Here is a 72,089-nt window from a genome sequence, read left to right on the forward strand (position 1 = left end):
TATTCCCAATAGCAAAGACTTGGAACTAATCCAAAAGTCCATCAATGATAGACTGGATAAAGAAAATGTGGCACATATACACAATGGAATACTATGCAGCCATTAAAAAGGATGAGTTCATGTTCTCTACAGGGACATGGATGAAGCTGGAAACCATCATTCTCAGCAAACTATCACAAGAACAGAAAACTAAACACCTCATGTTCTCACTCATAAGTGGAAGTTGAACAAGGAGAACACATGGACAGGGAGGGGAACATCACACACCAGGGCCTGATGGGGGGTGGGGGACTACGGGAGGGATAGCATTAAGAGAAATACCTAACGTGGGTGACAGGTTGATGGGTGCTGCAAACCACCATGGTACATGTATACCTCTGTAACAAAACCACACGTTCTGCACATGTACCTCAGAACTTAAAGTATAATTTTAAAAACTGTGGTACATATACACCATGAAATACTACTCAGCCATAAAAGGGAATCAAATATTGCAATTTGCAGCAACCTGGATGGAATTGGAGATCATCATTCTTTTTTTTTTTTTTTTTTTTTTTTTTTTGGAGACGAAGTCTTGCTCTGTCGCCCTGGAGACCATCATTCTAAGTGAATTAACTCAGGAATGGAAGACCAAATATCATATGTTCTCACATGTAAGTGAGAGATAAGCGATGAGGAAGCGAAGGTGTAAGAATCACATAATGGGCCAGGCGTGGTGGCTCACGCCTGTAAACCCAGCACTTTGGTGGGGGCCAAGGCGGGTGGATCACCTGAGGTCAGGAGGTCGAGACTGGCCTGGCCAACATGGTGAAACTCCGTCTCTACTAAAAATACAAAAAGAAATTAGCTGGGCATAGTGGCACATGCCTGTAATCCCAGCTACTTGGGAGGCTGAGGCAAGAGAATTGCTTGAGCCTGGGTGGCAAAAGTTGCTGTGAGCGGAGATCATGCCACTGCACTCCTGCCTGGCTGACAGAGCGAGACTCTGTCTCAAAAAAAAAAAAGACAGAATGATGATATAATGTAGTCTGGGGACTCCGGGAAAAGGGGCAGGAGGTGGGTGAGGGATTAAAAAAAAAATTTTTTTCAAATGAAGAGGCAAATTCTGAGAGTGAAGGTCCACCAAGGGAGTGGTACTTAGGATGGGCATTGAAATATGGGTGGATACCTCCCAGCACAAATTAGAAGAGGCTCACAGGCAGCCTTTCCATCAGAGAGAAGCGTGTGTAGATCTGTGACTGCTTCCACAGAAGAGGGAAAGCTTCTTATGAAATCCTGCTCTCTTGTCCGTTCCCTCAAATCCAATTTCCCTACCACTGAGTCTTATAAAACGTAAAAAGATCATCTGACTTTCTTGTTTAACCCTCAATGATGCTTATCTACCAGAAATAGTCTAAACTCCCCAAAACGGCACATCAGAGCATCTGGGATCAGACTGCTGCCGGTCCCCCCAGGCTCATGTCCTGAACCTACTGACTTGTTCTCAAACTCCTACAAGACACAGACACCAAAGCCCCTCAAGGGATCACACATTTGTTTACTGAATACATTCAGCATAAATTTACTTGCTGGAGCTGCCCTCACCTCTTCAAATGCCCTCTCTACCCTCTTTGCCTGGTTCATTTCCACCCAGCCCTTAAGGCTCAGCCACTCTCTCTTGCTTTGCAAACTCTTCACTTATTATCCTTGTAACTAATTGCTCAGTGTCTATTTTCTGTACTAGATGGTAAAGAGAGGGAATAGGTCTATCCTATTTGCCCGTGTATCTCCAATACTTATTAAAATATCTAGCATATGGCTGCCTCTTAAGAAATATTTGTTCAAAAATGAATGAATGAGTTAGGAAAAAACAAAAGGAACAAGGAGACAGTAGTGCAGGGAGCACACATGGTACCCTGCCGCAGCATTCAAGATAAATGTGACCATCTTACATTAGTATTACCTAGCTTTAACAAGTACATTGGCATAAGGCAACTATAAATATCTTTGGTGATAGCCTGAGACACAGAAGTCAGGCAGGATCAAATGCTGCACAATATCACACAGCGTGCCTGTGCTTCCACAGTATCAGAAATGCAGTGCTTGGACATTTGAACATGAATGCTGTCAGGTTCAAACTTCACTATGAAGTTCAACCATGTTGCTATAGAAAAACAAGATCCACTTTTGATCCTACCATGTAGAATTTGAATTTCCTGTCTGATGTTTTTAGCTATAATGGAAAACAGACTTAGACGAATAACTCATAATTATGGCAAGAGCACTGAAGACGAACTAAGAATTTAGTATTTTGAATGCCAATGCATCTTTTATCCTATCGTAAATTATTGTCAATTCTGCTTTTAAAGGAAAATGAGAGTACATTGCAGGTGATGACCACTTATTGAGAGACTGCAGATGGCATTAAATATTTCAGACTCACTGGCTTAAAATGTTATTCACTTTTGTTTACTCCTTCCCTTGGTGGAATTGGAATACAGGCTTAAAATTCCCTCTAATGCCAAACAGCTGCTACTTTGCTTTGTTTTATTTAAAACTGAATGTAGCTGCCCCAGATGCCCTGCCCATGTGGATCTGCAGAAAATGTCACTGAGCATCACCACCAAGCCCTGAAAAATTATATTATGCCTATATATTAATGAGCCATGGAGTATTTGTGGAGGAAGAGGGAGAAGACAGGGGATTCGCCTGTTTATTATACTACAGCACTAATATATGACTATCAGCACATTAAATTTTTACTCATATGGCTTGGGGTCAAATATTTAGAGGTAAGGCATCTTAGAAATTATCTGGTCAGATCCCCTTTATGATTAGAAAACCCAGCCCAGAGAATTTTAGTGATTTGCCAAAGTCACATATCTTATCTGTGCCAAGGCTTCGCCCTTCTCCCTTGACAATGCACCCAGCATTCAGTATCATGAAAGCACTTTTTTAACATTTGGGCTTTCACTCAGCTGTCACCATCTTAGCACACAATCAATACCTAGTGAACTCCCACTTGCTCTCTCTCCCTTTCTCGAAATCACTTTTTTCCCTCAGCCAGAAATTCTACTTTGATCTTGGTAACTGTTCTTTATATCATCCCAAACAACAGGCAGAAGCAAACTCAATGGTAATTTTCACTCACGTGAGTAATATGGACAGTTCCGTACCAGGCACAAAGGGAAACAATCTCAAAGAACTTGAGAAGTTTTAACATTATGAAGTAGTATCAGCTGAGAAAATGTGGCTATGAAATATATTAACTATTCTTTGAAGCCTCTTTCTGCCTTTCCTCAATCTCAATTTCTTCATGAAACCCAGTAGACATCCTGTTACTGACAAAGGCAGAATGTTTGAATAGATAAAATTTAAAGGCACTCCCTAGTCTACGGTAATAGAATACACATAATAGTTAGGTCAAGCTAACTGTTGGAACAAGAAAATCCCCAAAATACATATTTTGTCTAATATAAAGAGGTTTATTTCTTACTCACCTAATAGTACTGGGCAATGAAGGAGGTAGTAAGCTGTCCTTTGTCTAAGTAGTTATTTGGAGATTACATTGATGGAGATGACAGAGGCTTTTCCATCTTCTATACATAGCTTTCAAGATGCACCTGAAGTCATGGACACTCAGGCCATCTAGAAGGAAAAAGGGAGCATGGAGAAGCACATAGAAGTTTCAATGAGCCAGGCAAGCAGGACGGTGGAACATAACATTTTCATTCACAATCCATTGGCTAGAATTCAGTCACATGGCCTCAACTAACTGCAAAGGGATGCTGGGAGGCAAAATCTGGCTGAATTTCCAGGAAAAACAGGACATACCACTGGAGTGGAATAGAATCTATCTTAGCCCCTATGATATACCTAAATTATGTTTTTAAAACTCCCAGGATTCAATAAATAAATAATAGCTTTGATGAAATCTTATTTATGTACTCAAATTCTTCCATTATTAGATGATTAGAAAATCAGAGAGACACATTGCTCCTCTCAATCCAACTAAGGATTTCTAAGATTAAAGATGTAGCTAATGTCGTAATTTAATAAATAATAAATCCAAGCAATAAATCAAGTATTTGCAGAGAGCATTACAACCCATCAAGGCAAATATTGGTTTTGGCTGATTTTTTTTTTCATTAAAACTACACACCCACATATATCCAATCAGATTTTCAATTAAATTTTCTAGGAAGTTCAGCCTTAAAACTAAACGTATTCAATTAGTCATTGGAACAATCTTATAGAAACTCCTTAGAAATTTCTACTTACTGAGCATTTTGCTCTTCATCAGACACAGACATGGGGCATGATACTATTATGTCACCCATATTGCAGTGGGGAAAACAGAAAGTTGAATAATTTGTTCTAGGTAAGTTTCAAACCCAGGCCCATCTAACTCCAAAGTACTATGGTTTCCCCTGTGGTACACTTTTCCCAGTTGGTCCTTTCAAACGTTTAGATAAGTTGCATGTTTTAGTTAAGACTCCATCACAGTATTAGGATATTCTCAATATGAGCTCAAAAAGGTTTGCAGAGACTTAGAGTTAATAGCACTATCAAGACTTGACAGGACAAATCACCTGCCTCCATGTCCATCCACTGCTTACCAACAAGGGGAATTACTACAGCACAGAGAGAATCTTGATGCTATGCCTTTCCAGCCTCTGCTTTGAGAAATGCAGACTAGGAAGCAAGGATCAAGCCTGCTCAGAAACACAAGCCGAGGTATTATCCTAGCAACTCCCTAAAGCAATTGTACAACATTGTTTGCCTAAGCCTTAAGTGCTGATGCCTGGCAGTGAACAATGCAAAGTTCAAAGGTTTGCTCATTACCATAATGGGATATAAGCCTTTACTGTTGGCTGTAGAATAATGAAGATAATTCTTTTGGATTGTTCCTTCAATCTGTGTTTATTTAGGTTAAATACGTGTGTTGAGTAGCATTTTTTCTTTTTCTCACTCTCTTTTTAAACATTTTTTTTGAATTTTTTTCTGTGATTAATTTTAAGATAATATTCAACAATAATTAAGATAATATTTAAAATATCTTAAAATTAATTTTAAGATAATTTTAAGATAATTTTCATAAGGGGCAGAAGGTTATGAATTGAGGTCCCCCCACAAGCCAGCACAAAACATCTAATCCTTTACCTTTCCATGGTCAATAAATAGCACATTACATTAGTATTTCTGTATTTGCTAGTAATGAGAAACTTGTTAGCCTGACAAAGCCAGATTTAATTAAAACACACACACACAACAAATATGTTCATAATAGTAAAAAACATTGGCAGGAAACAAATGAGAACATATTGGAAAAAACAGAACATTTCTTTACCCTACGTGAGAACTTGAGCTCTAGCAGTGGTAATAAACTCACAAGGCAAAATAAAATAAGTGTTTTCATCAATGCAGTTTTAAGGTTAATTTTTAAAGATAAATTTTCTTACCTCTTCTTGACATGCCCTGATACACTTAGACCTTAAGTCAAAACCCTATAAAGAAATTGATTTTTTAAGTCATTCTTGCCACATACTCATTCTAGAGGTGCACATTCCAAAAGTGCTAATGCCTCTGGTTTGGGACAACTGACCTAAAGAGAGAAATTGGGGGATTTAATCACAGTGTTCCTTGTGCCTTGGAATGTTTGGAGCCACTGTCAGCTCATAGGTCCTTCCTGTGCTGACAGCAAGGAGTCTGTTCAGAAACTGTTACCCACAAGTCTACAATGAAATAAGGAATTTGAGCACTAATCTAAAAGACTTCTTCTAATAATTCCCAGAGTTGGGGATTGAAGAATAAAAGGAGCAAAGATACAGTCTGCCTTCCACCTTACACCTGAAGACTCCTGCAAGATGCTGGGGAACCATTATAGTGGTCACACCTTCCTGAGTACCTTTATCCTAACCTGCCCAGGTTTATCTGATTCAATGGAGATATGAAGAATCTTTGTGTAATGGCCAAGTAACTCTCAAAAGAGGGATGGTCCAGAAGAAACAGTGGTTGTAACTTTCCTTCAGATTCACCTTTGCTTTGTGCCCTGAGGAAGAGGGCTTGCAGTCCCTGACTTACAGGGATATTTACCATCTCTTAGCTACTTTTTCATCTCAAGCATTCCCTCCCTTCATCAAGCTAGGTTGGTGATCTTACTCCCTCCCATGGTGCCATGGTTTGAATGTTTGTTCCCTCCAAAACTCATGTTGAAACTTAATCCCCAATGGAACAGAGTTGGGTGCCGTCTAATAAGTGGTGTTTAGGTTATGAGGACTCCATCCTAATGCATGGATTTAATGTCACTATAAGGAGGGCTTCTAAGAGTGGGTTTGCTCTCTTCTGTTCCTCTGCCAGGTGAGGAAAATCATTCCTTTTCTCCAGAGGATGCAGCATTCAAGGCACCATCTTGAAAGTGGAAACCAAGCCCTCACCAGACACCAAATATGCTGGCACCTGCATCATGTACCTCTCATCCTCCAGAACTGTAAGAAATAAATTTCTATTTTAATGTTTATAAATTATCCAGTCTGTGGTATTCTGTTATAGCAGCACAAAATGAACTAACACACTTGGGAAACTGCACTACTCCCCTGAAAAAAGGAGAATTCTTGGTAGCTTCTCAACACTAAAGTCCCCAGGCTTTATTGAGGTGTTAATTGAGATGCTCAGTTGCAAACACAGAAAAGGAGGGAGAAGGGAAAAGGTGAAATCTGGTGCCAAGAGCAAAAGCAAAGATATTTCCACAATTCTGTTTCCTCCACCCTCTCAGGGAGAACTTTAACTGGCTTTCTCATTACTTTATCTAATAAACAAATACATGCCAAGGTAACCAAGAATTTTTCCCTGAGGATAATCAAATCTAATTGTTTGTGAAGAAAAGGCATTTCTTCTATCAACATGTCTTGAGGTGCTGTCCTTTATGCAACAAGAATCTTGGTATTTCAGGACTAGATGTTTTTGGCCCTTCCCTGAGCCACCATAGTAATTGAGACTAGCTCTTTCTTTGCTATCTAGGAGAGATGTTATCAATTCTAATAAGATCTTTTTTTATTACAAATTTTTCTCACCAGTATCATAAACATGAGGGAGGGTATTTCTTCCTGCCACTAATGCAAAATGCCCTGCTTGATTATGCAGATAAAAACAAAGAAGAAAGAGACTCCAACTTATAAGACATTTGCTCTCTAGTAGTACTATATTGGCTACCTGTTGATTCAAAATAAGTTGCCCCAAAATGTAGTCATATAATACAACAAATATTTATTATAATTATACAATTTCTGTAGGTCAGGATCTGGCTACATGTTAGCTGACTGCCTCTGTATCAAGGTCTCTCATGAGGTAGCATTCAAGCTGTCAAAAGGCTGAAGTCTCATCTGAAAGCTCAATTAGGGTGAATCTACTTCCTCACTCACTCACCATGATCCTTGCCACGTGAACCTCTCTATGTGACAACTTCCTTTCTCCAGAGCAAAAAATCCAAAAGAAAGTAAAAGTGAGTGCTCAATACAGGAGCTACAACATTTTTGTTAGCTAATGTCAGAAGTGACATCCCAAAACCTCTGTCATATACTGTTCTTTAGACTAGATCAATAAATCCAGCCCACATTTAAGGAGAGAGGATTGCAGTAAGTATACTAGGTGTAACAATAGAAGATGGGGATCACTGGGGGATGTCCTTGAGATTACCTACTACAAAGACACAATAAGACATGCAAAAACAACTAAGCAAATTATCTTGCATGATAAATACAAGTTTTAAGGAGGGAGAAATCATTCCTGCTGGAAAAATGAGAGAAGGTTTCAGCCTCATGAGATAGGTTTTAAACTGAGTCTTAATAAATGGGCAGCACTGTGATAAATAGTGGTGATTGGAGGGCGTTTTAAGCTTGGGAAAAGACATGAGCAAAGATAATGAGACAAGAGAATGTAGAATGCTTAGGGAATGACACTTAATTTGATTAACATGTGGGTCTAAGGAAATAAATGGTGGTCTTGATTTGTTCATTCTGTTTTTATAGGTATAAGATGAGCTCCTTGCAATAAAAAGCAACAACATGATGGAAGAAAGTTGAACTCAGAACCCAGTGACATCTGAGCTCAAATTCCAGCTTCTCCACTTAACTACTTTTGTCTCCATAGACAGATTATACAAATTCCCTGACCTTCCTTATCTGAGAAATTGTGAGAGTTCTGCCTTGCAGGGTGGGTGTGAGAATTAAAAGCATGGGACATACCTAGCATAGCCCTTGGCATATAGTGAACATTCATTTGTCACCTCCCTCTTAAAGAAAATAATTATCTTTTATTCTCTGTATCCCTTTTATTATCTCCCACACAATAGTACCTCAATAAACTTTTGTTAAATAAATAAATAGCTCCACTTCTCAGTCAAGTGGTGAGTTTCATCACTATATTGTTCTTCTTTGGGCTTCCATTTCCTGCTAAAATAACAATGCATATTTTATCTACCTGACCAAGAAGGAGTGGGTGTTAATTAGATTAATGAGTGATATTCAAATAAGTGACCTATATAAATTTGTGCTATCATTTGCTCATGCTGAAAAATGCTAGATAGTAATTTTTTAAATTTAATTTTATTTTAAGTTCCAGGGTACACATGCAGGATGTGCAGGTTTGTTACATAGGTAAATGTGTGTCCTAGTGGTTTGCTGCACCTATCGACCTGTCACCTAAGTATTAAGCCCAGCATGCATTAGCTATTTTTCCTGATGCTCTCCCTCCTCCCACCACCCTCCCAACAGGCCCCAGTGAATGCTGTTCCCCTCCCTGTGTATATGTGTTCTCATTGTTCAGCTCCCACTTATGAGTAAGAACATGTGGTGTTTGGTTTTCTGTTCCTGCTTTAGTTTTCTGAGGGTAACAGCTTCCAGCTCCATCCATGTCCCTGCAAAGGACATGATCTCATCCTTTTGTATGGTTGCATAGTATTCCATGATGTATATGTACCACATTTTCTTTAGTAAGAAGTGCCCTTTGCCCTCTGACAGGATTCTGAAACCTCCCAGCCATGTGGAACAGTAAGTCCAATTAAACCTCTTTTTCTTCCCAGTCTCAGGTATGTCTTTATCAGCAGCATGAATACAGACTAATACACATGCTGAGCTTCTTTTCATATGTTTCTTGGATGCATAAATGTCTTCTTTTGAGAAGTGTCTGTTCATTTCCTTTGCCCACTTTTTAATGGAGTTGTTTGCTATTTTCTTGTAAATTTGTTTAAATTCCTCATAGATTCCAGATAGTAGAACTTTGCCAGATAAATGGGTTGCAAAAATGTTCTCCCATTCTGTAGGTTATCTCTTCTACCTGATGATAGTTTCTTTTGCTGTGCAGAAGCTCTTTAGTTTAATTAGATCCCATTTGTCAATTTTTGCTTTCATTGCAATTGCTTTTGATGTCTTGGTCATGAAATTTTTGCCCATGCCTATGTCCTGAATGGTACATGTATCTCCATTTTATTTTTGTCAGGTTTGTCAAAAATTGGGTGGTAGTAGATGTGTAGTCTTATTTCTGTGTTTTCTATTCTGTTCCATTGGTCTATGTGTCTGTTTTTGTACCAGTACCATGCTGTTTTGGTTATTGTAGACTTGTAGTATAGTTTGCAGTCAGATAGTGTGATGCCTCCAGCTTTGTTCTTTTTGCTTAGGATTATCTTGGCTATATGTGCTATTTTTTGGTTCCACGTAAATTTTAAAATAGTTTTTTCTAATTCCGTAAAGAGTGTCAATGGTTTTTTTATGGGAAAAGCATTAAAGCATTACTTTGGGCAGTGTGGCCATTCTCACGATATTGAGTCTTCCTATCATAAGCATGGTATGTTTTCCATTTGTTTGTGTCCTCTCTGATTTCCTCGAACAGTGGTTTGCAGTTCTCCTTGAGAAGGTCCTTCACTCCTCTTGTTAGTTTTATTCCTAGGTATTTTGTTCCCTTTGTAGGAATTGTGAATGGGAGTTCATTAATGATTTGGCTATCTGCTTGTCTGTTTTTGGTGCATAGGCATGCTTATGGTTTTTGCACGTTGATTTTGTATCCTGAGACTTTGCTGAAATTGTTTATCAGCTTAAGAAGCTTTGGGGCTGAGGCAATAGATGTAGAATCAGATCATCTGCAAACAAAGTCAATTTGACTTCCACTGTTCCTATTCGAATACTCGTTGTTTCTTTCTCTTGCCTGATTGCCCTGGTCAGAACTTCCAATACTATGTTGAATAGGAGTGGTGAGAGAAGACATCCTTGTCTTGTGCCAGTTTTCAAAGGGAATGCTTTCAGCTTTTGCCTGTTCACTATGATATTGGCTATGGGTTTGTCATAAAAGGCTCTTATTATTTTGAGGCCTGTTCCTTCAATAGGCAGGTAGTAATTAAGTAGATTCCTAGGACAGCTCATTTACTCTTTATGTATATATTAATACTCTCATTCAGTCATCAGGTAGATTACAAAAATAAAAGTAATCCTTCAAGATTTCCCAAATGATATATAAGTCAGCAGTAAGCAAAAAGGAATATCAATAAAGGTAAGGAGAGGTAGCGCACAAATATACAGCCCACAGGATCCCACATTATTAGGAACATTCCAGTTATTGAAATGTCTTGTATTGTACCTAATTTTTATCACTTCTCTGTTCTCTTCCTCTTACATCATTCATTGTTTTTTCTTCCATTTTCAGCCTTTTCTTCCTCTTCTATTTTACTTTGCTTACACATTGTTTTCTTCTTTCTCAAAGCTCCTCCTGATGTGGTTTGGCTCTGTGCCCCACCAAAATCTCATCATGAAGTATACTCCCATAATTCCCACGTGTTGTGGGAGGGACCCATTGGGAGATAATTTGAATCGTGGGAGCAATTCCTCCCATACTGTTCTCGTGGTAGTGGATAAGTCTCACAAGATCAGATGGTTTTATCAGGGGTTTCCACTTTTGCATCTTCCTCATTTTCTCTTGCCACCACCATAAAAGAAGTACCTTTCACCTCCTGCCATGATTCTGAGGCCTCCCCAGCCATGTGGAACTGTAAGTTCAATTAAACCTCCTTTTCTTCCCAGTCTCAGGTATGTCTTTATCAGTACCATGAAAATGGACTAGTACACCTCCCTTTCTCATAAAAACCTATTGCTTCTATTCTGCTTACACTCAGCCTAATATTATCCTTGCTATCAGCAGAAGGGACAAAAAGTGATTATTTTTTCAAATCAATTAAAGACAATAAGGATATTGGCTAACCTATATCTAACATTTACTGCATGGCCAATCCAAGTCAGGTAAATTCTTACCTGATATACTTACTGCCTACTAATAAAAGAATGAAAACTCGCAAAACCTGGGTACTGTCCCAAAATATCCACCAATCTCTTGACTTCTGGGACCACTTTGAATGAGGAATTGTCTGAAACTTTGTCTTGTACCCAGGAAAAGTCCACTTTGTCAAAGTAAACAGGAACTCTGTAAAAATCATCTGAGATGCTGAGAGTTATTTGAAGCAGGAGGCACCATTATTTATAATTATCAAGTTTTTAAAAATTGTCTTGGGTCCTAAGAAAGCAAGACAGTCAGACTATCAATCATGAGAATTTTGCTCTGGCACTACCACCTGAAGAGTGTTTCTGCAAAAGTACTTGGTTACAGATGGAGAAGATGTGATAGGGATTTTGTCTATTCACCAAAATACTTTGTCTTTTTCTGGAACATAGCTAACTAAATTTCTCACCTTCTATTGAAAACATTACTTTTTGGGGGGAAAAAAACAGCTTCATTGAGGTATACTTGACATACAAAAATATTTAATTGTACAATTTGATGAGCTTGGACACATGAATATATTCATGAAACCACCACCCCAATCAAGTTAATAGATACATCCATCTCTCCCAAATTTTCTTTATGTTCCTTTGTGGTTTGAGTGTTTTTGTTATTTTTTTGTTTGTATTTTGTGTTTTTATATAGCAAGAACACTTAATGTGAGACATATTCTCTCAATAAATGTCAGTCAATAGATAATGGATATGATAATGTGATATACACATATAGTGTCATATTATTCAATCTTTAAAAAGTAAAACCATCCTGCCATTTGTGACAACATAAATAATATTGCATTAAGTGAAATAAACCAGTCAAATATGAGCAAATATAGTTTGAGTCCACTTATATGAGGTACCTAAATAATCAAACGCATAAAAGCAAAGAATAGATCTACGGTTACCAGGGGTTGAGATGAGGGAGAAAAGGGGACTTATTGTTCAATTCCTATAAAGTTACAGTTATGCAAGATGACTTAGTTCTTTTTCTGGAACACAGCTAACTAAATTTCCAGTCAAACTTTTCCAGTCAAAACCAGTCTGTGAAAACTGAAATAAGTACCTACTTCTTCACATGCACAGATATCAATGCATAACCACAAGGATCAAGAACAATCAGAGTAGGATGACATCACCAAATGAATGCAATATTTGCTACTGACTGACAATAAAGAAATAAAGATGTATAGACTGCTTAACAAAGAATCAAAATAACTTTATAAGGAAGCTTGATGAACTTCAAGAAAATACAGAGAAACAATTTGATGATGTGAGGAAAACAATAAGTGACTTACATTTTGATGGAGATATTTAAATATTTTTCAAAAAATCAAACTGAAAATATAGAGCTGAAAATACAATGAATGAAATAAACAGTGCAACAGAGAGCATCAACAATAGAACTGATCAGACAGAAGAAAAATCTGTGACCTAAAAGACATTTATTTTAAAATATACAATCTTAGGAGAAAAAAAGAATAAAAAGAAATGAAGAAAGCTTATGAGATTTATGAGTCAGTATCAAAAGAGCAAATTTTTAAGTCATAGGAATTTAAGAAAGGGAAGAAACAAATAAAGGGTTAGACAACTTATTTATAGAAATAGTAGCAGAAAACTTTTCAAACTTGGAGAAAGAAGTAAATATCCAGGTACAGGTAGGTCAAAAGTCTTTAATTAGATTCAATCAATACACGAAGACATATTGTAATCAAACTGTCAAAAATTAAAGACAAAGAGAGGATACTGAAAGCAGCAAAACAAAAGAAGCAAATAGCTCATAAGAAGTTCTAATACAGCTTGCAGCAAGCTTCTTAGCAGAAACTTTACAGGCCAGGATAAAGTGTGATTATGTATTCAATATTATGAAGGATTTGAAAAAAAACTGGCAACCAAGAACAGTGTACTTATAAGGCTGTTCTTCAGAAATGAAAGACAGATGAAGACTTTCCCAGACAAACAAAAGCTGAGGGAGTTCATTACCAATTGACCTGTCTTGCAAGAAATGCTCAAGAGAGTTCTTCAAGCTGAAAGAAAAGGATACTAATAAGTAATACAAAAAGATCTGAAAGTATAAACTCACTGGTAAAAGTAAACAGTCAATCAAATGCCAAAAAACACCTAAAACTGTAATGGTGGTATGTAAATTCCTTGTATCTTTAGTTTGAAAGTTAAAAAAAAAGCCATAAAAAATAATAATAATACCTACAAGAATTTCTTAAGGGTTATTCAATATAAAAGGATGTAAATTTTGAAAATGTGAGTGGGAAATGGTGTCAAAGTATAGAGCTTTTTTGTGTGTGATCAAAGTTATGTTTGTGTCAGCTTAAAATATCCTATTACATCTATAAGATAGTTCTTGTAACTCTCATGATAACCAAAAGCAAAAGCATAATAGATAGGCAAAAACATTAAAATCAAAGAAACAAAACATACCACTAGAGAATATCACTTAGCCAAAAAATAATACAGTCAAAGAGGAAGAAAGAAGCAAAGATCTACTAAACAATTAGAACACAATTGACGAAATTGTGGTAAGTTCTTACTTATCAAAAATTACTTTGAACATAATGGATTAAAATCTCCAACTAAAACACAGAATAGCTGATGAGTTGAAAAAAAGGACACAATTATATGCTGCTTACAAGAGACAAGAGACTTACCTTCCCCTATAAGAACACATAAAAACTGAAAGTGAAGAGATGGAAAAAGATGTTCCATGCATATGAGAACCAAAAGAGAGCAAATGTAGCTATACTTACATGAGATAAAATAAACTTTAAGTCAAAACTGTAAAAAGAAGGTCATTATATAATGATAAGAAGAGTCAATTTGGCAAGAGGATATAACAATTATAAATATATATGCACCTGACATGACATCTGAGTTTCTAAACTCACAATGCAAATATTTATAGATCTAAAGAAAAAATATAGACTGCAATACAATAATAGCAAAAAATTTCAACTCCCCACTTTCAGCAATGTGCAGATCGTCCAGATGGAAAATCCATAAGAAAACGTTGGAATAAATTACATTCTAGATCAAATGGACCTAACATACATACACAGAATATTCCATCCAACAGCAGCAGAATATATATTGTTCTCAAGTGCATACAGATTATATGTTAAGCCAAAAAAACCTTAACAAATTTAAGAAGATTGAAATTATATCAAGTATTTTTTCAGAACACAATAATATAAAACTAGAATTAAATAACAGGAGGAACTTCAGAAAATTATCCAATATGTGGAAATTAAACAGCACACCCTCTGAACAACCAATAAAAAAAATTAATAAAAATTAATTTTTATTAATAAAAAAATTAAAAAAAATTTTTATCAATAAAAAAATTAAAAGAGAAAAGAAAAAACTTCTTGAGACAAACAAAAATGGAAACACAACGTACCAAAACCTATGAGATACAACAACAATAGTACTAAGCGAAAAGTTTATAGCCATAAATGCCTACATAATAAAGAAGAAAAATCTCAAATAAACAATTTAATGTTGTATTTCAAGGAGCTAGGAAAACAAAAACAAATGAAACCCAAACTTAAGGAGGAAGAAAAATAATAAAGATTATAATGGAAATAAATAAAATTGAAACTAGAAAAACAATTTTTATTTGTTTTTTTGTTTTTTTTTTTTTTTTGAGACGGAGTCTCGCTCTGTCGCCCAGGCTGGAGTGCAGTGGCCGGATCTCAGCTCACTGCAAGCTCCGCCTCCTGGGTTCACGCCATTCTCCTGCCTCAGCCTCCCGAGTAGCTGGGACTACAGGTGCCCGCCACCTCGCCCGGCTAGTTTTTTGTATTTTTTTTAGTAGAGACGGGGTTTCACCATGTTAGCCGGGATGGTCTCGATCTCCTGACCTCGTGATCCGCCCGTCTCAGCCTCCCAAAGTGCTGGGATTACAGGCTTGAGCCACCGCGCCCGGCCTAGAAAAACAATTTTTAAAATCAACAAACCTAAGAATTGTTTTTTAGAAAAGAAACACAATCAACAAACCTTTTAGCTAGGCTGAGAAATAAAGAGAGAAAACTCAAATAAATAAAATCATAAATAAAAAGTAGATATTACAATTGGCACAATAGAAATACAAAGGATCATAAGAGACTATTATGAAAAAGTATATATCAACAAATGAGATAACTTATAAGAAATAGATACATTCTGAAGCACACAAAAAATCAAGACTGAGTTATGAAAAAGTGAAAAACCTTAACACACCAATACCAAGTAAAGCAATTAAATCAGTAATCAAAACTCTCCCATCAAAGAAAAGCCCAGGACCTGGTGGCTTCACTGATGAATTCTATCAAATTTAATGAAGAACGGATACTAATTATTCTCAAACTCTTCCAAAAAACTGAAGAGGAAAAACTATGTCCATGTTTATTTTACAAGAACAGCATAACCCTGATACCAAAGCCAAAGACACTACAAAAAAACTACAGACCAATATCCCTGATGAATATAGCTGCAATAATCCTCAATAAAGTGTTAGCAAACCAAATTTAACATAATATTAAAAATATCATTTACCATCATCAATTGAGATTCATCCCAGGGATGCAAGGATGGTTCAACACATGTAAATCAATAAATGTGATACATTATATTAACAGAATGACGGATAAAACCAAATTAATATCTCAATACCTGCAGAAAAAGCATTTGACAAAATTCTGGTCAGGCACAGTGGCTCACACCTGTAATCCCAGCACTTTGGGGGGCCGAGGCAGGCAGATTACCTGAAGTCAGGAGTTCAAGACCAACCTGGCCAATATGGTGAAACCCCATCTCTGCTAAAAATACAAAATATTAGCTGGGCATGGTAGTGGGCTCCTATAATCCCAGCTACTCAAGAGGCTGAGGCAGAAGAATCACTTGAACCTGAGAGGTGGAGGTTGCAGTGAGCCAAGATCAAGCCACTGCACTCCAGCCTGGTGACAGAGCGAGACTCCGTCTCAAGAAAAAATTTGACAAAATTCAACTTTCTTTCATGATTAAAAATCTCTCAGCAAATTAGGTATAGAAATAATGTACCTCGGCCGGGCGCGGTGGCTCAAGCCTGTAATCCCAGCACTTTGGGAGGCCGAGACGGGCGGATCACGAGGTCAGGAGATCGAGACCATCCTGGCTAACACGGTGAAACCCCGTCTCTACTAAAAAATACAAAAAACTAGCCGGGCGAGGTGGCGGGCGCCTGTAGTCCCAGCTACTCGGGAGGCTGAGGCAGGAGAATGGTCTAAACCCGGGAGGCAGAGCTTGCAGTGAGCTGAGATCCGGCCACTGCACCCCAGCCTGGGTGACAGAGCAAGACTCTGTCTCAAAAAAAAAAAAAAAAAAAAAAAAGAAATAATGTACCTCAACAGAATAAAGGTCATATATGACAAACGAACAGCTAATATCATACTCAATGGAGAAGAGTGGGAAGATTTTTCTCTAAGATCTGGAAAAAGACCAAGATGCCCATTCTTGTTACTAGTACCCAAAGTATAGTACTAGAAGTCCTAGCCAATGCAATTAGGCAAGAGGAAAAAATAAAAGCCATCCAAATTGAAAAAGTAAATTGGATGAAATTAAACTATATCTGTTTGTAGATGGCATATTCTTATGTAAAGAAAACCTTAAAGACTTTAGAACTAATAAATAAATTCAGTAAAGTTGCAGGATACAAAATTAACATACAAAAAGCAGTGGCATTTCTATGCATTAATAGCAAGCTATCTGAAAAAGAAATCAAGAAAACAATCCCATTTATAACAGTTAAAAGAATAGTTAGGAATAAAGTTATCCAAGAAGGTGAAAGATCTGTACACTGAAAATTACAAAACATTAATGAAAAAATCGAGGAAGACACAAATAAATGGAAAGATGTCCTGTGTTTGTGGATTGAAAAAAATAATATTAATATTGTTAATGTTCATTCTACCCAAGCAGGGGGGCAGAGAGTGAGGATGATTAATGCACACAAAAATGTAGTTAGACTAAATAAGATCTAGTATTTGATAGCACAAGAGGGCAACTACAGTCAACAATAATTTATTGCACACTTTAAAATAATTAAGAGTATAATCAGATTGTATGAAACACAAAGAAAGGATAAATGCTTGAGGTTTTGGGTAACCCATTTACCCTGATGTGCTTATTACACATTGTATGCCTGTATCAAACTATCTCATGTATCCTATAAATAATACACCTACTATGTATATACAAAAATTAATAATTAAAGAAGTTTTTAAATTAAAAAAAGTTCGTACTACCCAAAGTGATCTGCAGATTCAATGCAATCCCTATAGAAATACCAATGATGTTAATCACATAAATAGAAAAAACAATCCTAAAATTCCTATGGAAAAACCAAAGATCCAAAATAGCCAAAGCAATCTTGAGAAAAAGAACAAAGCTAGAGACATCACACAATCTGACTTCAAAATACACCATAAACTGTATTAACCAGAAAGCATGGTACTGGCATAAAAACAGATGCGTTGATCAATGGAACCAACAGCCCAGAAATAAATTCATGCATTTATAGCTAATTGATTGTGATTATTCATAAAAGCCAAGATATGGAATCAACCTAAATGTTCATCAATAAATGAACTGATAAAGAAAATGTGATATATATATACATAATGGAATACTATTCAGCCTTTAAAAAGAAGAAAATCTTGTCATTTGCAGCAACATGGATGAATCTGGAGGACATTATGTAAAGTGAAATAGGCTGGACACAGGAAAACAAATATCACACTTGCGTGTGGGAGCTAAAAAAGTTGATCTCATATAAAGAGAGAGTAGACTGGTGGTTACAAGCTGTGGTGGTTATGAGTTGAAGGAGGAATTGAAAATCTGTTTTGTCAAAGGATCCAACTTTCAGTTAAGCCGGAAGAGTGTGTTCAAGAGATCTACTGCATAACATGGTGACTGTAGTTAATAATATATTGTAGTCTTGAAAAATGCAAGAGTGGTTATAAAGCATTCTCTCCACAAAAATTACTGTGTGAGATAATGCATGTGTTAATTACCTAGAGTTAGTCATTCTACAATGTATGTATACTTCAAAACATCATGTTGTACATGGTAAATACATACAATTTTATCTGTCAATGTAAAAAAATACTACTACATTTTTTTAAAACTTAAAAAAATAAAAATTGCCATCAGAATCAGCCCTCATTGGACTCACAGTCTACTGGATCTAAACCATGAAATATTTTTGCCTACACTCTGTCCAACTCACCTTTAAGAACTACAATAATTTAACTGCAAATTCCCATCAATCTCTATTGCCTTCCAAAATCATCAGTAGTATCCCCTTCTCTCAGATCTCTTACCCATTCCAGCACTGGTACAGCCCTCTCCGTTGCTGCCCCAGGAAGCTGGTGAGGAAGGCACCTGTGAGAATGAGACTTCTTGGCCTCTACTGGTCATACGCAGCAACTGCCTGAAAAGTATAGCATCCTGGAAGCCCTACAGCCTCCTTACCTCATCCCATTAACCCTTCAGGGTCCTCCACTGCCCCAAAAGAAGACTGATATTTTGCAGAGTATGATAAACTTTGCAGAGTATGGACAGACTCTGGAAACACTGTGACATAATCTTGCTCTTCACAGTTCTGCATCCTTTTCCCATTTTCTCTCTTACATATTTCCCTCCTGTTACTCTTTCTTTTATGTTTAATTACTTCAATTTTTGCATATTTCTGTCTATGTCTTGGGCTTGCTGCTGAAGTTCCTCTCAGCACTGCTTAAAGACACAAATTCAGTTTTATCTATGAGTAGACTGAGCCTAAGGCACATTATTTCAAGCATTCCAGGAAACAAGACACCCAAATTCTACATTCCTCTATTACCAAAATTATTTTCCAAAACATCCATAATGACTTACAATGCTTTACTTTATTCAGTAAAGATGTATTGAACCTCTACCATGCAACAGGCACAGTTCTAGGCATTGGGGATAGAACAGCAAACAAAACATTAAAATATGGGGCAAATATTTTTATTCCACAATTAGGGCTTCCTTTGAATGCAAATATTGCTGAGAGGTAACACAGATTTACATAAACATTGAATTATTCATGCATATCATCAATTTTTTTGTGAAAGTCATGCATCAGTAGGCAGACAGGGGGAACTATTTAAGGAGCAGCTCTAGCCCTTTTGACTCTCCTGTGGTCAAATCACAAAAGTTATTATGACAACATAATTTTTTAGAAAGAACACGCACATTGCAGCTACAAATACAGGGGTTTAAAGATAACTCCATTTACTTGCAAACTCTGTGACCTAGAGTAAGATAACTAACTTCTCCGAATCTCTGTGTTTTCCTCTGGAGAAATAGAGGAATCAATATCAATTTATCAGGATTATAGAGCAAGATTGCATGTGTAAGCCCCTAGAGCATGATTGTGCCCAGTCAGGCCTCAGTAAACATGAGCTTCCTTGTCATTCCCAAAGCATCCTGGTTTATGGCCAGAGACCAGTGAGCTAGGGTGACTCTAATAACACCTGCACATAATGGCTGAAATTGCTTTAATAAGGGATAGAGACTTTGACTTCACAATTAGAGGTGTTTCCATAATTAACAAAATTGCCACCCCTAGTTTGCGATCTGATTATACCTACTCCTTTTGCATGCCCAGCCTGCCCTGGCAACTCATGAGACCAAACACAGGAGGTGAGGCTCCCTCTGAGCCCTAGAAACTGTTCGGGGTATTGGTCCTTTCTTCAACGAATGAAGGCCAGGCCAAGGAGTGCATGAAGTCGAGCGTTGTCAGACCTCACACAATATAGGGAGGGAGAAAGCAGGCATTAAGGGCAAGAAGACAGACACTTACTTAGTGTTATTTCTCCCCCTTTCATGTCAGTTTGTGTCATTTTATTTACTGCCTCTAGGGAATCAATTAAAACAGTGCTAATTTATGGGTCTTAATGAACAAGGTATTATGCAAACTGTAAGCATGGCAGCCTTCTTGAATTGGAGAACATTCAAAAGCACAATCACCTGATGTGACATTCTCCCTCCCAGATTCCAAAACAGCATAGGAATAAACATTATGAATACAATTGTGTGTGTCTGTGTGTGTGCGCGCACGTGCACGTGTAGGATGCATGCTGCATGTATAACAGTCTACACTTCTTCTCACACCTACTTCTCTCCTCTCTAAGAACCCAGGCAGAATGTTTGCTAAAAAATACAAAGTTCATCTGCATAATACACAGTGGTGTTTTGCTGTACATGTCACTTCTTGGACTAACAGAGAAATGTATCCCTTAATTGTCCACTCATGTAATTGGTACTTTCGAATCCCTGCGATTAGATAGACACCATCCCAGGCTCCAGAAATGTTAAGGTGAAGAAAGTACAGTCTGCTACTTTAGAATCACAGGCAGTTGGAGGAGGAAGACATCTAAATGACTGTAGCGCCTTATTATACCATAGAGGAAAGATACTCTGGGGAGTGTGGAATGGAGTAGAAGTCAGGACAAGCTTCACTGAATCACTTACAAAGAAAATATCCCCTCCCTCTCCTGTGTTGATCAGCCTGTGGTTCCCCTAGAGCCCTCCCTCCTCAGTCAGCACCATGAAACTCTGGACTGAATTCCATTTCCTGCCTGGACAGAGAGCCCTGGCAGGATTTGTGCATGAGGACTTTTTGTCAGTGGACTCCTCTGGCCTGAAAAGAGGGAGTAATCCTCGGCTGACATGCTCATAGCCAGTGGACCTGGTCACAGCCAAGTCCCATTCACCAGGATCCAAGCCTCCTGCCTGCCACCCAAACAGTTGGCCATCTGTGGCACTCAGTTGAATTTGAAGCTGAACCTTCCAAGGGCAGGCTAAATCACAGCCACTGCCCAGATAGAAAAACGAAGCCAGCCCTACAGAGCATGACCATTTCATGATTTCAGTTGATTTTCAGCCAAGCATCCTCGTGTTTACCTGTGCTTATCTCACTGCTGTCACTGTCATAATATGCAGCTTGTAAAGCTCATCTTTACTTGCAGAGGCAATGTGGTGCTGGGTGGCTATTAGCCCAGGATCTGAAAACAGATTTCCAGGTTTGAATCCTAGTTCCACCACTTTCTTATTATGTTCCGTAAGAAAAGTCATCCACTGTGTGCTTCAGTTTGCTCATCTATGAAGTGGACATAATAATAGCTCATTCCTGATAGGCTTCAGTGTAAACGGTAGAACAATATGTATTTAGGCAGCAGCAAGGGCAGACACGGCACCCTGGAGTGTTTCCCGTCACAGTCTCAGCCAGCCCTGCCTGCTCTGCTCCTCTTTTCTGGAATTTTAGCTCTCATGGCTTCTGCTTCTCTTCCATCATCATAACTTTCACCTCCATGTTTACATCCAATGTCATCTTCTTTCTTCTCTTCTTTCTTGGTGGCATATGTGAGCTATGATGGGAAAATAAGAGGCATATTCCTCAAAATGTCAGGATTCCAAACCAAGGGACAGATTTGTATTTACAAGGTTAACCTGATGAAACTTAAGCATAGCAGACATGTTCCATGGAAATGTTTGCCAGTGGTATGGATAAAGGAGCAGTGGAAAATGCTTTTGAAATTAAAGCTTTGTCCAGCCAGTTCATATATGGGTCATAACTTCCTCTCCTTGCTGTTGGGAGTTTATAATGAAGTATAGTTTAGTACATCTCAGGACAGTTTCCTTGGCATATATGGTAATTTCTCTAGTCCACAACTTACAGTTCTGTTTACTAAGATTCTGGGTCACATCCAACTTGCGAGAACTTTGCATCCATCTCCTTGAACCCGGCCTTGGGGTGCAAAGAGACAAACTCCTGGTCATCTTACTCCTCACTCCTTACTTATCTGTCTCCTGCTCCAAACTATGTGGTGCCAGATGGCAAAACCATGCCTTATGAATATCCATATCCCCAGAACCAAGTCTAGTGCTGGCATGTAGTAGACACACCATCAGTATTTGTTTAATAAATTGATTTGAAGGTAAGGTCTTTGTTCTTGGAAGCATTTCAGTAGTCCCCACAGGCAGATGAGGATGGGCAGTTTTGTTTCTGATGAGGAACCAATAACACAATGTGCATGGTGACTGACGGCACACAAGTCAATGGCACACAGCTAGCAAATCGGGGTGGTCCTGCTGGAAGGGGAGGCTAATAATGCCAATGCTTACTGCCATCTGTTGCATTTAATCCATTTTCCCTCTCAAGACAGAACATCTTGGAGAAACTAAGGCAGCACAACATTCTTATACTTTCTTAAAGGTAAACTTTCCTCTCTGCTCATAGAAAGGGAGTTTGCGGCTGACTATGGGGATAACAGAACATGGTGCTTAGAGACAGGGAGGAGAGCCAAACTTCCTGGGTTCCAAGCTCAGTCCAGCTCTGCCAATCACTAGTTACATGACCAGGAGCAAAGTGTTTAACCTCTCTGTGTCTCAGTTTCTTGATCTTAAAAAACAAGGCTTATAATATTACCTCCCTCAAAGGAGTGTTGAGAGGTGAGAATTGAATAAAGTAACATGAGTACAGCACATAGGGCATGCTTGGCTTGTGATGTGCTGTGTCGGTGTTTATTTAGTAACAGTATTATCCAAGTATGATGTTGGATGGAAGTCTTGTAGGATGAGAACAAGGGGAAATGCCAAGAGGGAAAACCAACTAATGAAGAATGTTCCTGTATTTCTGGCCACCGTGGGCCAGGCCTGGCTGGGAGCAGTAATTATTGTAATTAAAAGCAAGTTTCAGTGTCTCAGAGACCCAAGTAGGATGGAGCCGCTTGTCATAGGTTTTGCCTTGTGAGAAGGCAACGTTGTAATAGGCCATAAAATTGCTCTAACCTTCCGTTCCTAAGTTGTCACATGCTGCCGGATCGATGCCTCCCTGGCACCTGCTGTTGCTAGTAATTTCGGCGCGCTTTCAGCAGCACCTCTCTGCTGCTGCACCCATGCCAAGAACAGCTCAAGGGACTGATAAAGAGACCTAAGTGCTAGGGCCACACAACCCAGGTTGACAAGAGGTCAGGGGGAGGAGAGACTGGGGGCAGCAGGGAAAGGGAAGTGAGAGCGATGAAAGCAAGGAAGCCAGTGGCTGTGGGAGTGCCCCATCTTGTTTTCATATCCTTCTGACCCCAGAAAGAGAAATGACAGTGGAAAGCTTGCTAATAGCAACAGGACACAGAGCCAATCTTTTCTTTTCTCTACTTTCCAGGAGACCTAGGTGACACCACAGCCTATTTGTGTTCTCTGTGCTCCCTGGTATTTGGCCTACAGGTCTCTGCATTTTCTCTCCAACCTTTTAAAGCATAATAACTGACCAGGCCTTTCTGAAGCATGTGTTGGAGACAAAGAACACAGGAATATGTCATTTTCTATAAAGGCCAGAAAGGGTGTTGTGACCAGCGAAGTGCTAAAATGACATTTGCACTTAGGTGACAAACAAGCCCATTCCATTCCAGGTAAAGACCAGAGCTTTTTCCAGCAACAATAAAACACAAGAAAGTAAAGGCTGCCCTCGTCAGGGTGCTCTGGGAATGACAACTGCTGCTTCGGAAGGCAGCAAGTTGCACTCTGGAGGCAGACCTTGGATGAAAGATCAGGAATGAAAAGCCACATCTGCTTTCAGGTGGACGCTGCCTAAGGTCTTGTCCTTGAGCAATATTCTTCCAGGCACCAGTACATTAGGAAAGAAGCAACGAATCAGGAGAGAGTCTTGTTTAAGCTGCCCCCTCACATAAACAAAGCCTTTGAAATATGACTTTAAATAAACTGAACTTGAGAAACAAGATTTCTAACACTACAAGAATCTGTGAATAGGTGCATTAGGCTGTTACAAACTGTTAGCTGAATCCAGTGCATTTTCAGACGAGGGAGACAAGCAGCCATTCTCCACACAGCTAAAGAAGAAAAAATAAAAAAGTGGCAGTTGAGAGGCGTAAGAACACTCCTGGCTCCATCACAAGATTTGCTGCCTGAAATTGGGCAAGGTACTTGCCCGCTGTTGGACTCAATTTCTTCATCCGTAAAATGAGGTGCCTTGGCTAAAGGATGCCTGAGATTCCTTCCAGCCACGACATGCTATGATCCATGACCTTCATTTTGTACTCTCAGCCAGCAGTATAAGTGCTCCAAAAGAAATAAATGGAGCAAAGAAAAGAATAAAATAAAATAAGAATGTCACGCCAGCCCATCCGTTTTCTACAACCTGCGGGCTCACCCCATTTGAGGGTCCTTGGAGTTAGGGTGAAAGGGTCTACAGTCCTGCCTCACACTTCTAATTGCTGGTGTGATTCTCTTTAATTTGACATACTGAAGTCATGGAATCTTTTTGCATTTTCTTACTCAACAGATAACAGAAATGTGATTGTTAGCAGAAGACAAGCTTTTATTTTTTAAGAAAGATCCTCTACTAAAAGGGTTTAAAATCTTACAGCTCAGGGCTTAATCACAAAGTTCCCTAGAAATAAAGCTCTCAGATGAAAGCTTTTTACACACACACACACAGACACACACACAGACTCCATCTGAAATTCAGTGCTAAAAGCAATCACAATTAAACGTAGAACAAAGAGCCCTTACAATGAGCTGCAGTCAGTGACAAGCCAGCAGAATCTTTGGGGCATTTCTAATTGGGGAGGAGGAAAATCCATAACTGCAATAAGCCACTATCAATGGATAAGCTCATGAGCTACAGAAGGATGATTTAGAAGTTGTCCTTTTGAAGTCTGTTTCCTTACCTGGGCCCCACACAACGCCCTTCTCTCCCTCACACTCATCTCTAATGTGTGTGAAATACTTATTTTTAAAAAGCCAAGTTTTCTTATTTTAATCTGCCAGCCCATAATACGGTTCAGTCGACCCTAAGGCTGTTTTCTTGGCTTTTGCTCTGAGGAGTTGCCAGGAAGGAGAATTACAGCTCCAGACTAGTTCTGCTTTACAAAAAAATTGAGGCAGCGGCTGGGCACAGTGGCTCACGCCTGTAATCCCAGCACTCTGGGAGCTGAGGCGGGTTGATCACCTGAGGTCAGGAGTTTAAGACCAACCTGGCCAACATGGCTAAACCCTGTCTCTACTAAAAGTACAAGTATTAGCCAGGTGTGGTGGTGGGCACCTGTAATCCCAGCTACTCAAGAGGCTAAAGCAGGAGAATCACTTGAACCTGGGAGGCAGAGGTTGCAGTGGGACGACATTGGCCATTGCATTCCAGCCTGGGCAACAAGAGCAAAATCCCATCTTAGGAAAAAAAAAAAAAATTGAGGCAGCAACCTGGATTCTGGGCAATTAAGATACCAGGTCAAGTGATTTTTATGAGTCAGATCTGCCAGCTGTGTAAAACCAACATTCTCCTGCCCTTAGAAAGGCAGATGGCAGCAGGAAATATTCGACAGCAGCTTGCTCCTGGGGCCCAGCAGACCTCTCTTGCTTCCCTGCACCGGCCGGCTGCAGGAGGACCACAAGAACGGTCCCACCCAGTTCTGGAGGTGCCTTCACCAAGATGGAGCCCACTGTGAACCACAAGCTGAGCATTGTGCCACTCAGAGTGTCAGCGTGAAGCCTCTCACAACTCTTTCTCAGTTCTTCTCTTTACTCTTCTCTTGGAGACACAACAGAAAAATAAACCCCGAAAGTATAGTAATCAGAAACATTGGGTGTTAGAGTTGCTGTTCTAGCCCCGTCGGTTCTGGATCTAACCAAATAAGGGAACACTTTAGAAGAGGTTTACTCTCTTACAGAGTACATGACACTCAACTCACCCCACACTGAAGCTGGACCCCACATTTCCCTGACTATACTAAAAATTTCACAGTATAAAAAAGATTTTCTTATGTAGTAGGACAAAGCTGTCAGAACCGAAACTGATACTCTTTCTGTTAGGGAAAAAAAAGGTAGAAGGAGGAAGGAGAGAGAAAGAGGGTGGTCTGTGTGAAGATGAGGTGTTACGTAGTCTAGGAAAGTTGGTGTTTGGAGGCACAGAGGTGCTTTGCTGGGGACACGCAGGAGGCGGGGCCAGCACGCAGAGGTGGACAGCGACAACGCACAGGGTCTGCAAGAGCAGAGAGTAGGTAAGAATGAACACATCCAGCTCAAGATCATCAGCACCAATGCTCAGGAAGCTTGAAAAAAAAGTCACACATTCAACCTCAAAAGCTAGTTGGTGAAGGATCTGTTCAAATCTATTGACCATTTTTTACCCGGTTGTTTTTTCCTTTTTTTTTTTTTTTTTTTAAGATGGAGTCTCGCTCTATCCCCAGACTGGAGTGCAGTGGTGCAATCTCAGCTCACTGCAACCTCCGCCTCCTGGGTTCAAGTGATTGTCCTGCCTCAGCCTCCCAAGTAGCTGGGACTACGGGCACCCGCCACCACGCCTGGCTAATTTTTTGTATTTTTAGTATAGACAGGGTTTTACTGTGTTACCCAGATTGGTCTCGATCTCTTAACCTCATGATCCGCCCACCTCGGCCTCCCAAAGTGCTGGGATTACAGGTGTGAGTCACCACTCCCATCCTCTTATTGACTTTTGAGAGTGCTATATGTATTCTACATGTAAGTCCTGGTAAGATATGTATTTCACAAATATATTTTCCCAGTCTGGTTTGTCTTTTCATTTTCTTGACAGTGTCTTTCAAAGTGTCAGAGTTCCTAAGTTTGTGGAAGTCTAATTCACCAATTTTTCTTGTTTAGGGTCCATGCTGCTTACGTCCTATCTACGAATGCTTTGTTTAACCCACCATTACAAACATGTTCTCTTGGGTTTTCTTCTCAAATTTTTACAGTTTTAGGTTTTACCTTTTGGTCTATAAAACATTTTGGGTTAATTTGTTGTATATGGTGTTAGGTATAGGTCTGGGTTCATTCTTTTAGACCAATGTCCAATGCTCTCCACAACACTTGTTGAGAAAACTATCCTTTCTTTATTGAATTACTATGGTACCTTGTAGGAAATCAATTGTCCATATATGAGTAGACTATTTCTGGACTCTCTTCTGTTCCATTAATCTACATGCCTATTTTTTCACCAGTGCCACAGATGTCTCACCATAGAAAAAATGTGAATGCCAAATAAGCACATGAAAATATGCCCAACATCATTTCTCATTAGGGAAATACAAATTAAATCCACAATGAGATTCCACTATACACCTGTTAGCATGGATAACATAAAAAATGTTGAGGCCAGGCACGGTGGCTCACGCCTATAATCCTAGCACTTTGGGAGTCTGATCACGAGGTCAGAAGATCGAGACCATCCTGGCTAACACAGTGAAACCCCATCTCTACTAAAAATACAAAAAATTAGCCAGGCGTGGTGGTGGGTGCTTGTAGTCCCAGCTACTCAGGAGGCTGAGGCAGAAGAATGTTGTGAACCTGGGAGGCGGAGCTTGCAGTGAGCTGAAATGGCCCACAGCAGTCCAGCATGGGTGACAGAGCAAGACTCTGTCTCAAACAAAAAATGTTGAAAATAAAAAGCAATGGTGAAAATGAGGAACAAGTGGAACTCTTATACATTGCTAGTACAAGTACAAAGTGGTGCAGCCGCTTTCAGAAAGAACTGGAAAGTTCTTATTAAATTAAGCATACCCTTTTTCTTTTTTTTTTTTTTTTTTTTTTTTTTTTTTTTTTTTTTAATTTATTTATTATTATTATACTTTAAGTTGTAGGGTACATGTGCATAACGTGCAGTTTTGTTACATATGTATACTTGTGCCATGTTGCTGTGCTGCACCCATCAACTCGTCATTTACATCAGGTATAACTCCCAATGCAATCCCTCCCCCCTCCCCCCTCCCCATGATAGGCCCCGGTGTGTGATGTTCCCCTTCCTGAGTCCGAGTGATCTCATTGTTCAGTTCCCACCTATGAGTGAGAACATGCGGTGTTTGGTTTTCTGTTCTTGCGATAGTTTGCTAAGAATGATGGATTCCAGCTGCATCCAAGTCCCTACAAAGGACTCAAACTCATCCTTTTTTATGGCTGCATAGTATTCCATGGTGTATATGTGCCACATTTTCTTAATCCAATCTGTCACTGATGGACATTTGGGTTGATTCCAAGTCTTTGCTATTGTGAATAGTGCTGCAATAAACATACGTGTGCATGTGTCTTTATAGCAGCATGATTTATAATCCTTTGGGTATATACCCAGTAATGGGATGGCTGGGTCATATGGTACATCTAGTTCTAGATCCTTGAGGAATCGCCATACTGTTTTCCATAATGGTTGAACTAGTTTACAATCCCACCAACAGTGTAAAAGTGTTCCTATTTCTCCACATCCTCTCCAGCACCTGTTGTTTCCTGACTTTTTAATGATCGCCATTCTAACTGGTGTGAGATGGTATCTCATTGTGGTTTTGATTTGCATTTCTCTGATGGCCAGTGATGATGAGCATTTTTTCATGTGTCTGTTGGCTGTAAGCATACCCTTTTTCGTATGACTGACTTCTAGGTCATCAAGAGAATTTGACACATATGTACACATAAAAGCCTGTAGGTGAATTTTTAGAGCAACTTTAATCCTAATCACCAGATACTGGAAACAAGCCAAAAATTTGTCAAATGGCAAGTGAATAAACAAACCCAAGCACATTATGCTGTACAATGGGAAACTACTTAACAATAAAAAGAAACAAAATGATCCATTCCACAACATGAATGAATCCAAAAAGCAGATTATGCCTAGTGGAAGAAACCACAATCAAAAGACTGCATATGGCATGCTTTCATTCATATGACATTAAGGAAAAGGCAAAACTATGCTGACAGGAATCAGTGGCTTCCAGGAGCTGACGGGAGTGGAGGGGATTGACTGTAAAAGAGCATGAGGGGCTTTTTGGATAATGAAAATAGTCTTTGTCCTTACTGTGGTGATCACACAACTCTATATATTTGTCAACATTCTTGGAACTGTACTCCTAAACAAGGAAATTTTATTAGATGTAAATTATACCTCAATAACTCTGACTTTAAAAAAACTGCTAGCTGGCAGACCCTCACAAGATCAGCAATTTGGTGGTGTGGAAGAAGGGGGAGCTCTCCAGCCTCAGGTACCAGCCGCTGAATTAATGTTGTTTTATGTTAATTAAATTTATTAATATAACTCTGCGATAAGAATACCTGTCTTCTAGTTCCAATATTCCCAAAAGTGATGGGAGCAGGGGAGATGTGCCAACCTGGCAATATTCTGTGAAACTAATTACCTCAGGAATTTGTGTAAGAATGAACCAACACAGGTGCTACACTCAAATAACAAATTAAACACACCCGCCCTCAGAGAGATTTTGCAATATACCCGCAAGAGTTTGTTGCTTTTTGTGAACCTCATGCATAAAACAGGGTTTATGGTTATTTTGAGGCTTTGCCACCTCTATCCAATATGGGCATTGGAGGGCGTGTTGGTGACTGCATTTCTCTTTACTGAGTCTTCCTCTGTTTCCTTTGATCCGCCAGCCAGTGGCTGCTGTCCATGGTCCCTGAGTGGCAACTCACAGGTGTCTCCTGGGCAAATTTGATAACGCATAGGAGATCCAGTCAGTCCAAGGCAATGGATCCCATCAAAACAGTCACACAAGCAACACAAACCTGGGGCTACTTATTCTACACTGCAGGCCCCAGAACAAGAATCACAGGCTCTGAATCTTTGCATTTGGCCCCAGTCACAGAGATACCAGCATCTCCCAAGTCCAGGCAGTGTCAGATGAAGTGGGTTGTGCTGGCCTTCTTTCTAAATCCCCCCGGACAAAGAGTTTTTTATTTTGTTTTGTTTTGTTTTCTGAGACGGAGTCTTGCTCTGTTACCGAGGCTGGAGTGCAATGGCATGATCTCAGCTCACTGCAACATCCGCCGCCCGGATTCAAGTGATTGTCTTGCCTCAGCCTCCTGAGTAGCTGGGATTACAGGTGCATGACATCACGTCCGGCTAATTTTTGTATTTTTAGTAGAGATGAGGTTTCATCATGTTGGTCAGCCTGGTCTCAAACCCCTGACCTCCTGATCCACCCTCCTCAGCCTCCCAAAGTGCTGGTATTACAGGCATGAGACACCACGCCCAGCCAACGAGTTGTTTTTAAATGACAAGCCATTTGAGTCCCTCTATTCCTCAGCCCCAACCATTCTTTCTAATTTTATTTCCTGACCACCCCTCCCCTACCCCACCTTATACCCATCCTACACTCCAGGTACATCAGACTGTTGGGCTGACTATAAGCCCAAAGGGCACTGATTCATTTATATTCCTTTGTCCATATTTCTTCAGCTCAAATGCCCTTCCTGTGAAAAATCTCCCCCTATGTAAATCATAGTCTTTCTTTAAGGCCCAGCTCAAAGGTCTCCTCCTCTGTGAAGGCCTCCTGACTTCCTCAATCAGAATTATTCTCCATGACTTCTGTTTCCTCAGGGTGCTCCCCTCCATCCCTCATGGCCTCTGGCTCTCAGTGCCTATCAAGGGCCCACACTTAATGGGGCACTGTCAACATTTGTCAAGTTAGACTGTACTCGTCTCTATCACAAGACATCCCTTGCTTAAACACTCCCTTGAATATTTCCAAATAAAATAATGTCTTGTATCTGGCTCTTTTTCAGATTACTATTGTTTCTGTGTGAAAATTTCCACTCTTGTATTGAGGTTATGAACATAGACTCCAAAATAAAAAGCAAAGGAAACTCAATCAATCCAAATATTAAGTCTTATTGAGCAATAAAATAATTGCCTTGTTAAATTCAACTGCTTTTTGAAGAAAGCTATATTCAGTCACATTGATCTGGGTGTAGACATAGACTAATGTTCCCATTAGGTATTCCAAGGCATGTTTTTTCATCTTTAATCCATCACATCAATTTTGAGATTATTTCTTACAGAGTATTTCTATGTTTCCTGGAAAACCAACAGGATATGAAAATGTTAAGAGACTTTTTATCAGAGAAAATGTACTGCCTTTATTTTGTCTATAATCTTGTCTTTCTGTGAACTTCCACCTGCTGGTTAGAGAAAAATAAATTAACTAAATGTCTAACCTGGTTTAACTTTAGCTTGATCCAATAATTTAAACAGCCGCTTTAGGGAATACCCAGTCTCTCTTGAATAAAATGCTCTTTCGAACAGCCTTCCTCTTACCCTGCTTCTCTCACGATGATGGCAGTGAGTGTGGGGGGGGAGGGGGAAGGGGGCTTAGGTGTCCCGCAGCTGCAACATCAGACCTGTTGGTTTTTGACTAGGCATCCCCATTAAGAGGAAACCAGAGACCCTCAGTGTGCCAGTTAGATTCTCTTCTTCTCCAACCAACTGCTCTCCCTTCTTAACTATGTGGGCCTATCCCATGATGGTTAGTGTTGGCCCCTCCCAGAATCTCAAAACAAAAACCCATTATCTTCACAGGATATCTTATATGTCTTCCTACTCCCTACCCTCAGGCAAAAAACAGAACAGGAAAAATACACACTGACCACCTCACTTCTTTCTCTCTTCTGTCCTACGTCTTCCCACTCTTTTTTGGAACAGAAAGCTCAACTGAAGTGCTAAACCAGCACCCATCTTTAGCCCCCTCCCCAGCTGACTGTGTCTTTACTAAATGATTCTTTATCCTGTCAATATATAAGCCACGTTGTGATCTTGTGAAAATTCTCTGATGAAAAATATTATTCTTTCAATTCTCTAATTAAAAGCAGCTCTTCCTTTTAAATAAAACTATGCCTGCCTTGTTTTATTTGCCATTGGTTCAGGCTGATGGTAGGCAAACACCTCTGTTGTGTCTCCTGAATATGAATGCATCATGCCACAATGGAATTTCAATGCCTAGTGACAAGCTGTCAATTTTCCTAAGAGAAGCATCAGAGTTATACGGATGCTTTGTCAAAAGGCATTTAGTCAAATGCACATCTGACCTTTCCTCTTCTGTCTATCACAAATTCAACCATAACCATTCCCAGTCTGTGGTTTCCCACATCACCTGGCTTCACCTGAGCTGAATTCTTCTCTGCCTTCACCTTTACCCTCAGCACTATAGTACTTGTAGCGCTAGCTTTTTAAAAATTCCTCTACTATAATTCTTTTTTCTCAAAAAAATGGAAATTTGCTTACACAACTTTGAGACCATCTTCAACATCAATGCAGTTTCCAAACTCAGAAGCTCATCTCATCCTTCCCCACTTTATTCCTCTGTGTCACTTCTCACACCAGCCAGGAAGACCTTCTCCAGGACCATCTGCTCTCCTGGAACCTGGGAGCCCCTTTTATACACAATTTTGCAACTCAAAAAGGGGACTCCCACCTGGCCTCAACTTTCTTAGGTCTTAGTATCAGAACCTCTGGCTACTGCAGTCTCTATTCAAATGCAATTCTTGAAATGAATTCATACTTTTTTCTCTCAGCTTTAAAATTTTTACCTGGCTTGTTCATCTCTGACACGTGCACAGGGACTGCTCCTTGGACTAAAAGTCAAGAAATCTGGAAACCTCTGACTCCAACACAAATAAGCCACGTGACCTTGAAGGTGTCATCTCACTCTTCCGAACCTCAGAAGACTCATCTATAAATTAAGAAGGTTTGAAGTAAGTGATGGCAGAACTCATTTCTACTCTAATACCATTTGTTTCAATAAATTTCTATCCTTTTTAAACACGACTCTTTGTTTTCAATTGAGGCAAACAGTAGTGAGAACTTTCCTCTCCTCTTTCTACACCTGCTGTACCACCAAATTAGGATGAATTAAAAGCAAAGCTTCTAACAATACAGGTTGCTTTCTTTCCTTTCCAAATTTTAATTGGCTCTTTAACAGGTGTGCTTTAACCTGCTCTCCACTCCAACATTTTAAATAATAATATTTTTCATCACATTAGCCAGAGTGTGCCAGCATTATTAAAAATAAAGCAATCACATTTAACAGAGGTAAATGAACACAAGAAGCTACTTTTGTCCAGAGTGTTCAATTATATTAGGGCAGTATGTACATCTATATATCAGCCAAGAACACACATTTTTTCTTAAATCTTTTATTTACTTCCCACACCTATTTCCTAATTTTAACACTGGCCATTCTAGCTCTCAGAATGTGTTTCAAAATTCCTAATTTGCTCATTCATTGCATTGTTTTCTGAAACCTCTTTCAGTCTTTTCAGGTGTTTGGTTTTATTTTTGTCTCATTATTGTTGCTGGTTTTCCTTTGTCTCTATAATATGCCTACTCTGTGGTCACTTTATTTGGGTTTATTTCAGAGCCTGTCTCTGAAGATTTTGAAATCAAATGAGAAAAGATCCTTCGCATTACTTGTCATTATTTTAAAAGAACTATGTCCATCTGAATAAAATTAAATATTTTATACAAGATAGTGAAAGTATGGAATAATTCTAATTTTCTTACACAGGTACTGCATATATATGTTGATTACTTGCTAATGTGTATCTTCAGGGATGGGAGAAAGGTTAGTATGAAAATGTTTTGCTACCTTCACAGAAGGTCTGCACTCTGGTTGGATCAAACAATTGGTTAATTCAACAAAGTTGCCAAAAAATAGCAATCAATTCAGTGTAAAGAAAATCAATCACAGAGGTAGTTTGGTTGCTTTGTAGACAAAACAGTCAGAAGAGTGATTGAATTTTTCACTTTTCAATGAGTTGTTTTGGCCTTGTGTGGATGCAGCCATTAACTCATTAATCACCCAGAACTCCTCAGTGGCTGAGAGAGGGAAATCATTACTTTCCAAGTATAGATCGCATATTAACAATATGCAAAAGGCCTGCCAGGGTGAATGTGCTCAATGACCCCATTTGAGAAAAATGAGTTTCACAAATATTTTATAGCATATGGAGGTAAACTGTACCTGATTTATCATTTCACTTTCCAATTGTGAAACTCTATGTCTGCTAGTGTAAGTTTGCAGAGAATTTAATATACAGAAAATATATTCATTTAATCCTTAAATTAGAGTGAATTTTAATTCATAGAGTACTACAAAAATAATTCTTGCAACATATTGGGCTTCCCCACATTGATTTTATGCAATATCAAAATGGAGGAGTTTTGCACACATCACAATTAGCTCCCACCCGTGCAGTATACATATATGCCATTCTGATAAATATGTATATTTTCCCATATGGTGTTGAATGTTAGCGTCTAATTTACCTCTTAATTTTTAATTAATTTTAAATTACATTCTAAATGAAGCCGATAGGAGTCTAATTTGCATGCTTATTTGCATATCTGTAAACACACTGTTTGCATTGTTTATCTAGTCCCTGTCCCCATGACATACAGAGGTTTTTCTCACCCCGTGTGGCGAATTGAGACTGCCAAAGCATCAAGGTGCCCTCTAAGACTTGCAGACACTATTCTAATCTAGAACAGATGATGCTGGCTCTCTTTTCTCCACAATGGCCACAGAGGATTCTGAAAGGCCAAGGTCAATGATAGCAGTTAAGCCCTCTGCTTTCTCAGAGGAATAGCAGTATCTGTGATTCATCTTTAGAAAATAAAACTATATACTTTTTGAACACTGTGGATTTTTTTAAATGTACAATGCCCTAAATGACTGAAATAATAACACCAAATCAGAAAAACAAAGTCACGTTATATTATCTTCTGGACTGATAGCTTCCTAACCCAGTCAGAAGAAGGCAGCACAGAACAAAGGCATTTTCCTCTGCAACAAGCAATGGATTATTTTCCTTGTCTGAGTAGGCTATCCTCTGGCAGCACTAATGGCAGCTGTGGCCTGTTGGTACCTTGCCTTTTGACAACAACATACCATACGTGCAACTTCAGTCAATCAATATACAAGCCACCTCAAAGACCCTTTGGAGACTGACAAGCAGTTCAGGATTCAAGGAGATTTGATGTATTTTTGTACACGAATTTCACCAGCAGACAGAACTACAGGACTACTTTTCTCCCGAAAAGTACTGTGATTCCCCTCTTTGTTCATAGCTTCAATAAGCAAAGATATTGTGGAAAATGATTTTGTTTTGCTATAAGGCAAGTACTATACTGCGTGTTAATAGGAGTTTGCTGATCCTGTTTGAGGTCATACCTATCCGATTTCTAATTCCAACTTTTCTGTGACCTTGGGCACCTTCCTTAATCTCACCGAAGCTTTGCCATCTCTATTATTGACTAAAATCTTAGAAATGATTATCTTTTGAGGTTGTAATAAAGACTAAGCAAAATGGAAATCTCCTGGAACATTTTTCTGTATTTTTCTTTCCTCTCCAGTGGAAATAGATACCAAGTCCCAAGCCTGGCAGATGTTAAATGTGGTATCTCATGGCACATAAAGAGAACAGACTAGACCTGGGGGAATTGTATGCTGCTGTCTTGATCTTTACTCCAATAGTACCACCTGCTTTCTTGTTGTAAAAAACTTCCATGGCTGCCCTATCAAAAGTAGACTTTCCCTTTCAGCTCTTTGTTTTCAAAACCAAGCCAGCCCTCAGTGGACCAAAAGTAATATTAAATGTGTCAAAGTGATGGTCTTTACAGCTGGATTGTCGTCATACAACCAATCAATCAACCACAAGAACAATAACACTTTCCCTACAAAGAGCAGAAAAAATATTCTTCCTTCCAAAATAGCCAGGAAACATGTACATCAAACACTGACTGGTGCACAATTTGTTGTACCTGGTCATTCTGTACACAAGAGCCTACCTGATACCTCTCGGAGGGGATGTAACTCCAAACTCACTCACTCCACTCCACTTTCAAGGATTTGAATCAACCAGCAAGAATGAATGCAGTTATATATAAAAATGTAAATAGGTCAAAGAAATCGCAGCAAAGATAAAAGAAAGGTACGTGAGACCAAATGGAAAATCAGCTCACTGAAACATATGCGAAGAGATTGCACATAGTTATAAAAATAGGAATCTTAATGTGGTTCTGAGTTTCTATGCATCCAAAAAGTATTATTTAATCTATTACAGGAGACACATTCTCCATAAAATAAAATAATACCTGTTTCCCAAGAAAGCAATGCTTCCAGGCACTAAACTCTTAGAGACATGTCTCCTGCTGACACCCATAAAGGGAAATCTATGAGTCTGAAACTATTTACCTACAAACTTATCCCATAACTCTGTGCTTTTTAAATAGATAAAAGACTCAAAATTAATCTTTCAGTCCTCTCTGCTCCTACATGTTTTGCTCTCTATAATGGAAGCTTTACAGAGTGACCTACTTCAGGCAAAGGGTCACATCTTGGCGTACTCTAGAGTTGCTGTGTACAGCTGTGCAGCCTGTGCACTGCATTTAACTAGACTATGGTGAGTGATGCCCCTCTGGGGCTTAGCAATGCAGTTTGCAGCATGCCACATAGTATCTTCCTTGTAGAAAGCATTCAGTCAATATTTTCTTTATTACGTAAACATACCTCTGCAGTAAACACAGGGGTTATGCATGTCTGTCCCTGCCTGGATGTGAATTCTAGCTCTGCCACTTGCCAACTGTGTGACCTTGGAAAAGTTACCTAACCTTTTGCACATGTATTCCTCATCTATAAAACGAAGATAGTAAAAGTGCACACCTAATAGGATTAAGTACTTTATGTATGTAAAGAGCTCAGAACAGTGCCTGGCACAAAGATTCTGCATTAGTATTATTCCGGTTTATTCTGGTGTAGAAAATATACAGGTGGATTTCTATTTTAGTGTTCTTAATGGGCTATTCAAATAATTGTGCTCCTTCTTAAAAGTACCTTTTAGATAGGAATGTTGCAATGGTACAATGCATTAAGGAAGTCTACAATTCCAAGAGAATACAATAAGGAAGGGGAAGGAGATTAGCCCTTTTGATCACCTATGGTATGCCAGGCACTGAGCAAACACTTCATGTATGTGGTCTTATTCAGTCCTCACAACTATCTGATAAGGTAGAAGTATTATGTGTGCCCTAAAACAAGCTTAACCAGTCTGTGAGTGCAAATTGTGTTACATCCTCAGTAAGCATCCTGCCATCATCAGTTAATACAGAACCCAGCCCTGACAAAATCTCTCCATCTTTGCCTCTGGGTCTCCAAGGCTATCTCCATGCCTCTCAGAGGGGTTGTCACTCCAAACTCACTCACTCCACTCCACTTCCAAAGATTTGAATCAACCAGCAAGAATGAATGCAGTTATATATAAAAATGTAAATAAATCGAAGAAATCACAGCAAAGATAAAAGAAAGGTACATGAGACCAAATGGAAAATCAGCTCACTGAAACATACACCAAGAGATTGCACATGTACAAAGCCCATTGGTCAGATGCCTCTTGCATCTGCCAGATATCACTGTCCCTTCTGCTAGGCATGGATCCTGAAGAGACAGCTGCCAGATCTGCTGGCAGCTTCTGTATCTGCCCAGTATTGCCACCTTTGCTGGGCACTAGACTTTCATTGCGTGCTGCCACATAGGCTGGGCATCATCACTGTTGGCAGTCTCCCTTGCATTTCCTCCTGGCCTCTAGTTGCTCTTCAGCTACTGTGCTGCTCCCCCTGCATTTTGCATTATTGAAGTACTAGTAGAGATTGTAGGAGGAAAGTCACTCTCTCCACTTGGGGCACTTGTACCTTTCCAACAGGTCATCAAAACAGGAATGCTTGTGCCTTGGTGTCTCTCATTTCTTAAGAAAACATCAGGACAGGAGCTGTGGCTCACTCTTGTAATCCCAGCACTTCGGGAGGCTGAAGTGGGCAAATCACAAGGTCAGGAGTTTGAGACCAGCCAGGCCAACATGGTGAAACCCCTTCTGTACTAAAAAAATACAAAAATTAGCCAGACATGGTGGCACGTGCCTGTAGTCCCAGCTACTCGGGAGGCTGAGGCAAGAGAACAGCTTGAACTGGGGAGGCAGAGGTTGCAGTGAGCTGAGGCCATGCCACTGCACTCCAGCCTGAGCAACACAGTGAGACTCCATCTCGAAAAAAAGAAAGAAAGAAAAAGAAAAAAAAAAAAAAAACCATCAATTTGGCCGGGTGCAGTGGCTCATGCCTGTAATCCCAGCACTTTGGGAGGCCAAAGCAAGTGGATCACCTGAGGTCAGGAGTTTGAGATCAGCCTGGCCAACCTTGAGATCAGGTTTCAACAACAGGTGAAACCCTGTCTCTACTAAAAAATACAAAAAAAAAAAAAAATTAGCCAGGCGTGGTGGTGGGCACCTGTAATCCCAGCTACTTGGGAGGCTGAAGCAGAAGAATCGCTTGAACTTGGGAGGCGAAGATTGTAGTGAGCCAAGGTTTCACCATTGCACTCCAGTCTGGGCAATAAGAGAGAAACTCAGTCTCAAAAAATAAACAAATAAATAAATAAATAAATTTGGATTTGTTTTACATTCAATCTTCTCTATATCCAGAACCCAGATGAAACGAGGGCGATGTCAGGGATATATCTGAAGCTTTACACTGCCCAAAACTTCCTTCTGGACCCCAGGGGCTTGCCACTAGACCAGCCTACAAGCTATTGTAGAGTTTGAAAGATTTTTTGAGAGTGACATAGTTGCTTTACTAATTTTTTAAAAAGAGCTTTTTTCTGATATATCTGTGTCTAGAGTCAAGATAGAAAACATGCGGATATATGCTACATTTATCTAATGTCACTATATCCCATGTTGTAAACATTAATAACAACTTCAGAGTCAGGGGGAAATGTAAGGAGAGTGTGATAGAGACAGAGCCTAGAATAATAGAAAAAGTAACAATTCTGAGACCAAATAGATGTGGGTTTTATCCCAGCTCCATGTACCTTACAGTCAATTACTTCACCTTAACTTTCTTATTTATAAAATTGAAATGATAATAGCACACTTGGAAATTCAAGAAATAGAGTTATTGTGCATGAAATGCCTGGTGTATAGTATGTGCTCAATAAATGATCATTCTTTTTTTTTCATTATCATCACTTTGTAATTTTCTTTGGATATGGACTTTGGGGGCTCTAAATCATGAAAAGTGACAGGCAGCTGAAAGAACAGTGCTGTTCCATAATTATTTATTGAATGTCTCCTGTATTTAACTTTGCATTAGCTCAGAGGGATACAATGGAGAACAAGAGCAACAAAGCTCCCACTCTTAGAGCCTACACTGTAGGTGAGAAGATATAAAATACATAAATGAGTAATAGTATTATAAATGCCATTAGTACTCTGAAATGAGTGTACAAAACATGCTAGGAATAAATAATGTGCAATCTATGAAGAGTTTTATGGGGAGAAGAGTGAAATGATATAATTTATATTTCTAACAGATCACAGAGACAGTTTGTGGAAAATGGAAAGTTGCAAGTGTGAAAGTGAGCAAGTGAAAGTCATTCTCTGCTGCAGGAGAGCGACATAAGCTGGCCTTGCTTGACTTCAAAATAGTTTTCAGTGCAATCAATTCACCATTTCCGTGTGGAGAAGGTCTGTTGTTCAGACTCATTGGAGGCTAAAAAAGGTTCTTTATGGTGAGAGCTGGTAAGTCAGTGAAACGGCTCCCAACTCGAAGTTGGATCATGGGGTATTGCAGCAGAAGACTCCAAAAGTCACAGATGAAAGAAGGTTGCGCCAAATTTAAAATAAAGAGATTTAGAAGGCTGCTGGTCGGCTTGAGGCACAGATTTCAGATGGCACAGGAGGAGATAGCAAGCAGTGTTGGACAGGTCTTCATGTAAGGAAGGAGCCAGGACCTGCTCTTACCAGAAAGCTGAGCTCTGCCATTTGATTTCTTTTAGTGCCATGTAAGTCTCTCCATCCCTGAGGTAATTTGATACAGTCTGAGAAGGCTCCTGCTCTCTATGAGCTGGGCTTTTGCAAGAGATGCTGCAGAGAGAAAACCTATGTTAGACCTGTGTACATGTTTATGTCTGTGTGTGTATATATACATACATACATATATATGACCATTTTAATTTATTTAATTTATAAATCATTTTGCTATAACACAAATATCTTGCAAAAAATGTTATAGTCTACGAGTTCCTACAAAATCACAAGCAAGAGCTAGAGACATGTACTTGACATAATGTGAAATCTTGTGCCCTGTGCTTCTGCAGGAAGAGATGAGGTGATTCTTCAGACGCTGATCAAAATTCCCTGCCTCTCTCAGGGTCGCTGAGCCTCGGAATGGCAGGAGCACTGCGCCATCTGGTGGGCAGATGCACTGCATCAACGTTCATTAGCAGAGGCTTTTTACACACACACACACACACACACACACACACACACACACACGCTTTTCAAGGAAGACTCGAGAACAAATCCAGAAGCTGAGCTGACAACTACAAAATACCATCAATTAAAGCTATTCTTTGGTAAGTTTCACAACAGATTAATTTATAAATGAAAAGGATTGAAATGTGGTACCACTGTAAATCTTTAATTTTTCAGTAGGATATATATTATCTGATAGTTAATGGGTGTGTACCCTGTGCCAGGTAGGTGCTAGTCTATGTACTTTACACGTGTTAACATATGTCATCCTCACAGCAATCCTATAAGATAGGTACTATTTCCATCCCATTTTACAGGTGAGTAAACTGAAACAGAGAGGTTCAGTACCTTGCCCAAAATTGCACAAGCTGGTATGTGGCAGAGCAAGAATATAACAATGTTCTTGAGCTCTTAGGCACTAGGCTAGGCTGCTTCTCCGATGTACACAATGTAGCACAGTGAGATTGGGTGTCATTAAGACAGAGGTCAGAAAACAGGATTTTGAAAAGCGTGTTCCGAAAGCATAAGATTCTGTTTTCAAATTGCTTCCCCAAGCAAAAGAATACAAAACTCTGAGCTTCCTATAAGGCAGAACCTTTATAAAAAGCAAGTTTTTGAAAACTGCTTTACAAAAAAAAGTACACTTTTTCGAATCACCAAATTTGGAACTAAAGAGCAAGATCCCTTGATGATCATAATTGTGGTAGTTAATTGTATGTGTTGACTTACTGGGCCATGAAATTCTCAGATACTTGGTCAAACATTATTCTAAGTGTGTCCATAAGAGGGTTTCTGGATGAAAGTAATGTTTGAATAGAGAGACTGAGTGAAGCAGATTGCATTCCTAAATGTGGCAGGCCTCGTCCAATAGGTCAAAAAACTGAGTAGGACCCAGAGACTCACCCTTGCTTGAGTAAGAACAAGAGGAAACTCCCTCTTCCTGACTGCTTTGAGATGGGACATCAGTCTTTTCCTGCCTTCAGACTCAAACTGAAATATTGACTCTTCTTCGGTCTCCAGCTTGCCAACTGCATATCTTCGGACATTCTATTGGCTCTGTTTCTCTAGAAAATCCTTACTAATGTGATGCTCGTTGTGTCATCATCACATTGCCATCATCATTGTGGTCACCCTCAACATCATCATCATCATCTTCTCTACCTCACACTGAGTGTCCCCCCTTGCAGGTACAGTGTTCAGTGCTCTGGGACTGTGTGTGTAAAAGTGCTTATTTCACAGATGAGTAAACCGAGGCTCAGTGAATTTGGAACATGTACCCAACACCTCACCAACAGTCAGTGGTACAAGTGAGACCATGGTTATGAACAACCCAGGGCATTTTTCTCTATGCCAAGTGGCATCTCCCGCTAGATGGAACAGTCATCAACAACAAACATTTGGAAGGATGATGGCATGTTTTCCATCTTCAGATATCTTATTAACTCTAATTTTCTCCAAAAGTGCTTTCTCATTCCTTTGAAAGCCATTATTTTCCTTCTTTTCCGGGGTGACATGTCATTTTAGCTTGGTTACTTTTGAGGCAATTTAATCTGATTTTGGTAGGAACCAGTTATTCTTCTTACATCTGATCATTCAGCAACTAACAGGCATTTTCCACAACTGCAGATACAAAAGAGACAAGAAAAAGTACAGCTCACCTTACATACCCTGATTCATCTGAGCTGGGCATGATTCAGCTACTCATGATATTGAATTTGGGAAATATGTGTGTCTTCAGACTTTTTCCCCTCTCTGTATGGGACAGGACTGGAAATTCAAGCAACAGAGGGATGAACTTATACACAAGACTGCTGCAGCCTGCATAAAAATGTACAAGTAGACCTGGCTGCCAAGGACAAGAGAGAGTGGGGCATCAGTCCAGCACATGCTCCCATGACAACTTCCAAAGGAAAAATAGATTATAATTATTAGAAACCCAATTGCCCTATTAAAATACATGAAATAACTACATAAATTGTGAAATTGAAGTAATGGGTTTTTTTTTTTAAAAGAAGTGAAAGATATTTGTATCCAGAAAGAAAATTTAAACCAAGATATATATCTAAGTAAACTGTGCCCTTCCCACCCCTAAGCCCCAAAATGTTAATCAGATGTGTAGTCCCAGAGTCAGGACCTCTTGGCCCATGGTGAGTTCAACTTGGACAGACTCCTTTGAAGAGATAAACTATCTAGGATAAGAAGAGAACTTGCTGGAAATAGCCAGATAAGTAACAGTAGATTGTAGCCTATCTGCCGGGAAGCACACTTTTTCTCCAGCCATTTGCAGGAAGAGCTAGAGAAGTAGGTTGCTATGCCATTACAAGTCATTTTCTCTCCTGAGCTACGCCAGCCCATGCTCTTTTTTCATTCCAATTGCTGCATTTCTAGAGGATCATACTGCCATTTTTCTCTTCTCTGTCTAACACCAATCGCACTTCTGGGCTGTTGCCCCCACTGCTGATGGTGTTAATCTCCATGGGAACCAATGTGACTCAGAGGGTCAATGTGTGCTTGGCAAGTCCTATTACGATCATTGCCAGCATGTTACCAGCAACGGCAGCATAATCCTCAGTGATCATATTTTTGTTTTGTGAATTTTGCCTGTGAGTCATGCAGCTTAAAGGCAACAGCCTCAAAGGAAATCTTAGCTTAGCACTTTGGAGTAAATCCTATCACAGCCACCTTCTATGCAAGCTGCATTCCAGCATCCCCCCTTTCAGAAGTCATGGAGTCCACTATTTGCTCAGGAATTACATTTTCTTGGACTTTTTCTGTATCTCTTACCCTGGTTTGGGATCATGCATTCTGCCCATAGACAGTAGGAACTATTTAATGGGAATAGCAATGCCCATGGAAATAATGGCTTTCCTTTTCAATAAGATATTCTAATTTTTCTATTGTTGTTGTGATGGTAGTGGCAATGGTTTTCATTTAATAACATGAAATCTACCCTGTGGCCTCCTATAGGATGAATCCAATGAAAGAAAGCTGTTTGATCAATCAAAAATTGTCTTACAAAGTTTGAGTTGCTAAAGATAAGCTAGAGATCACTGAATCCAACCTCCCACCTGGTACAGGTTCTAATAAATGCATCCAGCATCTTTTTGATTAGTGGAAAGCAAAGATAGTCTCCCAGTTATTTTCAAGAAGTGTGCCCTCTAATGCTGGATCACAAATTATTAGAGAATCCTTTCTTACAATGAGTAAAAATCTGCCCCCTGTAACTTTGATCCATCTATTAGCATTCTGCTCTCTAAGGAATAAAAAAAAAAATACTTTCTCTCCTGTACTCCCATTTTATCTCTACTGGGGTCATCTAGTACCCAATCCTTCCTGCCTCATCACATGAGACTCATCACCTGTTTTTCATGTGTCTGTCTCCTTCACCAAATGTAGCTTCTGGGAGACAAAACACATGTCACATTCTTTGAATCATGAGTGCTTATGTTTAATGACACACCTTCAAATACTCCATGCTACTTTGTCTTTCTCCCCTGGTCATTGTATTAGTCTGTTCTCACACTGCTGTGAAGAAATGGCCAAGACTGGATAATTTGTAAAGGAAAGCGAAGAAGTGGGCACCTTCTTCACAGGGCAGCAGGACAGAGTGAGTGCAAGCAATGTAAATGCCAGATGTTTATAAAACCATCAGATCTTATGAGACTCACTCACTATCATGAGAACAGTATGGGGGAAACTGCCCTCATGATTTGATTACCTTCATCTGGTCCAGCCCTTGACACAAGGGGATTATGGGGATTACAACCCAAGATGAGATTTTGGGTGGGCACACAGAGCCAAATCATATCATTCCACCACAACCCCTATCAAGTCTCATGTCCTCACATTTCAAAACACAATCATACCTTTCCAATAGTCCCCAAAGTTTTAACTCATTCCAGCATTGACCTAAAAGTCCAAGCCCAAAATCTCTGAGACAAAGCATGTCCCTTCTGCCTATGAGCCTGTAAAATCAAAAGCAAGTTAGTTACTTCCTAGATACAAGGAGGATACAGGCATTGGGTAAATACACCCATTCCAAATGGGAGAGATTGGCCAAAACTAAGGGGCTACAGGCCCCTTGCAACTCCAAAATCCAATAAGGCAGTCATTAAACCTTAAAGTTCCAGAATGATCTTTTTTGACTCCATGTCTCACATCCAGGTCACGCTGATGCAAGAGGTGAGCTCCCATGACCTTGGGCAGCTCTGCCCCTGTGGCTTTGAGGGTACAGCCCCTCTCCTGGCTGCTTTTACAGGCTGGTGTTGAATGTCTGTGGCTTCTGCAGGCTCATGCTGCAAGTTGTCAGTGGATCTACCATGCTGAAGTCTAGAGGACAGTGGCCCTCTTCTCACACCTCCACTAAGCATTACCCCAGTGGAGACACTGTGTGGGGGCTCCTACACTACATTTCCCTTCTACACTGCTCTAGCAGAGGTTCTCCATGAGAGCTCGGCCCTTGCAGCAAACTTCTGCCTAGACATCCAGGCATTTCCATACATCCTCTGAAATCTAGGCAGAGGTTCCCAAACCTCAATTGTTGACTTCTGTGCACCCACAGGCTCAACACGATGTGGAAGCTGCCAAGGCTTGGGAGTTGCACCCTCTGAAGCAATGGTGTGAGCTGTATCTTGACCCCTTTTAGCCACAGCTAGAGCTGAAGCAGCTGGGATGCAGGGCATCATGTCCTGAGGCTGCACAGAGCAGAGGGGCCCTTGTTGCAGAAAGTCAGAGACCCCAAATGGAGGGACTGGCTGAAGTCATGGCAGAAGAACATAAATTGTAAAGATTTCATGGACATTTATTAGTTCCCCAAATTATTACTTTTATAATTTCTTACACCTGTCTTTACTGCAGTCTCTGAACATAAACTGTGAAGATTTCAGGGACACTTATGACTTCCCCAATCAATACCCTTGTGATTTCCTCTGCTTGTCTTTACTTTAATCTCTTAATCCCATCATCTTCATAAGCTGAGGAGGATGTATGTTGCCTCAGGACCCTGTGAAGATTGCGTTAACTGCACAAACTGTTTGTAGAGCATGTGTGCTTGAACAATATGAAATCTGGGCACCTTGAAAAAAGAACAGGATAACAGCAATGTTCAGGGAACAAGGGAGATAACCTTAAACTCTGACTGCCGGTGAGCCGGATGGAACAGAGCCATATTTCTCTTCTTTCAAAAGCAAATAGGAGAAATATCGCTGAATTCTTTTTCTCAGCAAAGAACATCCCTGAGAAAGAGAAAGCACCCCTGAGGGTAGGCCTCTAAAATGGCCGCTTTAGGGGCAGCTGTCTTTTACTATCAAAGACAAAGGGATGTAATAAGCCCCAATCTCCTGTAGCGCTCCCAGGCTTATTAGGATGAGGAAATTCCCGCCTAATAAATTTTGATCAGACCAGTAGTCTGCTCTTAAACCCTGTCTCCTGATAAGATGTTATCAATGACAATGCGTGCCTGAAACTTCATTAACAATTTTAATTTCACCCCGTCCTGTAGTCCTGTGATCTCGCCCTGCCTCCATTTGCTTTGTGATATTTTATTACCTTGTGAAGCATGTGATCTCTGTGACACACACCCTATTCGTACACTCCCTCCCTTTTTGAAAATTGCTAATAAAAATTTGCTGATTTTACAGCTCAGGGGACATCACGGAACCTGCCAACATGTGATGTCTCCCCCGGACACTCAGCTTTAAAATTTCTCTCTCTTGTACTCTTTCCCTTTATTTCTCAGACCAGCCAATGCATAGGGAAATAGAAAAAAAACCCACGTTGGCTATCGGGGGTGGGTTCCCCCGATAGGCCCTGGGCCCAGAAAACCATTTTTTCCTCCTAGGCCTCTGGGCCTGAGACAGGAGGGGCTGCCCCAAGGTCTCTGACATGCCCTGGAGACATTTTCCCTATTGTCTTGGTGATTAACACTCAGTTCCTCATTACTTTTGCAAATTTCTGGAGCGGGCTTGAATTTCTCCCCAGAAAATAGGATTTTCTTTTCTACTGCATCATCGGGCTGCACATTTTCCTAACTTTTATGCTCTGCTTCCTTTTGAATGTTTTGCTGGTTAAAAATTTCTTCCACCAGATACTCTAAGTCATCTCTCTCAAGTTCAAAGTTCCACAAATCTCCAGGGCAAGAATGAAATGCTACCAGTCTCTTTGCTAAAGCAAAGCAAGAGTGACCAACAAATTCCTCTTCTCCATCTGAAACCACCTCAGCCTGGACTTTATTGTCTATATCACTATTAGCATTTTGGTCAAAGCCATTCAAGAAGTCTCTCGGAAATTCCGAACTTTCTCACATTTTTTGAGCCTCCCAAACTGTTGCAGTCTCTGTGTGTTACCCAGTTCCAAAGTTGTTTCCAACTTTCAGGTATCTTTGTGCTGCACCCGACTACCTTGGTACCAATTTACTGTATTAGTTTGTTCTCACACTGCTATGAAGAAATACCTAAGACTGGGTAATTTATAAAGGAAGAAGATTTCACTGACTCACAGTTCTGCATTGCTGGAGAGGCCTCAGGAAACTTACAATCATGGTAGAAAGAAAAGGAGAAGCAGGCACCTTCTTCACAGGGTGGCAGGATGGAGAGAGTGCAAGGAGGAGAAATGCCAGACACTTATAAAACCATCAGATCTCATGAGACTCACTCACTGTCACAAGAACAGCATGAGGGAGACCCCCCATCATGATTCAATTACCTCTACCTGGTCCCACTCTTGACACATGGGGATTATGGGGATTACAACTCAAAACGAGATTTTGGGTGGAGACACAGCCAAACCATATCAGTCATGCTAGTTCAGGCTAAGAATTTCTAATTCCTTCAACTATTTGTCAAATCACCAGGCAGATACTGGCCTCTTTTCACCTCCTTCTCCAACAAGAGCACAAATAAAGTGAAAGAGGCAGATTAAATCATATAATGTCTCTGTGACAAAAACTATACTTTCAAATATCACACTATGTGGTGAGGGTAATGAAGTAGTTCAGAAAGTCTATAAAGGGTGCTCTAGGTCCTTCAAACAGCCTTGAAATTCTACAATAAATGAGATTTTTGCAACCAGAAGAGACTGTAGATCCCACCTCACCCAATCAGTACTAAGGGGAATATGGGGACCTGAGAATCAGAGTGAATTGCCCAAGGTCACAGAGCCAGTTACTGGATGAGCTAAAACTAGCTAAAATTAGCACTTCTTTTTCTCTCTCTCATGTTCTTTACAACACACCACACGAACTCAAAGTGAATATTATGCCCAGGCACTTTATATGCTCCTGAATAGTTAACTGGTGATTTCAAACGTGGAAAGCATGTTCTTGTATCTTCAGACCTAAATTTTAGCACTCTCTCTCCCATTGAGAGCATTTTATATGGTACTAAATATTCCAACAAGGTTTTAAGGCTTACAACTACTGTCCCTGGCAATCTTGGTTTTGATCTCAGAAGAAAGAGATGCTAATATAAAATCTTCAGAGTTTTAAAAGACTGATGGAGTCTTTCTTATTCACGTTTATCTTACACAGCACTTAGCACAGTGCCTGGCATATGATAGTCATTTAAAAAATGTTTGCTGACAGATTAATAGTTTTATAATTATTCATTAATAAATTATCCATGACAAAATTTCAAATCAGGCTAAATTTCCCTATCTCTTGGCCTATTTCCTATGTCAAGGCCACATCCTCAATAATCAATTGGTTATTGTTCAAAGAACGTAAACAAATACTAATGTTTATCCAAGCAACACATACTTTGAAACTCAAATATACTAAAAATATACATACAAGACAATTCCAACTTGCAAATAGATGACATTCTGACAGAGCAGATGCACACTAAGAACTAGAACTTGAAAGACACATTCTGGAGGAGAAAAAGTAACAAGAGGAGGAAGAGGAGGAGTAAAAAGAAAGAGAAAAGTGGCTGGTGTAAAATTCCCTTTGTGTTGGTGAAGCACATTGTACAGAATATGACAGAGTAAAAGAAGAACCTATTTCCATCTCTGCTTCTCTCTATAGCAGCCTCTATGACCTTGAGATAAATAGATTCCCAGGTCTGTGAAACAAGATCTATTTAAGATATTGTTTATTTAGGAAACATGAGTTCCCCTTCCCCAGGAACACAAATCCCAGCTTCTAAAGTTATAAAGCCACTGTCACGTTAGAAGGAAATTTATTCCACACTCATTGTGATTGAAAGAAAACTTATTATGCCTGAAGAGAGAACTTGTTAGCCTTTCTACCCAATCTTTCTTAGCATTGTGCAATAAAAAAACTTTCTTTTTCAATTCAGTCGAAAAAATTAAGTATAAAAGTTGGTTCAAGTGAAAAACTATTAAAATACATACCTTAAATATTTTATTTCAATGTCAAACATGTAAGTGTACATTCATGTGTCCATCTCTGAGATATAATGGAGCAGGCACTATCTAAATTTCCTTAAAGTTTATTTTTGCATAAACCACTCCCAAAATGCCTCCTTTACAATTGGTGGCTTCAATTTTTTTAATATGCAAAACATTAGGACACTTTAAAAGCAATCTGACTGCATAAACTTTCTTAATTTTTATGTTTTTAAGTCAAACTCCAATCTTCGCAAAATATTTTGTTATTTTGCAAATAAATAACTCTTCTTCCACACTCATACTTTACTCATTAAATATATATTATTATAATATTGCAAAATTACCAGTGCAATTGACAAAAACAGATTTGGGAACAAACACAACTGATTGTTGGTAAGCATACAGCTCAACTCCTGAAAGTAGGATTTGGGCAAACCACAGAGTCATCTGCCAGCACAAAGTATTCAGTCAAGCATGGGTATCCATCAGTATCCTGTACAGAGGACATTAAGAATATCAGTTCATCTGGTAAACCAGTTTAAAGCGTTCCTACTTTATTTACAACAACAGCGCCACCACGAGTCTTGTGGGACAGTGTTACTGCCCACTCCCCAAACCTCCATTGACTATACTTTGATAAAAACCTCCTGTATTAGTTTCCGAGGACTTTCATAACAATTTATCACAAACTAGGCATTTAAAACAGCAAATTCTTTTTTTCTCCCACAATTCTGGAGGTCAGAAGTCCAAAATCAAAGTGTCAGGACTATGTTCCCACCGAAGGCTCCAGGAAAGAATCTTCCCCTGCCTCCTTTAACTTCTGGGTTCCCAACCATCATATCTGCAAATATCCTGTTTCCAAATAAGCTCACATTCTTAGGTTCTTGGTAGACATGAATTTTTGAAAGGCACTATTCAACTGGTCTACCACACTTTGACAAACCCTCACCTCTACATGCTTAAATAGCCTCAAACATGCTATTTCCTCTTCTAGAAAACCCCCTCCCCCATTCTTTGACATGGTAAATTCTCATATGCTTCCTTGCTCATATGCTTTTGGCTGTTCTCCCAGAAGAAGATCCTTGCCTCCTTATTATAATTCACTTTCTTATACTGACCTTGTCTGTTTTTCTTATCTATTTTTACCATCACACCCACTTTTTCAACTATTTATTGAGCACCTGCTAAATGTCCACACTGTTCTAGGGGCTGAAGGTATATTTCATAGTAATGACTAAGACCACATTTCCTGCCTTTTGAAGGATAGAAAGCTTCAAGTCTTTAAAAGGAAGGAGCATACATTTATTTTTGATTCCTCAAAGCCAGGCGTGCTACTAGTCATACAGTAAGCACTCAATACACATTTGTTGAGTAAACAATTTCAGAGGGCAAAGCAAATAATGGGCAGAGTGGGACAGTTGGAGGTCTGAGGATACAGATTTTTGCCTAGAATGAAAACTTTCAAGTAACTCAAGCTATGACCAGGAAATGCACTCCCTCTGTTTTACTAAAAAATGCTCAAACAGAAATCTGTCAATGGAAGATCAGCCTGCATGGTTTCTAAGGCTCCTTTCAACTCTATTTCTTTTCATTTCCTGATAGATTAAATGATGGAGAGAGGACATTTCTCAGTTTTGCCTTTTTTCCTATGCAAATTCAAAAACTTTTATTCAGTACTAACAATGTACTAGGTATAATGCTAAACATTTAATTCCTATTAAGTGTTAACTAAATTCTCACCACACATCACACAAACAGGTAAAATAGTAAAAGAAACCACTGACTGTTCACCAAAGAATACGTCTTCTCTTTTTCCTGAAACACAACTAGATCACATTTCTCAATGTTCCTTGTGTTTAGGGGTGACCATGTGACTGAGTTCTAGCCAATTGAGCACAAACAAAAGTGAAAGGTGCTACTTCCAGGCCTGGCCCATAAAAATCTCCCAGGTGTACTCCTTCACTCTCTTTTTCCTTTCTAGATGCTAAAATGGAGATAACTTACAACACATGCATTCTCCGTGTGGGTAATATGGCTCCCAATAACTGAGCATTGTTGCTTGGGGGAGCAAAAACATCTTTGATATTGCAATGGTATGTGGCCTTTCAAAGCTCATATCTACCTAGTAAAATCTTATTTCTTAGCATTTAATTTCTCTTATTAGGGAGAAGTTAAATTTAATTAATTGGGTTTAATTAATTTAAATTAATTGGGTTTAATTAATTTAATTTTTCTCCTTAGGGGAGAAATAATGAGAAAATATTTGAGAACTACTACTCTAAAGCAACCCTGAAAACTACATATTAAAGATAGTAAAACCTCTTTCAGCCTGAGTCTCTGAATGACTAACTGGAGAAGAAACGTTTTGGTCACTACCAAGTACTATTAATGAAAAATCTCATTTCTATTGTGTTTGAACCATTATATACTTAGGAGTCTGATATAGCAGTTAACCCACCCTAAGTGTTATAACTATTGTCTTATCCATTTTACACATGGAGAAAACTGAGCTCAGAGAGCATAATCCTAAGGTCAAGCCTGCTGGTAAATAGTAGAGCAGAGATTTAGAACTTGTCTGATTCAAAAACCTGAGCTATTGATCCTTATGCTCCATTGCTTCTCCAACTGTCAGAAGCTACATGTCTCCACTGTATGAGACCATTTCCAATCTGAATTACTGGAGGATACTGAATGTGATCTCTAGTTTGGGGATTAAAGTTGTACTATTTTTAGTTATACTATTTTTATGCATTCAAACTTGATAAATCCTTCCAAAAATCTTAACTTTAATTCACACTTGCAAAGTTGTGCTGCAGCAAATCTCTTGTAATCAAATGTGCACAGTAATAAACAGTGAAATCAAACGTGTGGAAATAAATTATTTTTTTTTTTTTGATAAAGACACAAAAACGAGATGCATCAGGTCTGGGTGAAACCTATAAAAAATTCAAGTAAGTCAAAGGCCCATGGAATTTGGTTTCATAAGCATTCAAAAACATCCAAGTTTCCCCAGCTGAGAATGCAAAGTCAGGATGAAGATTTCATGAGATCTAAGGAATTACGTCATTGCTCTTCAAAGCATCTTACTATGTACGATCATATCATAGACAATGATGGGCTTTGTCCTAAAGTTGCGAATCCACAGTTTTCCCATAGAAATTGCATAGGATGTACCTATGTGGAAACTATTTAACTTGCATTGTCCCCAGAAAAGTATTATCAAAACACATAGATGTCTGAAAGAGCTTTTCATTGTTCTCCATGTAGGTGTATGCACGCTTAATGTAGTGTAAGTCTTAGAGCTGCTGAATAAAAAAAAGAATAACTTTTTAAAATGTTGACTAACAATGTTTACTGTGTTGATAGATGGGAAGAGCATTGCTCAAATCTTTAATTCTCTATACAAGTTTTACTGTGTGCCCTTTTCTGATGATCTTTGGATACACAATTGAACGATGCTCCTTAGAGAATTTCCCCCTTTTTTGCTACCTTTTATTCCATTGCTACTTAAATAAGTTAATTTACTGCTCTAAGACTTAAATGCATCACATTCCAACCTGAAATACAGGAGATGTGAACAAAAAGTGGAACTATTGAAAGCTAGATAGAGATTATAGGATGTTTTAGGTAAAGATTGAAGGAGGAATTACTTGTTTTTGATTCTTATGTATTTAAAAGGGTGCTACAGCTTTGGAACATATTTCCAGATGCAAAATTAATATTATAGAGAATCATCAGGTTCACGGCTTTTGAATCTAATGCCACCTCTTCTGTATGCTGTGAGTAGCCCTACCTTTTAGCATTTAAGAGATAAAGCTCTATGTTAAATTTTCCAATTATTACCTGTCTGGTACAGTTGCAACAGGACCAGATCAAGTATTTGAGTTTTACTAGGGAAATGTAATTACAGTTTGAAAAATAGTAGAAAATGCATTCCTATCACATCCTTAGTGGCAGTTTATATGCTAAAAAGAAAAACGCTTAGGGTCTAATTCATAAGAGCTTTATGCTTCATTTACATTTTTCTGTGCAGTTTACTTGGAAAAGAGCATAATGCATGTTTTTCAAGTAAAATATGCCATTTAGGGATTCATTCAACTTGCTTTCCATTGTCCTCATCGAGGGCCAAGCGTTCTTTTCTGCAGTCCTAAAGGGCACTAGTAAATGGGGTGGGTGGAAAGCCCTCACTATTAACTAAAAGGAATGCCTAAAACCATTGTACAGATTATTTGGAAAATTTACAGCAGTCTCTAGCAGTCAAATCTTGAAAAGCCTGTTGTACATTTACTATGCAGACTGTTTCCCACGCCCTTTGTATAGAATATTGAGCAAATTACCTGACAATATGGATATTTTTGAGGTCTGCTCAGAATTCACAAGATTCTGACCATTTCCCAAGCCATCCATGTCCTTTCTTTAGTTCAGTGTTTCTCAAAACATGGTCTGTGGGCCAGCAAACATCAGAGTCAACTGAAATTCCTGTTAAAAACATGATTTCCTAAGTTCCACAACACTGATCCAAAATTGTTGAGGGTAGAGACCTGGAATTTGAATTTTACAAGCTATGATGATGAGCACCAAATTTAAAACCCCATCCCTGTATTTTGGACTAAGGCAATCAAGAGGGAGTTCACTCTTAGGTAGAGAAAACACACTCTCTTTTAGTAACCAGTGATTTTTTTTTAAACCAAGTTTTCTAGCCCATGTAAGATCAACCTGGAGGAGGACAAAATCACATTTGCAAGAGATGGCTAGTTGGTCTCAAGCACAAAGTTATAACCCTCAACGGTATGATCTACAAAATTCGGCCTTTCTGTCTTCTTCCTAATCCCTGTAACTGTTTTCTACAGTTGCTGAAAGAAAACGATGTAACCAAAACGCACTTCTCACAGTGTTCACTGATGCACTGGAAAATGAATATTGCAGACAATCAGCTCATTATTTATTCTACACACTATCAAAACTGGCAGGCCAATTTTCCTCTCCCCCTGAATTCATTGAACATATTCAATGGCTTTGGCATCCTATTAAGATCACTATAGCCCTATATTAGGGAAAATTTGAGGTCAAACATATTTTTTCCAAAAAGGTATCCCCTCTGCCATTACAAAGTAATACTTGTAATACTTTTAGTGGATGAAGGCCGCTGACCTTGACTAGTTTGGCTAAGTTTACTCTGGGTTATCACCAAAACTTAGTATGTCTTTGTCGACTGATAAAAGAAAAATCTCATGTAGTAGAAATCCCTGTGTCACCCACATCTGGTTTTCCTCTCCTTCCTGGCACATATGAAGATTATACTTTCATGCCCAAGTGAGCAGAATTGAGTGATATGTGTCACTCCCAGGGCAAAGCATTTAATTGCTGGAATAAACACCCTAACACAGTCCATCCCTGCGTGATGACCAAGGAGCTGCAGGTTCCCAATGGAGCAATTACAGAGCATTTATTATCCCCAGAAAGTCACTTGGACTTATTCAACTTTGTCATCAAGAAACAAACCTTTCTTCTGTGAAGCTACTGAGATATGGGGGTTGTTTGTCACTACAGCATAACTTATCCAATCATGATTAACATAACAATGCAGTATCACACTTCAATGTATTGACATATATTCAACATATTTTAGCAAACGGAATACCCTAGACCAATACCTGACAGGAAGGTCATGAAGAGCAAACCGCTTCTTCCCAAAGAATGTTTCATCTCAATGTGCTGGGTGGTATCAGCCTCCAGATGGTAATAAAGTGTTTTGAAGCCTTTTCTGAGTCTGAGAAGGCTTTTGGGATCCAATTCAGAAGAGACTATTCTGAAGATCAAATAGGATAATGTATGCCAAAGTGTTCTGTTTAGCACACAGAGCTACACAAATAGGAATTAGGCTCGACAAAAAGCCCAGTTAGATTGTACTTAATTTCACATAAATTTTAAAGTTATTACTCTGCCTTCTTGCTTTCAGTTGGAGGGGCTTTATTTGATATTTAAAAAGAATAAAATGTGTTGGATTAAAGGACATCCACATCTTATAAAATGAAAGTACATTTCCTATTTTGTCATTACTGTCTACATTTATAGTCATGCCCTTGCTGGAAGTACTATAGGAAGTGCTGTGAGAGATAGAAAAGTAGACAACATATTTTTTAAACAGGCCTTCATTTTCATCATCTGTGCAATGCAATTAACAGCTGCTAATCTCTCTCATGTTTCCACCCATAAATACTATGAATAAAAGTGCTATCATTTCTGCTATTATCTTTGAAAAAAATATTTTGGTAACAATAGAATTTGGTTGGTACCTTTAAAATTCAATTTTTATCCTTGTAAAGTTCTTTGAATAAGGTTGTTTTTCTTTTAAGAGCTGGTAGGATTGATTAAGCAATGCTATCTGGATAAGAAAAGGTTAACAAAAATATTAAAATCCTTAACTCACTACTACATGTTTTTAAGAAAGAGAGAGAGACTCTTTTTTTTTTTTTTTTTTTTTTTTGTCTTTTCTAGGAGAGAGAAACCATGACGCTGTTTTCTTCTATGTCAGTTTGCCCAGAGGGATGCTGTTTCCTGAGCTTAATAAGGGCCCTATTTCTTTTCAGCCCTTACAGTCTATTAATTACTGCGGTGGGTGCTTAGCGATGTCGAAGCAATCATTTGTAAGATGATAAGAGCCCTCATCATTCTGAGATGTGGGTTTTAGCCATCTAAAATTATCCAAATGAAACAGATGTTGCAAATGTGAGTCCTTACTAGAATGTTTTCTTTTCATTCGCCAGCAGAAAGCTGTGTTCCTCACACTCCAGTCTCACATAGCAGGACTGCCTAAGAAACCTCGGGCTGGGTGTGCCATATTCTACAGGACCTGTGGGTGACCAAGGAGTTCTGGTTTGAGTCACTGACACAACACAAAAAGCCAGACCAGAAGCAGCCCACCAAGATCCAAGAACTGGACTGCCAGGTAAGCTCAGTACCCAGCCCCTCCTGCACATTATTCAAAGTAAATTTCATGGTGTCCTTTTGCACCTAGGAGGCTAGAGCTGCACAAAGCTGCTTAATGAGGAACTGGGGGAAACTGGCCCTGTAAGCATGTGGCTAGAACTATACAGTTCATTTTTGTATAGTGGAACATTCTTCTGTTTATGGTGAGTAGATCTTTGTAATCCAAAAGAGAGAAAAAGAAGAAAGTTAAGTGGTGACATATTTTGATAAATGGTAAATGCCATTTCCTTTCCCCCTTTCTCTAATCCTCTGGCACCTAAACTTCATATTCCACAATTAATCCCCTCAATAAATACCAAGTACTAACTATATGCTGGGCATTTTTCTGGTCACTGAGGAAACAGCAATGAAATAGACAAAGTTCCAGCTCCCACGGAGCTAACACTCTAGTGAGAGACAGACTTCAAAGAAAGATATATAACACAATATTGGGTATATACATGTTTAGAAGAAAACACAGAGCAGAAAGAACGGACACAGAAATGGCTCTGACTTTCAATAGGTTAGCTAGGAAAAGCCTCACTAAAGAGGTGATCTGAAAGAGACAAAGAAGTGAAGTGAGGGAATGACCCATGGGAAAATCTAGGATGAGAGTTCCAGGCAGAGAGAACAGCATGTGCACTGCCCTTAAGGTGGAGGCAAGCTTGGTGTATTGGAGGGATGGCACAGGTGGGAAGGTGACTGGAACTGCAGGATGTGGGGGGAGCTACATGAAAGGAAGCCAGAGAGTCTAGTAGACCACTTGAAGGACTTTGGATTTTGTTCTATCTACAGCTATTGATGGGAAACTATTGGAGGATTAGAGCGAGTGAATATACAATCTGATTTTTTAAAGTTCATTCTGGCTGCTATTTGGAGAATAGTATCAGAAGGCAAAGTGGGAGCAAGGAGACTAATTGGGGATGGGAAAAGAAATCCAAGCTCTCTTTTGGATGATGTATGGGATCACACCCCCTGTATACCAACTCAGATCCCCATCACTGCCTATTTCTTTTTCTCTACTTTGGAACCCACCTATGCCAGGCAGTTCCTCCACTTTAGAACTTAGGTAAAATTCAGCACTAAGGGTAATAAAATCTATTTTCCCAAATGGCATGACTGAGGCTGTAGGACAACCCAGAAGTGCCGGGGAAGTTAGCTCTCCATGGGTGAAACTTGATCAATAAGAAATGCACAATGGGAGGGAAATGGACAAATAAAGTTCCCTCCCTTTATCTTTCTTTAAGACTACTCTAAAGGGCAGCTCTTCCTTACAATCCTATAGGAAACCTATGTGTGAAGTAAACAAGCCTGAGGGCCACATGCTGTGTTTCTTCATAGCTTGGTTCACCACTAGGACCAAGCAGAAATGCATCTCATGGCCAGCCCTGCATCTTCCTTGTTTCACTTCCCTTGCATCTTTGCCTCTACAACCTGGACTTGCACATTTAAAATAAAGCAGTAGCATCTTATGCTGGCTTCAAGCTCTACTTTCCAGAGGGCCACCTTAAGATATGCATGTTAAATTGAAAGCACATATTAGACAACTGAAAGAAGATGGGTACACAAGCCAGAATTTCAGGGAAAATATTAAAGCTAGAGATATTCATTTTGGAATTATGTATAAATGATATTTACATATCATTTATCCTGTTCAGTGAGGATCACCAAGGGAGAGTAGACAGAGGGGAGATCTGAGGCTTTATTGAAGGACACTGTGGCACTTAGGGGTAGAAATTAGAAGAAGCCATTAAAGGAGTTTTAGAATGAGATTGAAGGAAAAGGAGGAAAGGGTGGCATCCTGAAAACAAACTGGAAAAGGTGCTTCAAAAGGGGAATGTCAGCAGTTGCTGGTACATGAGAAAAATGAAGAATGAGGACCAATAGTTGGGTTTGGAAACATGGAAGTTGTTGATGACTCAACAAGAGCAGTTCTGCTGAGTGGTGAGGGTAAAAGCTTGATGACAGAGGGTTAAGAGAGATTTGGCAGTAGAGAAAGGGCAGACAACTCCTAAGAGGAATTGTGCTATGAAAGAAAGCAAAGAAATTGGAGAGGTATGTTTGTCTAGGTCTTTCACAAAGCAGATTCCAAGCCTGGATTAAACATGTAAAGATTTTATTACGGGGAAATGCCTATGTAAAAAGAGGTGGGGGAGCTGTCGGACGCTAATGCAAGTCTGAGGCTGAGTGGGCTTAGTGGAGGAGAAAGGAAGACAGGAATGAGTGGAAGCAGGCTAGACTGCCATGCAGTTCATGGAAAGTTTGACAAAGTCATCAGTTCTCGAGCCAGAGTCGGCCAACAAAGGAGTCCTGTGTCTCCCAAGAAGGGCTCTGTCTTAGTATTACCACCTAACTCAGCCACTGGCAGGGAGTAGTCTGCGGAAAGCATTGCCTCAGTACAAAGGGAGAATAGATTCCAAAGCACAGCAGCTGGAGCCCTGGGTGAAGAATGCTCCCTTTAGTAGGATGTTTTCCTTAGCAGGAAGGCCACCACAACATGTTAATGGAGAAAATGAAGGGTCAAGGGAGAATATTTTTACGTAGGATGAAAGATGACACAGCCTGTCTGTGGAATGTTGGGGTGACCTAGAGAGAGGATCATAAATATGAAGCTGTAGAGAGGGCCCATGGCAGATGCAGAGTCTTTAAAAAGGTGAAAGAGGGACAGAATCAGCCACACGAGTGAAGGATTTTACCTTCAATGGGACAGGGGTTCAGGACAGAAAACAAAGTCCACAGTACAGATTCAGTGGATTGGTAAATTACGTGGTGAAAGATTGAAGTTGTCCTTTTCTGTTGCCTTAAACTTTCTCAAGAAAGTAGAAAGCAAAACCATCAACCATGAGTGAGAAGAGTGGAGGAAGTAATGAAAATTTGAAGAGAAAGGAAATGTTGTAAAACAACCACCAGCAACAGTGGGAGAGTAAATCAACTAAAGCAATGTGGTAGAATTGTGAGCTTCACTGTATATGAACAAGAAAACATGAGCGAGCTTATTATAATGTAAATAAAATAATCGCAGACACTAACTTACAGGTGGTGAATGACAAAAATCACTGTAGCAAGAGCTTTCAGACTAATTTCCATAGGCTCTAGTGCAGGGCTGCTCAGGCTTGATTTCCCACACCTGTCATGTATAACTACCTATTAATTCCCATGTTTCCCACTTATCCTACTGCCTGGTGGCCTGAATATTTCATGCACCTCACAGATGACAACACAAGGATAGTCCACCTGGCTGGTACCACAGTGGCAGGGAGGGCAGCTGCACTGAAGACTTCTCCCACCACCACTGGATCCAAGGGTGTGTTCTGCCCCCATTCAATTACATCCAAACTCCCTTTGATATATCAGCAAGTTCCTTCGTCGATGTGCTTGAAAGGAGATATTAGCCATATGTGTCTGGAAAGAGTTTGGAAAGTTATTGCTGGTCATTGTTCAGATTAAAGTGAAAATTCTGTGCACAGAATGGAGGTGTGGAGGAAAGACCCAAGCATCAGTATTTTTTTCAACTTCCTATTGATACTCACGTGCATCCAAGATAGAGAACCACTGTGCTAAAAGAGTGAAGAAAAGAAAACAATTCAATTCAAGTACGAAAATTGATCTTTTTTTTTTTTGTATATACTTGAGGTGGGTCATATAGTAAAATTTCAGTGGATAGAATGAGAAAACGGGGAATTCTAGGGCTAGAGGAAAGGATTAAGATGAAAAAAACACTCCAAGAGCAAAACAAAAATGGTAAACTTAGCAAATGTTACATGGTCCTTGAGGCTAAGATATCAAGTGCAAGAAGGAGGATGATAAAAAGTCAGTGCCCAAGGGTCAGATGAAAAAGGGGAAGTTCAGCCTATCCCAGGCAATGGGAGCCATTGCAACAATTTAAGCATAGAATGACAAAGTTATCAGACCAAGTGAGTTTTCACACACTCACAAAATTAAACACCAATTACAATTGTGATCCTATGAAATCCAGGGAAGTCTTCTTGTCTTGGTCATTTTTTACGTAATAAAAACACATCTTATCTTGTTTTGTTGTCTCACCAATTCAGCAAGTGAAGAGATTTCTAAATAGCTTTTCAGTTTGGATAATTTTCCTAAGATAATTAATTAAATTGAAGTAACACATTGGGAGTAAATGGGGTCAATAATTCTGTATGCAAAGTGTCAGTGCAACAGACTTTATTAACTCTTGTTAAAATGTGCACTTCTAGCTAGGATACCAACTCACTTAGGTCATTGAGGAAAGAAATTGGAAACATTTCAATTTTAAATATATATTGATTGAATTGTGTCCTGTTTTTCAGCGCTATGGAAGAGCAATCATGGTTTAGTGAATCCAAACTCCTGAAAATATGCAATTTGTATATATACCCTTAGGAATTCATTTTAGTATTTGCATAGAATTTACTTTCCTGCTTATAATTTTTATTCAATTAATATTAAGATCAGTTTACATTTTCCTTGAAGATAAATCACAATGGCAAAGAGAATAGAGTGTGGCAGCACCCCTATGGCAAATGGAGGTCAATCTTACATTTCCTGTTTGTCCCAGTGAATATTCCCACAAAGTAACTATTTTCCAGGTGGTTAAAATGGGAGCTGGTCACATGTGATGGAATTTGAGAACTGTGTTCTATCTCCACAACCCAGAATAAGAAAGAAAAGAATGAGCTCAAAATTCCTTGCAAAAGATGTAGATCAAAAGAACCAGTAGAATTTTTTAAAATGCAGTTTAATGTGAGTAGATTCCCCCGGAGGACATGTTACATCTCCTCAGAGCTCTGAGTATAATGAAAAAGTAGTTTCATTCTGAGTTCAGTTATTCATGGATGTTATGAAAATAAAAATTCAACTAATGAAGCCTTCCTCTTGTTAATGTCCTGCTGTGTGATATGTCTAAAAGCATTATTATTTTTTCTTATTAATGTTTTTAATATTATTAATTAGCCAAGAAACATAGAGTCATGCAAAGACCTGTCTTTAAAATGGACTTGCAATGAGAATGAGCCAGCACCCCACACAGTAGGGAATGGAAATGCACTCAGCAGACACAGTGACAGCTCAGAATTGGGTGAACAGCAATTATGCCCGAAGGAAGAACATCAGCTCCAGTTTTCATGCTTTATTTTAGTCCAGTGGGTTTTTAGGTTGATGCCGTCTGACATTGACAGAGCTCTCCTTCCTGCAGCCTCCCATGTTTACCCTCAAGTGTGCTCTGTGTAACTTCCCTTGGGTCTGAATCCAGCCTGATTAGTTGAGACCGGGGCCACTGGACAAGGAGTGTGACTAATTCTGCCTTAACACACACCCAGGATGGCACTTGCACTTCCATATGTGACAAAACATTTGAATCCCCAGAGAAAGAGTGCCAAGGAAAGCAGACCTGTGAAAGCAACTGAGTAAACCATTTTTTTCTCTTTCCCTAGCCCATCCACAGTAGAAACCAGTGATTCTGCGAGGCTTGGAGCCACATCTAATATTTTCTATTGCTTACATTTCTTGAAAGGCAAATTTAGCCCTCTACTTCTACTTCTCTTTCATTCTCCTCTCCCCAGGTAAGGTAGAGATCAAACGGGTTTCCTTCTTTCTCTCTCCTTTTTTAAACATGGGAAGATGAACCCAACAGAGCTTACAGGTCCATTGAAATCTCCAGCAGCCAACAAAGTCAATAGCATACAAGTCAACTTTGATTTATACAAAGCCAGAGATGTTGCATTGGGGGAAAACAATGCATCTTTTCAGAATAAACGCATTTACAAAAATATATACTGACTGATACATCTTAACCATCTTTACTCATGTCTGTGAAAAACGCACCTGCCAAAAGTGATAGACAAATTTTTTTAAAAATCACATAAGAAGAGGTGCTTTCAGGTCCCGGGAGGATGATATGATTTGGCTCTGCGTCCCCACCCAAAGCTTACCTTAATTGTAATAATCTCCACATGTCAAGGGCAGGACAAGGTGGGAGGTAATCGAATCATGGGGGCGGTTTCCCCCATGCTGTTCTCATGATAGTGAGTGAGTTCTCATGAGATCTGATGGTTTTATAAGCATCTAGCATTTTCCCTGTTGGCACTCATTCTCTCTCCAGCCGCCTTGTGAAGAGGTACCTTCTCCACGATTGTAAGTTTCCTGAAGCCTCCCCAGCCATGGGGAACTGTGAGTCGATTAAACCTCTTTTCTTTTTAAACTACCCGGTCTTGGGTATTTCTTCACAGTGGCATGAGGACAGACTAATACAGAGGGATATGGGACATAGCAACCAAATATCATAATCTGGGCTTTATTACTATTCCCTTGATTAGAAGTTTTCATATTCAAATAAATAAGTGCTTTGTCTTACCTGAATTTTTGTATTTTTGTTAGTTTGAGACCATGTTTCCAAAGCTTTGAATCCTGGAACAATATCCTTAGCCCTGATATGTTTTATATATAATAAGCCATCTAAGATGGCTTATTAGTTGTTCTGGATCCCCTGGAACAAAAGAGGATGGAAAATGATGGGAACACCAGGAGGGCATGCATTAAGTGCAGTGGAGCATCAGCTCATAGTGCTCAGGAGACCTAAGAGAACACATTTGCCTACCAGAGATCCTACCTAATGACTCCCAAGGAGTAGTGTACTTACCGCAGGATTTATTTTAGAGGAATCCTACAGCTCAGTGCCTCTCCTGATGGACTCCTGGGAACCCAAGGATATGTTTTTAGTCATCTTTAGGTTTCATGATTATTTAGTGTCATGTTTTATTTTAATGATATTTCAAAAATCCGGCTGCAGCCTTACAACGAAGTACCGCCAAGTAGGAATGACCAAAAGTGGTGGCAGGTAACTTTTAATGAGAACTCAGAAGAGTCCCAGGCTATCAGATAATGTCCCATGGAAATAAAAAAAACTTCGCAGGTATAGGGGCCACAGCTGTTATCCAAGGCTAAGGATTGAAGGACAGCATTTCTCTTCTTACTCTTCAATCTCAATATATTATACACTAACATATTTCCTCTTCAAAATATTTTTTCAAGGCCAATAATAATATCTCTTGTATTCTGTAACCAAAAATCAAGGGAAATGTTCATGAATTAATTAGCCTCCATACTGTCTATTAAGACCAGAGCAACAGCCTTCACACTTCTTTCCTGGTTCTTTGTTTTAGCTCCCATTTAAGGTATGCTTTGTCATCTGTATTGACTTCTGGACTGGCATAGCCACATACATACTGTGTCTCAGGAGCTATTGAGAAATCCTTGCTAGTGCCTGAAATGAACTCAGAAGAGCCCCAGGCTATCAGATAATGTCCCAGTAATGCGTACAGGTCATCATTATTCAGAGACTGTGGAATGAAATTCCAGTCAGAGCAAATTCCTTCTGACTTATGAATTTTCTGGGGCTCATTAGGATGAACCAACCTGGGAAGAAATGAGTGGGGAAAAAAAAGCCTCTAATATCCCCCCACCAGGAAAAAAAAAAAAAAGAAGTGTAAGCCAGCTGAAAACAGGGAGTTGATTTCCCAGACGATGTTGTGGATTGATTTAGATGCAGCCAACACAAAGCTCATACAATCCTGATTAATACCCACTTTATCTCCCTCTGTTGCTCACTTTCACACAGATGAATTAAATAATGCCTACCTGTGCCACCCCAAGTCCTGCAGGAGCACAACCTGATTGCTCAGAAGTAGTCTATTATGGCGAGCGTGGAAAGCAATCATAATAAATTACCACTTTTAACTCTATCCCACATGCATCCCAACACTTCCTCCTCTTCCCACTGTGGCCTCACGGCAGCCCTCGTGCCTCAATAGGCCATTTAAGTAGCATGATATAAACATTCAGGTTGAAAATGAGCCATCTCTCTTCGCAGCTACCGGCAAATCAAACAAAACTTTATTTTATTTGGAGTTGGGGGCAATTAATACCTGACACTTTTCTGACCTTCAACACTGCAGGTAAAATCGCTCTTTGCTGACCCTTCTCATTCCCTTTCTCCCCTCTGCCAACACTTCCTGCATTAGCTGCTGCACATTCCCGCTAGTTATTCCTCTTTAACGAAATCAGTGCTTTGATGCATGTCTCTCTCATTGCTCTCTCTGTCTCTGACTTTCATGAGCCATTCAGAGGAAGCAGAAGCAGAGGCAAGGCTGCTTCTAAGAAAAGAAGACAAAGAAAAGGAGCGACGGCATTGTCCTCTAATCACCAGCTCAATCAGGAATTTGGCAGCATGGAAATGTCATGCATAAAATATGGAGCAAGCACTTTTCAAAGTGGATTATAGGGATTTTTTTCTGATATAAAGCCAGGCAATTTTTCACTGATGTAGCTAAATAAAGTAATTCTTTCTCTGGTCCTTCACTGACGGCTATTTAATATTGTGTTGCGTTATGAGTTGTTTTTCTTCTGCATGGGCTTCTTTCCCCCATATTTACTTAATAGATACACATTCTTGAAATTTTTCCTGTAATATTTTTATATGTTGTCCTGCCATTGTATGAAGATGACAAAAAATAAATGAGGAAAGGCATCTATTTTCTTTCACCAGCTTTTGTTTTTGTGAACTAATAATGTTGCTATTAAAAATCCCTCTGGATCAAAAGAAGATATGCTGAGCTTCAGATACAGGAAGAATAAAATTTAACTGCAGCTGATAAAATAGTTGAGTGTTGTTATATCTCAGGGAGCTTGTAGTAAATGTGATTAAAATCACTGTGTTGGAGAAACAGACCTTAGATACTATTTAGTCCAACCGACTCTCCTGCACATAAATCTGCTGAGTTATAAGATCACCTTACAGAGGTCTGATATTAAAACAGAATTGGCTCACATCACACAGTGAATCCATCAACAAAGCCCCTTACCACTACCTTCAAAATGTACCCCAGCTTCAAATAATTCCCACCACCTCCCCTGCCACCCCGCCCTGCTCCTGCCACCATCCCTTCTCACCTGGATTGTTGCAATAGCTGCCACACTTCCACGCTTTCTCCCAAGAGACTATTCTCCCTGTAGTAAACAAAGACATTCTTTAAAATGTGAGTCAAATCATGCCATTTCCCTACTCAAAAATTTCCAGTGTCTTCCCATCACAAAATCCAAAGCCTTTTCCATAAACCTAAATACCCTACATCACCTGGCTGCGGCTGTCTCTCTGATGTCATCAGCTTCCTCTCTTCCCCTGGCTCACATTGCTCTAACCATGCTTTTCCTTAAACACAATGAGCAGGCTCCACACTCAGGGCCTTGACTCAAGCAGCTGCCCTCTAGAGGGTTCTTTCCTCCGGCCACCTCATGGCTCACTCCTTTGTTTCATTCAAATCCTTGCTAAGATGGCACCTGCTCCAGAGAAGACTTTCCTGATCCCCCTGTGTAGTCACCTCACTCACATCTTCCATCTCTATTCTTCCACTCCCTCACCTCCGTTTTTGTCACAAAGCTAACCGACATCCCATTGTATCTTTTTATATTTGCCTACTTATATATTGACTGTATCCCCTCACTGTTAAGTAAGAGAGCAGTGTCTTTGCCATTTTCATTCAATGTTGTATTCCTGGAAGAGCTGAATCAGGCAGGAAGTCCCAGCCATCAAACCTGCAGCCTAGTTACCACTCTCCATGTATCAAGATCTAGGAAGAAAAAAGTAAAGCATGTCTGTTTCCCTTATATGGTTTATAAATTATCAGATTTATAATATTTGAGGTTTAGTATGAGGCAAGTGAGGATCTAGATTTGGTTACTGTAAAATTTTAAGGGACAAAATAAGGTCTCCTGGGAAGAAGGTCAAACACTCTAGTAGCAAACTCTTTCTCTTTATAAAGTTCCCTTGGAGGAGTGAGGTTGTTTATAAGAAGATGTTAGATATTTGTACTTTTGATAATTACAAAATCTTTGTCAAAGTTCAGGTGGGAGCACTGCTTGACATTCATGTTGAGTAAGTTACAGGAACAATTGCTAAGGCTTTAGAGAGTTTATAAGTTCAGACAGTTGGCCCTCTGTTTCCATGGGTTTTGTGTCCTGGGGTTTAAACAACCATGGATCAAAACCTGCAAATACAGAGGACCAACAGTATGCATTTTTCACTTGTGGTTGGTTGAATTTGCAAATGCAGAACCCACAGATACAGAGGGAAAACTGTACTCTGCCATAAGGGACTTGAGCATCTGAAGATTTTGACATCCCCAAAGGGTCCCGGAAACAATCCCCGGAGATACAAAGGACAGACTATACTCTGGCCAAAAGCACATACTCTGGAGCTACATTGCTTGGACCCAAATCCTGGCTGAGCATTTCCATGCTGTAGTGGTTAATTTCATGTGTTAATTTGACTGGACCACAGACTGCTCAGATATTTGGTCAAATTATATTCTAGATGTGTCTGTGAAGGTGTGTTTGGATGAGATTAACACTGAATCAGTCCATTGCCCTCCCTAGTGGGGGTGGCCTCATCTAATCAGTTGAAGGCATAAATAGAACAGAAATATTGACCCTCCGTAGACTAAAAGGGAACTGCTATTGCCTAATTGCCTTCTAGCTGGAACATCAGTTTTTTCTAGCCTTTGAACTAGAGCTATACCATCAGCTCTCCTGGTTCTCAGGCCTTCAGACTCAGACTAGAGCCATACCATTGGCTTCAGATCTCAGGACTTTTTGGGACTTCTCAGCCTCCATAATTGTGTAAATCATGTAAGTCTCGTTATTGATAATAAATCTTTCTTCCTTTCTTTCTTTCTTTCTCTCTCTCCCTCCCTCCCTCTCTCTTTCTCTCCCTAGCACATAGTAAGCTTTATGTCAAAATTAGCTATTATAATAATTCTCCTAGCCAGGAAATTTTTAAGAACAGTGTTTTTGTATGAACAATTAGCCCTAGGTACAGTTAAGGAAGGAGTATAGCAACTTTTGTCTTATGTAGTTTAATTTACCTTCCTCCAAAACCCTAGGAGATATGATGGAATATGAGTTACCCATTAACAAAACAATTCCTGACATGTTTACCTAAATATCTGCAACAACTGAAATATCCCCAGTATAGTTATCTAACCTTTTTTTTTTTTTTTTTTTTTTTTTTTTTTTTTTTTTTTTGAGAGGGACTCTCACTCTGTCACCAGGCTGCAGTACAGTGTTGTAATCTTGGCTCACTGCAACCTCCGCCTCCCGGGTTCAAGCAACTCTCCTGCCTCTGCCTCCCAAGTAACTGGGACTACAGGCATCTGCCACCACGCACAACTTATTTTTGTATTTTTAGCATAGACGGGGTTTCACCATGTTGGCCAGGATGGTCTTGATCTCTTGACCTCGTGACCCTCCCACCTTGGCCTCCCAAAGTGCTCGTATGTAAACTGAAGGCAAAATATTGGGACTCAAGCTCTAAAAAGTTATTTTTCAAGCAACAACTAAGTTTAAGCTTGCTACTCCAAGTCCGCTTTACAGATAAGGAAGCAGAAAGAAAGGATATTGCCATAACCAAGGCCACACAACATTAAGGGCTGCAAATTCTCTAGCCCATCATTTAATTCACTGAATTCACATAATCAGTGACAAGCCAAATCTGTCTCTTAATGTCCTTGGTGCCTGACACCTTGAAGCCACTGGCATCCTGCTATGGCGTGAAGGTGTCCCCCAAAGTTCACGGGTTTGAAATAATCCCCAGTACAAAAGCGTCAAAAGGTGGGACCCTTAAGGGTTAATTAGGCCATACGGGCTCTGCCCTTATGAATGGATTAATGTCATTATCATGAGAGTGAGTTTGTTATAAAAGCGGATTTGGCTCCCTCTTGTTCTCTCTCAGTTGCACACTCTCTTAACCTTCAGCATTCCGCCATAGTATGATGCAGCAAGAAGGCGCCCTCACAAATGTGGCCCCTCAATCTTACATTCAGCCTCCAGACTGTGAGTCAAATAAATTTCTGTTCATTATAAATTACCCAGTCTCAGGTACTCTGTTATAGCAGCACAAAATGGACTAAGACAAATCCCATGTTCTTTCTGAACAAAGATTCATCTCACATTAACTACTTCAGCCTCCCCAGGCCAGTCTGCGACTTATGGTTTAATTAAATCCTGTGGAGTTGCATTTTTGAAGGAGCTATTATCTTTAAGTGATTCTGGTTTATAAGTGTCTAGGAAAAGAGGAGAGAGGGAAAAAAAAAGAAGAGGGAGAGCAAGAGGTGACAGAGATGAGAAAGAAAGGGTACAAATCAAGCATCTTTGATCTAAGTTGATTACTTATGCATTTTGCCAGTGGTAATTGAAAAACACAAGAAGAATGTGAATTACCCACGGAAAGCGTGGGTAGTGTTTAGGAAATACCCTTTCTCCATTACCTCTGTCAGTGGTAGAAGTGCAGTGCTGACACTGCATCATGGTTTTCAAAAGGCAATTTTGGACATCACGTAAAACAGTTCTTCATCCTTACAATTTACATTTAGATGCTGCAGAAGTAAGTTATGGAAGCAAATCTAAGTTGAGTTTACAGTTTCAATCAAAATTTCTCTTTTCTTGTGATGTTTATTATTCATCACATACAATGCCTGTGCAAAAAGAGGAGATTTAAAAGAATAATATTTTTGCATCGCCCAGTTTGCCTTAGGTCTGGTTAAGGCAGGGGTACAGCTTCTTTTACTAATAAAAATTAACTATTCTTTAGCATGCAAAGTGCAATTTTGGATGAACAAATATTTGGGGGGTTCAGGAAATAGTCAAAGCTGGTATATGGTGCCCTTTTCCAGACATTTTTTATTCCTGCAGTATAGAAACAAGGAAACAGCACCTTTCCATGCAAATAGAATGGCCCCAGGCTTTTCTTTGCAATATTTATGATCAAATTATATTTTTAATGCCTTTAGATCTCTGGAAACAATTGGAACTACATGATTAGCTGACAGTGCTATGTTTTTAGTACACACAATACATCTAGCTGTAATTTTCATTTCAATATTGCATCTAAGGTTGTTAGCTACTTGATCTTTAAATTTCCGCATTTGGTGCAATCTAATTCAACACATAATAATTGCCTGCTATAGACCAGACACTATGTTAGGCACTGTGGGAGCCAAAAATCAGGAGAACACAGTCCCTACCTTTAATGAACTCTCAGTTTAATGAGAAGATGGGGCTTGCCAAAGAGAAAAATAAGGTCACAACCTAAAACAAAATGTAGAATAAGATAGTATCATGCCAATGCACACAAGGTGCTATCTGAGGTTGAAATATTTCTCCCTTTGCTCTGTAAAGTCACACTATCAACCTTATACCACCCATTCATCCTCCCTGCAGACCAAGTGGTTACTTCTAATCACCCCTGAAAGATGTAGCCTCTGACTCACTGTCACTTTCTCCGCCACTACACTTGGTAATTTCAATGTCTACTCAGAACTCCTTCCAATATCCTGGCCTTTCAATTTTATCACATTCTCAGCTACAATGATCTGATCTTCCACCATACACTCTCCAGCCTCCTTCTTTGCTATATATACACACTGTCATTACAAATGACTGCTCTACTTCCATTGGCTCAGGTTCAAGCATCCCGTTCTCCGAGCTCCATCTGCTATCTTTCTGACTCACTCCATAGTACCTCAACTCCAATAATCCATTGATTGCTGTCCCTCTTCACCCTCACCCAGATTCCAGAGCCCATCATTATTGATCACTGCATTGCACATGGCCTAACCTCCCTTTCCCCCAACCCTAATTCGTCGCAAACCCCGCTCTGAACTGACACCTGAATCACAGACACCCAAGCCACTGGATAGATGAACACGTAATTATGCTGATTGGTTTCATTTCAAATTTATGACTCCAAACTCCAAGCAGGATCCTGCTGCTTCCTGGCATGCATATTATATTTCCCTAATTCATTCTCAGTCTCCCACTCTCCAGAGGAATAATCCATATTTTGTTTTCTCTCCTAAATTTCCAACACCCCTTCTGCTACCCTTCCTCTCAGTTATGACCTAGATCCTTATTCAGTAAGTAAATGGAGGCAGTCAGAAGAGATTTCACATCTTCCCACAGCCAAAAGCCTGCTAGCACCTCTCCTCATATACTCTTTCTTCCATCTTGTTAAAATGGGTGAACTGTTCACACTGCTGTCAGAGGCCAACCCCTCTATTGCACATGGGATCCTTCTGCTCTTTCTCTCCTCTCTCCTACATCATGGAATTTCCCTTCTCTTTAGGATCATGCCCATAAACATAAAAACATATTATGAGATCACCTATCTTATAAGGAAGCCCTCCCACACCTCACAGTCTCCTCCAACAACCATTATTTGCTAACTTTTATGGAAAATCTTAAGAGAAACAACAGTTATTTATACTTGCAGTATCAAATTCCTCTCTGCAAATTATCTCTTGATCTAGACTTTTGTCCCACCATTCCACTGCTACTGTCCTTAGTCTCCATCATAGCAGTGGTCATTTCTCAGTTCCATACAACTTCTTACAGTTGCATATATTTCACAGCTTATTATTTCCTTCTCCTTGAAACATTTTCTTCACTTGACCTCTAGGACAAGGATCAAAATATAAACTAGCAACTTTAGAGTTGATCCATCCAGCTGTAACCTCTTCTCAAGTTCTAGCCTTGTATCTCCAACCTTCAAGCAGACACTACCACTTGGATATCTAACAGGCATCTCAAACTTGACATATACAAAAACTGTGCTTAATTTTTTCCCTCTAATCTGTTTCTTCTACAGTCAACCGTCTCTCAAAAAAAAATCAATCCCATCTGTCCAGTTGCTCATGCCAAAAATTTTGAAATTATCTTTGACCCTCTAGCTCTTTATCCATACTCAGTTCAGCAGCAAATCTTGTTCACACTACCTTTCAAACATAGCTGAATCCAGCCACTTCCTATCACTTCCATGGCCATTAGCTTAATATATCTAAGTCAACATCTTTCATCTGGATTTTGCAACAGCTTTCTAACTAGCTCCCCACATTCACTCTTGCCCCCCTACATTTCTCTCTTCACAGAGCTACCAGAATAATTTTTCTGAATGTTAGTCATTCATGTCATTTCTCTACTCAAGATATTGCTGGAGATTCACATTCTCATTCAGAATGAAAGCCACAGTTCTCTCAAGGTCCACAGAGTCCTCAGAGTCTCTCTGGTGTCCTCTCTTACCACTGGCCTGCTCTGTTCCAGCTGCGACTTCATCCCGGCAATACCCCAAACACATGCCAAGCACAATCTCACTTCAAGACATCTGCCCCTGTTATTTCCTTGGCCTAGGACACTTTTTCCCCAGATATCTAGAAGATTCACTGCCTCTCATAATTCAGTGCCTGTGATGTGCCAGGCATTCCTCTAGACACTAGGCACATAATAGGGAACTCCACTGGAATGTCACTGTGTCCAATTTACCCAAATTTCCTATAAGTCATCCCCTGCCTGCCTTGTCACACTCCATCACTTTACTGTACTTTACTTTCCATCTTAGCACTCACTATCACCTAAAATATTGCATATTTATTTGTTTATGTGAAATGATAATGAGTGCCATAAGGGCAAGGAGTTTATTTTGTTCCCTACTCAGTGCTCAGTGTCTAGAAGAATGTCTGGCACATCATCGGTACTAAGTACGTACGTATTGAATGAACAAGGAAACATCTGCCACTCCTCCTATTCTTCCATTCTTCATATTGTCTTGGCCACCTAATAGCAGTGTGAAGAGAAGTGGGAGTAAGAAATAGCCTTTCCCCATAATTTGTATACATTCCCTTAACTCTGATCCAGTAACATACAACTCTCATTTGCTAATTCAGTCTCCCAACTGGTCTTCTACTCTCAGTCCCCAATGTGTCACTTCTCAGGGAGCCATTTCCCAATCATCCAATCCAAACACTCTCCTTACCCCATCACCTTTTTTTTTTTTTTTTTTTTTTTTTCCCTGAGACAGAGTCTTGCTCTGTCACCCAGGCTGGTGGTGTGATCTCAGCTCACTGAAACTTGCACATTCCGGTTCAAGTTATTCTCCTGCCTCAGCCTCCCGAGTAGTTGGGATTACAGGTACCTGCCACCACACCTGGCTAATTTTCATATTTTTAGTAGAGACAGGGTTTCACCGTATTGACCAGGCTCGTGTCGAACCCCAGACTTCATGATCTACCCACCTCAGCCTCCCAAACTGCTGGGATTACAGGCATGAGCCAAAGCGCCCAGTCATCCCCACCAACTTCTAAAGCCCTGTTTGTGTTGTTTTCAGATTCTTTGCCACTCTCTGAAATTAAAGTACACCTACTTTTCCTTACCACTTCTGCCACCACGAGACACACAAACACACAATGGAATGGGAACTCCTCGAGATCAGGGACTTATTCAGAG

The 72,089-nt window shown here is 39.6% G+C and overlaps 1 long non-coding RNA gene across 1 annotated transcript; it reads right to left on the reverse strand.

The window, feature by feature from the left end:
• Positions 1-1,867: 1,867 nt before the first annotated feature.
• On the reverse strand, positions 1,868-41,501 carry LOC107129685 (uncharacterized). The gene is made up of 6 exons (XR_001490598.3): positions 41,355-41,501; positions 40,256-40,385; positions 39,939-40,061; positions 32,679-32,821; positions 3,480-3,627; positions 1,868-2,212 (listed from the first exon to the last, which is right to left on the reverse strand). It is a non-coding gene; the product is annotated as an uncharacterized lncRNA (long non-coding RNA).
• Between the last annotated feature and the right edge of the window lie 30,588 nt (positions 41,502-72,089).

This window comes from Macaca fascicularis, chromosome 5 (genome assembly GCF_037993035.2).
Source record: "Macaca fascicularis isolate 582-1 chromosome 5, T2T-MFA8v1.1".
NCBI classification, from domain to species: Eukaryota; Metazoa; Chordata; class Mammalia; order Primates; family Cercopithecidae; genus Macaca; species Macaca fascicularis.